Consider the following 72,089-nt stretch of genomic DNA (forward strand, 5'->3'; position numbering starts at 1 on the left):
GCAGATGATTATCCTCGTGTGGCAGATATACACACCAAATGGTGTATGTCTTTGCCTAAGGGTGATGAAAGAGTGCTAGTATTCCAGCAGTGTCAGAATGAGCAAATTTTGCTTGCGAAAACGCAGGTCCCGTAACACCGAAGCAGTTGTGCTGTTCCGTCCAAACTGATGTTTCGCAAATCATGCGTTAGCCGGCAAACTAGTAGAAGCGGGCGCCGCTCCGGTTGTGTGCGCTGGCGAGGCCGATATAAGTGGACCGGTCGCAGAAGACGCACGGCTTGTCGGCGACCGTGACGCCGCGCGTGTTGAGCCCCAGGCCGCGCTCGTTGACGATCCAGGTCAGCGGCACCTGAGCTCCGGTCACGGTAGTGTAGTGAAGGTGCAGGGCTTCGAGGCAAGGCATGTTCGACGTGAGCTCCTCGAGGAGCTCCCCGATCACGGGAGCACCGGTGCGCTGCTCGGAGTACAGCGACAAGATGCGAAGGTGCTTGGCGAGCACAATTTCGCGACGGAATTCATCGCACTGAAAGTCCAATCTGTTATACTCGTAGGCGAAGGAGTGAAGGTTGGGACTGGCGCACAGCAGGGCTCCGATGCCTCGGTAGCTCTTCTCGTCGCTCCAGGAGAGGGTGGAAATGCGAAGTTCGATGAGCCGGCACGCTCTGAGGAAGTCCAGCGAGGACATATGCTGGATGTCGCAGAGGCTGAGGCGCTTCAACTGGCTGCGCTGTTGAAGCGCGGCCATGCTGCGTTCACTTATGTGCAGAGGCAGCCCGCACGCTCTGCAGAAACCGCTGGCGCCATCTCGGGACACGCGCACGTCAAGCTCTTCGAGGCGGGCACAACCGGCGGCGAGCTGGTCCACGGAACCCTCGTAGTTGATGCCGCACGGTGCGATAGCCAGGGCCTGGAGCATGGGCAGGAACGTCGCCAAGATTTCGCAGCACTTGAAGTCGGTCGAAAAATGGAAGGTGGTCAGGTTAAGTTCGGTGACAGCACGACAGGAAAGGAGCAGGCTACACAGTGGGTTGACGAAATTGGCGCCCAGGACGGGCAGCCGGCAATGGCGGCCCCGCGGCACCAGGGTCAATGTCAGCGAGCGCAGCACCGACCAACAAGGCTGTCGCGACGCGATGACGAGCTGCTCTGCGCTGCTGTCGTTTGGGTCTTTGATGGCGAGAACAAGCTGTCTGAAACCCCAGATGGCTGCCGGCTCCTGCACAACGTCAGACAAGAACTTGCAGTTTATCACTTGGTTGGGCTGTGTGTAAAATGCCGTGTTGCCGAGAAGAGACACCGCGATCTTCAAGTCAACGTAAGGTTCGTTCCTGCCGAAGTATCGCATGTACGGACAACCGATCTGGCGGCTCATGGTTTCCTCTTGCGAGTAGGTGAACGTGCGAAAGTATTCGGCAAGGTCTAGAACTAAGAAAGCACATAGGTCAATGGCCCCGTATTGGTCACAGCTTGTGATGTGAATATGCACGTCTTGCAGTGCTGAGCTGCAGCGGTGCAGTATATGATAGAGAATCTCTCCATCCATGTCCACGTTCGAGACTTCCACGTACATGTAGCGCACGCTCTGGGCAAATGCCTCGCTCGCGTGCACGATGGTATCTCCAATGTTCTTAAGTACGTCAGAGTACACGTTCGGTCCGCACAGCGACCATCTGATCCGCCGCAGTGAGCTCTCCGGTGTGATAAGCAGCCTCAGTATGTCTGCAGGGTTCACTCGGCAGCCGACGCAGGACAGGTACGTCAAGTTGGTGCACATGAAGGCGTAGTCCATTAGGCAGTGAGGGGGAATCATGAAGCAGTTGTCGAGTAGCAGCTGTTTGACGAATGGCACTCGCGTGCGAGTGAAGAAGGCACGCATTGTTTCGATTCCCACGTTTGGGCTACAGCGCACTTTGTGGGAAACAACGCTGTCGTGCACGATGTGTTTGAACCGCCGGCTACTCACTGCCATCGCCAAGAGGGACCGGGCATCGAGGTGGACGAGTATCTGGAGCCAGACTTCGTCTGGAAGTCTTGAGTAGTCATGCTTCACGGGATCCCACGCCATGGCGGCTACGAAAGCGAAGAAGACCCAGCACCGCCTGACAGCTCGAGTGGAATGATGCCACGCCGTTGGACGACGATTAAAAGTACGGACACACTGGCGGCAAGACACTCGCGGCACGCCGCCGGTGGCAAGATCGCCGCGCGGCAGAGTGGCCACATCGGTTGTGCGCGTGGCGGCCGCCGCGGAGTCGCGTCACAGCGCTGATCTCGCCTTGTCTCGAACTGCTCGAGCATAGGCGCGATATCGCGGTTGTCGCGCGCTTTTTCCTTGCTCGGTTAGCAGATACGGCGCTGATCTCGTTGATTCCTGCAATGGCAGATGCAGACGACGATGTTCTGACGACGATGAGCGTTTTGGTCATTGTGTGTTCTCTGCTGTTGCGACGGCGGCGCGCGCAAAAGGCGCGCAGACGAAGCACTAGCGCTGCTTGTCGCGGCTGGCTCGGAGCGCTCGGTCGTCGATCGTGGTTCCGCCGCCGCCGCTGGAAGTTAACTTCGGCAGTAGCCAAGAGGTGGCGCTTAGGAGAAAGCCCGGACGTCTCTCATTGGTTCGCGGCACGCGGCAAGCCGCCGAAAATGGCTCCTCGACCCATCCTCAGCGCGGCAGACCAAACCGCTTCCGCGGCAGGTTTCGCGGCACGCGGCGCGCCGCCGGCGGCGTGCCGCACGCGTTTTGACGCCAGTGTGTCCGTACCTTAAGGGGGCGATGCAATCACGCAGGCGGTAGGGGGCGTGCGAACGTCCGCGATAAATGCATGCAAATTAGGCGGGAGTGAAAGTTCCTGTTCTTCTTGCCCAGAAACTGGAAATAGATACCGTCTTCAAAAACAGGGCATCATTAGATGATGCCTTTGTGGCATACTTGCGCACTATCCAGCGCGCAGCGCACCCATGAAACCGCACCCTCCCGAAGCACGAGGGCCCATTCGCATGCTGCCTAAGGTCGATCCAAATAGGTCGCATAGGTTCATGCGAAAAGCGGTTCAGAACAAATTGTCACCGACATCATGAAGGGTGGTTATGGCACATGGAGGAAGGAAAAATATAGGAGGGAGCATTAAGTCACGCAACCAGCCATGGCAAACGAACGCTCCGTGAAGCTACAGTGGTGGCCCAAAACGTGACCTCTCGAGTGAATATCACCGAGCAAATCGAGATTTTCTGAGTGTTTGGTACCCAGTAGCTATGCCTGTAGTTTTTATTCGGCGGACCATTGTTCACCTGCCCTGCCGTGGCTCTGCCTGCAGAGCAGGGACACTAAAACCAACCAGTCACTTTGACATGCGATCACATGTTGAGCCACAAGGTCGGCTTCAATCACGTTGCGGTATGCTCCCTCTTATCATTTTTCTTCCTCCATGTTATGGGAGCAGCGACGGAAGCGCGACCATGCGAGAAGGGTACAGACATTGGGAAAGAAAAATAGCGTTTTTTATTCAAAACGAGACACAGTTTGGTTCATTAAATAAAAATTAAATGCCTAATCAATTTTATATGGGCGCCGCAACGAATTACAATACAACTCCATTGTCCTCTATCATTAACAATAAATACCTCTTTTTCAGCGTTCACTATAAAAAATTTGGATGACACTTAAGCTTCGGCTTTAAGAGTGGAACGGGAGAGCATTCAAAGGCCCCGGACTGCTTTTCATGCTTCCCGGCAATTGCAGCTTACGTTACCGTAACTTTTACCGGGAAACGCTGGCGGGGATCCTATGCACGTAGGCAAGCTTTCTGGTAGAAACGCTGCTTCTTGCGTGGGTTGATCTCCTGTTATTGTTTCGCACTTTTAACATTTCAGTCTGAGAGGAGCTAACATAAAAGATATGCGCTGTTAGTGTTTTTTTCATTACGTTAGTTTGTGAGCTACTGTACTCAAAATTCCGAGGAATAACTTTGTAAAGAATGAAAGACAACGTATGAGCAACTTTGGTAGTAGAAGAGCGGCTGGGTATGCGTGGTTCGGAATTTGGTTCAGAATTCCTTTTGCTGTAGCGACGTCCAACACTGGACACCGACGACGTCGGGGGACACCGACGCAGGATTTTCTGCGACATGGAGCCCTCAACGCTATCGCGTTAAAGGGGCCTTGACTACGCTATTGCAATGCAGTGCGGCGCTTGAAGCATGCAGAAAGGCGCGCTAGTAAAGTTTACCTGTTATTAGACAGTTTTAGTACTACGTACGTTGCGTACGCAACGGCGCTGCGTACGTGAGATTGCTACGTTCTGCAAAGTGCGCATGTGCCGAACGCAACACGAACGGTACATGATGCGTACGCAGGCGCGGCTTACGCACGCATCCGTATCTTGCGTGTGTACGTGGGGAGCCTTGCGTGCTGCTCTTGTGGTTCTCGCTTCTTCGGGAGAGCGCGAGACAAGAGTTTCGCAAAATGGCTGCGTCAAACGCTACGATCTGCCTTTGCTGCGTGAAGTGAACGCGAAGAAGCCATCCCCGGATCCTGCACGGCAGAAATGCGTAGCAAAAATGTTAACTCTGTTTTTGAGAAAGTGTTCAGTTTGCACAAAAATCTCGACCTCCTGTTGGCGCAGTTCGTCGCAAATGACCCTGCCAGTCTCAGAAAGTGAGTACTCGGTTTTATTTTTCTCGATACGATTCGTGCATTGCATCCGTATTAAATGTAGAGACTTTTACAAACCTAAATAATAGTTCGACGTAGCCTGAACGCGCACGTTGGCGAGATATAGTTCGACCGGTGGTTCGACGCACTGGCGGACACGGCCAACGCTCTCCGACGCACCCGCAGTCTAAAAACGCTCGCCCGCTTACGTACATACGTAGGCATTTCCCAGTACTAAATGCCGTGACGTGACACGCGCTCTGACGTTCCGCAAGGACTTACTTGCTGCCTACGTATCGTCATGACGCAGTACTAAAACTGTCTATTAAAGGCCAATTCATAGACCTCCGCGTGCGTCGCGCGTCGCTGCCTAGACGCATGCGCATTTTATACAAATCTAGGAATTTCATGATTTTTTAAATAAACGGCGAGCTCGTTGCAACGTGCAGGGGAAAGCGCCGCCACCAGCGGTGACACGCGGACTCGGTGCACTCTGGTTGAGGAGGCCGGCGCGGAATGCATGTCGTATCTCGCGCTGGCTGTAGCGAGGGAACGCCGACGGACGCCAGCTACGTCGGCTGCGGCTCGCGTCAGACATAGCCCCGAGAACGAAATATACAGGGGCGCTGCGAGCGCCGCTCGCGTGACGCTAGGGCAAGGACTCGCGCCTGTCGTCTGCTGCAGTTCGGCAGGTGTCTGGGCCCCTTCTGCAGTGTTTTCGTTTGTTGGCCCTCGTTTTCTCGGCTTGTATACTTATGGCGGTTGTCTAGAATATCTTTTCAAGATGTCTCCGTTCGCGAAAATTTATTTAAAAAGCTTATTAGATGACAATACAGTTCTCAAAGGCAACGCTACAGTGCCAGCCCAAGGAGCGAGACCAGCCCATTGCGGGTTTTTCATGCGCGGATCGACAACCGCAAAAACGTAGCATATAAGAATCCAGTTAGGGTACCATACCTCCAGCGGTGCAACAAGTATGTTACAAACGCTGGCTATATACGACTTATGCAACAGTTACCTTGATTTTAATCCGCTGTAACAGGTTTGCGCACGACCGAGTATACGTTGATGGTATAATATCGAATTTTCGCATTTCTTCACAGAAACGCTCGGCGGTAAAACAAAGCGTTAACTGAAGCAGCAGTTTAGATTCTACCAGCAGCACTTGCTTCTTTAACTGCTTCTCAAAATTAGGCGCTTCTTCACGTGTTTAAGTAGAGATGATTTGAAGTAAAGCTAACTGAGGCTTTCAGCCCTTTGTAGAATACGAAAAGAAATGTACCAGTATATATTTCCTTTTCCGTGCTGCACGTTCAACTGACTTGAGCAATTTGCTGGTGCTTGTCGCTTGATGAATATGCATGACGAATCCGTTTGGCGCGCTGACATAGGCTGCTCAGCCCAAATGTTTTAGTGAAATATGCCTTTTGTAACGTATGGCGGCGGCCAGGAAGAAGCCGAAGCGTCAAGCATTAGTAGTATGGCACACATTGAAGATATCGTAATTATTCAGTGGAGAGTATACAATCGAGTGAAATATGTAATGCTTGGGGCGTCTTCCTTATGAAGGTTTGCGAGGTTCTCTTTCATGTACGGACGAAGTGAATAGTTCTCCGTTTGTATAATTAGACAGTGCTGGATCGAGACATGTTGAGGCAGAAGGTGCTTGAATTTTCATTTTCTAGGCACTCTAAGCTGCGCTGTAGTACCTCGAGTATACATTAGGCATTGCAATTGGCGCTGTAAAAAACTGCTTCATGTTTTCAATCCGAAGTCGTAGTGAACTGATGGGCTTCGCAAACAATGCGTGCCTCGCCATAAAGACAGTCGGTTGCTACCGTTGCGTGAGTGGTGTGCCATACTGCCGATAAAGGCTACTGAAGGCCCCATAAAAGATTTAATCGCTTGCAATTAATTGGTTCTCGATCTTAACCACGAAACCTTTCTTTCAGGTGATTACTATTATGGCAATTGTGAATTAACTATGCAGGCACTCTACATGAGGCACCGTCGCGTTAGCAGCCATGAGCAATTCGTTTTATGGAGGCCTATTTCAGAAAGCGCTGAAAGTGACAGCAAAGCATTTTCGTACGAAATTCGCGCCTAAGTCTTCTTTTACGCACTATAAAGTGGCCATATTTGACTAGGACAACTTACCAGAGTAAGAAGAATCAGGATGACAGTTTTGCTGGGTAGTGTCTTTCTAAGATGGATAACATGTTAACACTAAATACCATAATTTTTTTCCACGTAAAATGCAATGTCTCTCATAGCTAAGCACTAAAGGAACACAGGTTCGCGTGTTGGATTTGCAGTCATTTTTTTCACACAAAATTTATGCACAGACACGGCGCACATATGCATTGCAAAACCAGTAGACCCCTTCAACAGCACATAGCTTGCGATATCCAAGCCGCAAATTTTCTCGACTCACGCGCTTTTGAAGAAGGAACTGTGGTTCAGGCGTGGCCACAGAAAGAAGCCGACATATGCTTCAATAAGTACCGCTCGAGTCACTCATACCAGACCCCGCACACTCTCAAGTTCCAGCGATCGCCACAGAGGGCGAACTCAGCGCGGCGCGTTCCAGCATAAGCGCGCAAGTGGAGCTATACTGTGATTTGGTCGCATAGTTTAATCTGTATTTTTTCTGCTAGGGGTGCTCAACGCGGCTAAATATTTGATGTATAAATATACATATAATAACCGTCAAACACACTTAACGCGTAACTTTCTGCAATATAAAAAGTCAATTGTTTTTATTAAACTTACGTTATTAAAGCCTGTGCTTTATTACTTGAATAAATGTATTGATACCTCATTGACGTGTGATAAGCAGCAGCCCACTAGAATCGATTGCAGTCCGTGCCGTTTATCGATTCAAATTGTACGGCGTTATGTTTGCGAACGGGGTGGTCGTTTCTTTTGTGCAGCATCACGCAGGTTCGTTCTAATTAGATGACCATAATATCTCAGCCAGTTTATGCGTCTGACATTCGACAGCCGCTACTAGGTGAACGTGTTTAAAGACGGTAAATTTTATCAGCTGCGGCGTTTCACTGGCGTAATGGTCAGTGATCGTCAGTGATCTCAGTTATCTGCCGCGTCTGGCATGACGGGTTGGTTGAAAAAAAATGTGCTAGCTAGCGTGAAAACTAGCCGCAGGAACCGAGCACAGTCTGTCTGGAAACAACCCAAGAAAGTGGATTAACATTGCAGCCCCTGAATGCGTGCACCGGTGAGTAAAAAAACACCGCTTCGCATTTTCAACTTTCAATTTGTTCCCGTGCGAGGCGGATAAAACTGATTCCTATAGTCATTTTTTTTTCAAAGTGCGAAATCATAATAAAGTTATTGCTGTGTAAAGGCAATTCAGCAAGGCTCTTGCTATGCTGCCTGGTATCTAAAATTACTAACACGAAGTACAGTATAAAAAATAGGTAGTTTTGGCTGTGTCTGCATGATTGATACACTGCGATAAATTCACAGCAGATTAGTGCAAGTGTACTTCGGGTGACACAGTTTGATTAATATCATTTGATACATAATAAGATTACCCTGTTTATTACCTAGTAGCTCGCAAAAAATTTTATCAAGGCTTCACTAAGCACAGCCCACACAAGCCAACCATTGAAAGAAATGCACACTCAAAACAGTGTTGTGTGAGTGTTTTTTTTTTCTGCCATGGAGCGTTTTGTGCACTGTTCTTTGTCATAGATGAATCACAAACTCACCCACGCTTCCAGCATAGTGATTGCGGCTACTTCTTCTTGTGCCTACAGCCTCCAAGCTGCTGCTCATATTTGATCACCCCTTTGGACTCGTTTGTCTTTGGACGTATAGGTCAAAAGTGAATGCGTCACTACAGAGCCAGAATCCTCACAAGGTATGTTTCTGAACACTTCAACTAGAATTGTGATTTGTTCATTTGTTGGACAAACGTTTGTTTCATCATTCTTTGCCTACATGTTTGTCAGAAATTCATGATTTATCTTTTCAGGAAGAAGGACAACAGAGAGATTATTGCTTTGCAAGCTGCCCACGCCAAGCCATAAGAAGCTCAATGGTTACCATAATGACAACAGGTCCTCTTGAACTACGTGCCTCACCATGAAATGTTTGCAAGTGTACCAGATAGAGGGCGGTGAGCCCTATCAGGAAAGCAGAAGTCTACAGTTTTATATCGTGCCGAGCGGGAATGCTCAAATTTGACATACAAGCTTACTTGATTTTAAGGGCGTTTTATGACAATCGGAGAAGTAACAAGTTGAGTCCCAATCGTTTCTTTTCTCTTCATGTAGCAAACTCCTGCTTGGTAATGCACAAACTTTGCCGTCTGCTATTTGCAAATCAGATTAACGGGTATTACCACCAAGCGTCACATGCCCTCTTATAGCGTTAATTTGTTACATGAAACAGCAAAGAATTTTAAAGCCTTGAAAACCTCTCAGTGCAATTTTGAGGAAATGGTTCTTCATGTTCACTGAAACTCTGGCAGTCTCTCTTCACTTTATTATTCAATTTTTATTTAAAGTACGCTCAGGGCCATATGCCATTAAAGAGGAGAGTGGTTACAAAGCAGTAGAGTAAAGCAAACGAAGAAGAGTAGTGAGTTCATGTAATACAATGATTCTCCTGATTATACAATGTTAGCTAATATTTTCCAAAAATGTTTGTTATCGGTGATGGCTCCGATACTTGAGAGAATGTGGTTCCATTCCGACGATGTACGGGGGATGAAAGATTGAAAGGCTTCGTGTAGCAAGAATCAATCCCTGCGTTACTTCGACGATCGATGTAGTTTGAAATGTACTTGAAGTCGCGCTATGAAGTCGTCGTGAAGTGTGGTATGACGGAAAATTATATGAACTAGCGAAACATGGCGACTGCGGCGATTAGCTAGGGGAATAAGTGCTGGTTAGTTTCATTAAGGTTACACTCGCGGTACGGTTATAATTAGAAAGAACATAACGAGCAGAGTTATTTTGTACCAATTCAAGTGAAGTAATAAGACTAAAGTGAGTGGGATCCCATATGGCAGATGCATAGTCAAGGTTTGAGCCTATTACCGTCTTGTAAAGGTGTAGTTTTAAAGTAGTCAGTGCTTTGGAATAGTGGCACTGTAAGTAACCGAGCAGGTGAATAGCATTGATAATTACATATTCTGTATAGGTCCAATTTAAGTTATTTATAATGTGCACAGCAGTATATATATAGCACATGACGGAATCTAAGGGAACATTGTTAGCATGGTAAGTGATAGGATTAGAATGAAATCTGGATATTGTATTTTTCATTAGTTAACTACAAAAGGCTCACGTACAGTTTGCATGAAATCAGTAACTATGCTAGCCCCGCCCCGTAAGAGATGGCTAGCTAGCACAGGCAACTTCACACAATTGGCCTACTCCACACTTCTCAAACACGACAAACCAATAAAATCAATTTTTCTGTCCCTTCAAACAGCAGGCGCCATACCTGAGGACAGTGTGTTCACAAAAAGTTTTTGAAATATACTCGAAATTTGCCTTAACATTCAGCCAATCAACAGTGGACGAGCAAGGGAAGCCTCAGCGTTGGAACTCACTTTCGTCAAGGCCCTCACAAATATGTTTGATTGTTGAAACGTTGGCTACAGGCTGAGGCTTCCCTTGCTCCCCTCTGTTACTCAACTGAAGTGTTCATCTCCTTGTAACCTTTTTACATTGTTTGAACACGCAAACCGAGATGTTTTTTTCAACCTGAAACCGTCAATTGCGTCTTACAAGGATCAGTGAGCATTAATTGGGCATTCATGTGTGTTTATTTAGTGCCCTTGATTATACACAATATTTGCAGGGGTCTTTGTAAGCGCTGTCATCTCCATAACGTTCCTCGCCTTCCTACGAGTACTCCACTTGTGTCAACGCCTTTACTGCTGCACCTGTACGCTAAATGCGCTGTAGAAGTATCAATAACAAACAATATGTGATCTAAAATTTAGCATACCGTTTTTTCCCCTCTGCACTTCGTGCCTATCGCCAATGTGTTATGTAAACAATGCGACATTGTAGCTCGAGCTTATCTTACTGACAATACATCTTTGCCGAGCACTTCTCATGGTTCTTTTTTTAATCTAGCTGAAATCGACGAAGGCAGACACCATACGTATAGTATGAGACACGTCAAACAGCAGTGTATGTAACACAAGTATGAGTGTAGCCGAGTACAATATTTTTGTCCTTGCTTTAGCGGCACGCCAAACACGATGAGAAAACTTCGTTCGAATTTAGCTTTCAGTTCCGTTCAATAGATCACTATCTGTGTTTCTGTATGTTGTAAACTCAGTGTCTGACAGCAATAACTCCACCTGACCTGTACGAAAATTGTGGGCGTGTACTGCTTCATTCACGATTGACAATTCGCAACTTTCATGGCCTATAGGGGGCGACATCGCAAATCGAACATGGCTGTCCGAGAGATTGAGAACGCAGTCGGTGCAGTGCTGCGATCGTGGTGCTCAGTGACATGTTGTTTCGCGTCGTCATGCTAAAATGTCTCGTCAATTTACACGCCCGCTGTCGTTAGCCTGCGTAATCGCTCGCATTCGGCAGGCAGAACGCAGGATTCTATGCTTGCTTGAAGGCGAGGACGTCCTAAACGCTGGTCATCTTGTGTCCTCCGTCATAAAAGCGTGCACATCGACGTCCGTGACAGTTGAAGGCCTTTGCATACAAACTTCGCGGGTTCCAACCAAACTACACGAGCTGTGGTCTCAGTTTTACCGCGAAGGCGTTATAAAGGACCATGCTTTCTCTTTGCTATTCTATTAATTCGACCGCTTTGAACGGGCACCATGACCTTTTATACGGTGTGGTGCTTTCTGCGAGTTGTTACTTCGACCACTCGAATAAGCCGCCGTGTCGAGAAAAAAAAAATCTTCCTAGGGTTGCGCGACCCAAGTTCTTTGCATCGATGGCGTGACAAGCAGCCTGAAAGCAACGTATATTGAGCGAAAATTTCTTGTATTGTTATCCTTGCCTGTGTTTGCAAAGCTGGATGTTGAACACGAGTAGTAAACAAAAACTCATATCTGACCGCTTTTGCGAGCTAATGCGATAACCGTTCACCCTTGTAATTTAGTTATTGAGCTTTATCCATGCTGTGCAAGCTACAGTCTTGCAGTAGTTTTACAGCCTGCGTCAGTCCTACCGCGTCTTGCCTAGACAGATCAAGCGATACATAGCCGATATTTACCGGTCCGCGGCAGTGCTCGCTTCATTCTTCCAGTTATATTTATAAAATAAACTGTCAAATACACGTAAATCAGCTGAGGGTTCGCTACGCGAACACTGCACAGTAGTTTAACATTTGTTGGACTATGATTTGCTACCTTACGAGTGCAGTCATGCGGACCTGTGCACACGTTGCAGTCGCGCATCGAAGTGAACTGGCAGACGATGACCAGCACGAGCTCCAGGTCCCTTTAGGCCTGTGTCACTTTGCTTCTATGTACAAATGAGAAACTAATATCTCTGTTCGAAAATGGTGGTATGCTAAGCCGGCGTTGCAGAGCACGAACGCATGAGCGGTGCGTTCGAGAACAAGAAATTTTGAAGCAGGTACAAGGCTTTACGGAGAATGTCTGCACTCCAACGTAGCCGCGAAGGCACGAGTGACAAAAACGCAGTCATCGATCATCCTACAACACATTTGAGTTAAGATTGTGTATTATTTCTTTCCCTGTACATAATATAGTGCTATTCCGGCGTCTTTATTGAGGTTTCGCGATTTTCGCGAAATTCGCGATTGCAAATGCTCGGAATCGTCACTCACCTGTCGTATTCCAAAAAAGTAATCCGACATGAAGTGAACACTGCAAATCTTCATCGCTTCTGTGACAGCTTTGCGGATCCGCCGCTTAATAATCCATTTCTGTCACGCTGTCATGCACGTGGGCCTTTAGGCATTTTCAAGTGGTGTTATCACCGCTTTTCGCCTAAGGGTCCTCGAACTGTTATTGGAAATAAAGATTTGATTGATTGATTGATTGATTGATTGATTGATTGATTGATTGATTGATTGATTGATTGATTGATTGATTGATTGATTGATTGATTGATTGATTGATGGACACAGTCATTTGGAATGAGTGAAGGCTCACATCACCTACCGCATAATTTTTGCATTGTGGCTCACAGCAAATACGGTTACTTCAATGTTTGCTCATTCTGAGCACGTTAAGCGCCCATCAGGATCCCACGGGAACTTTGAACGTGTTTAAACATGAATCAAAAGTGAAGGAAAAGCGTAGATAACACCAATACGCTACAAGAACGGGCGGCAACCTGCGGCGAGTATAATATTTCGCTTGTTTCCGACCGCCACCGCACGACTGCGCCACCATCTGTGAAAGTTGCGAATAAACAATGTAAGCTTACTTGTCTGACGTGTTTTTTTTTTTGCCAATTGAGGACTCTCGGTCACCTGGCGATATAATAAAGCTATGGGTAGTCATCTTAGAGTACCGTACACACGAATACCCCTCCGAAAGCGGTAGCAAAACGCCCAAAACCAGCGATCAATTAGGGCAACAAACCCCACCAGCTGCTACTGTAGCGGCCATATTGCTCACTACGTAATAATGATGATGATGATTTTAGTTCCGATTTTGCCAGAGCCATCTCTCGGTCGCATACTTTCGTTCACAACGCCACCGCTACTTTTATTTCCGTTGCTCTGTGAAAGGTACAGTTTCTCTTCTCTAACTTTATACTGTACACCTATGCGCCCATACCACAAGAAGGGAAGGAGCGCGCGCGGCGACCGAGCGAGCCGAAGCGAGCGGGGTCCTGGCCGTGACGTCACTCACGAGAGCCCACCACTCGAAATTCTCGCCGGTAATATAGACGAGATAACCTTGGCCAGGCGGCGCTACTGCGCCTCCTGACAACAGCGCCCCAATGTGGAAACGCCAAGCAGCGCGGTCGCGTCGTGGCGCAGTCTCCGCATTGTTTACGTTGTGCCGTCCGCGCCTTTCTTCGCTGCTCGTTCTCACGGCGCTCCCTTTTCGACGGCGGCAGATCGCCTGCTGGCGCAACAGCGATGCAAAGATTGCCGTGCGGTTTCAAGAAGGTTGCCGACGCCGACAGCTTTTTTTCGTGGCGGCAACCTCACGATAGGGGAGCGTCTGCTTCCGAACGTGTACGGCGTTGAACAAATTGTGGACGGTGATGTGAGAGTGCAAGCCAAGTGCGTGTCACAGGTGTCCGACAAGATCGTAGACGACGTCGAGTTAGAGGTACGCACCATGTTCAGAAATTTAGCCACTTTTATTTCAATTACAACATAAGTCACACTGGCAGCAGGAACTTCTGTTGTCATACTACTCGATGACTGCAGATCCATTGGGCTGCTTCTTGACGGTTCCGTCACTTCACGAAGGCATGTTCTGGAGTCTGTTTCACACGTGTCTTGCTGCTGCTCAAGAGGTGTGTCACTGCAGTACGAAAGCATATGTCCCGGTGTTGCTGACTGCTGAGAAGACTGTTGTGATTGCCAATGGTCTGTTTGGCGCCGCTTCCATCTGCATCGCATATAGATGAAACAGTATGTGTGCCTATTTGTTGTGGGGATTAAATTACTCCCAATAATATTTTTGCAAAGGCAACGTTCCTGTGATAGTGTGCATATATTATTCTACAAGAGTGGTACCACTACAAGTTATGATACTTGCACACTTAGATACTTAGAAAGCATGGGCAAACAACAAACATAACGCGCACGTCTCGAGCGGCTGCTTTCCGATCTGCCGCTTCCCGACGCACGCGACGACCGTGGCTTGCATTAAATACGGTCTGCTACCACACAAAAGTAGCGCGTGGCCCCTTTCGTTACCTGCACAACTAGTAATTCAAGTTGCAGCGTTTGGAAAAGGGAAATAATTCTCTTGAGCTCGTCCATGCCGATCGCGAGGGAAGGCACAGGACAACCAAATAAATTCGGAGGTTCTAAGTGCCAAAACCATGCCAAAACCACGAAATCATTATGAGGCCCGCTGTAATGGGGAGTCTCAGGAATAATTTTAACCTCTGGGGGTTCTTTAACGTGCACAAAAATCAAAGCACACGGTAACACGGGTCTTCTTGCATTTTGCCCCTATCGAAATGCGGCCGCCGTGGCTGGGAATCGAGCACGCGTCGTAGAGCTTAGCGGCGCAACACGCATGCATTTACCGCTAACAAACGGCGGATGCCACCACTATTCAACAACGCGACACGACTAAACAAACGGCCGTGCACTAAAAACAGGCATATGACTATTCCGCTTTCAAGATATTACACGCGAATGCGAAAGTATGAGACTTACTTGACTCGGCGCATTGCAGCTATCCATGCTTGTCGTCTGTCCTTCTCGTACCACTTCCCAGGAAATATGTAGAACTTCACGGGCGGCGTAGGACCTTTCGTGTTTTCGAGGCTGCTGTGGCAATCAACAACACATCAGTATTGCGTGCCACCTTTCCTGGCTGATGAGGTCGCACTCGGCATCGCAAAAACCACGCGCACGAGCGCTCCCGCCGTACAGAACACGGGCGCGCGCTAGCGCAGCGGCGACTCCGAAACTTCCATCGGTCCGCTAGGGGAGCATTCGGCGCTGCTGCCGCGCGGGCAAACTTTAGGTTGCCTCGTCTATTAGCCCTGAGAACGAACACGAACGGCGCTGCGAGCGCCGCTCGCGTGACGTCAGGGCACGGACTCGCGCCTGTCGTCTGCTACAGTTCGTGCGTTGTACGGGCGCTTTCTGCGGTGTTTTCGTTTGTTCGCCCTCGTTCTCTCTGCTTGTATACTTATGGTGGTCGTCTCAAATATATTTTTATGACGTCTTCCTTTGCGAACAATTATTCAAAGAGCTAATTTCTTAGACAACAATGCAGCTCTCGAAGGCAACGCTACAGTGCCAGCCGAAGCGACGCAGACCAGCCCATTGCGGGTTTTTAACGCGATAGCGTTAAGGAGCTCGTGTCGCAGAAAAGCCGGTGTCGTCGGCGTCGGGTGTCGGCGTCGGCGGCGTTGACCGTGAGCGATAAATCACGGCAGGCGCTTCATAAATAAAAAGCAACTTCCAAGATTGGCCCGGTGGGAATCGAACCCGGGTCTCCGGAGTGTGAGACGGAGACGCTACCACTCAGCCACGAATTCGATGCTTTCAAGCGGTGCAAACGCGCCTCTAGTGAATGCGGTGTGGCCTTCGAAACGAGCCGTGGAAAGTTATACTGCGGTGTATATCGGTAATTATGAACATGTAACGTACAGAAGTCACAATTACACGAGTTGCGAAGTGCGTTTCCGCTGCATTTCTTCTGCGCTTTCCGCACACGCAGAGCCATCTTGCGGCAAACACAGAAGACCCCCTCCTCTCAATGTACGGCGCTGCCCCGACAGGAGGCGCGCCGCGCGCGCATTGGGACCGCTGCCAGGCGCGTCGCGGGACTCCCTCTCCCCTGACGACGCTTCGCCGTGCTCCCGGTTTAGATTACTATCTATCTCTCTGCCCGTGCCGATCACGACGTTTGGCTGGCGTAGATCGTTTCCCCTCCGAGACACCGAGTTCTTTGGTTCGTTTCGTTCGCTCAGGCGCACGTTTCGTTGACGCGCCGAACGCTGCGTTGCTCGACGCTCACCGCGTGATAGGTGGGCGCTAAGTCCGATGCGGGGCGCATCGTAAGTGATTGCTGTGCCGTAGCGCATTGTCTTATACCCCTTGGCGGGTCGACGGGAACGCTGTCGCGTCCCACTCTTGAAGGCGAAGCTTAAGCGTCCTCCAATTTTTCATACGCGGATAGACAATCGCAAAAGCATAGCCTATAGGAATCCAGTTATGATACCATACCTGCCGCGGTGCAACAAGTATGTCACAAAGCTGGCTATATATGACTTCTACAGCAGTTACGTTGATTTTATTCCGCTAAAACAGGTTTGCTCACGACGATTAGTTCATGGTATAATATCGAATTTTTGCATTTCCTCACAGAAACGCTCGGCAGTAGCACGGTGACTTAACAAATACTGGAGCTTAGATTCTACACGCCTCACTTGCTTCTTTAACTGCTTGTCAACATTAGGCGGTTCTTCACGTGTTTATTTTTTTTAAGCGGCGGAAATTTGAAGTAAAGTTAATGAAGGCTTACAGCTATTTACAGAGTACAAATAGGAATGTACCAATATATATTCCCTTTTCCGTGCTACACGTTCAACTCACCTCTTTAGAGCGCGTTTGTTAATGATTAATAATTCATGTTATGTTCCTCTTTTTTTTTGTCTATGTTACCAAGTGTATATCATTTATTTATTTCAATGCCGCAGTGTGTTTTGCATTGTTATCGTGGAAATATTTCACTGTGCTTTCATATATTGTATAACTGCAATGTTTTATGGCCACTATATAAATGTAATTTATATGGCGCTTGATGTGTTACCCCATGCAGCCATATTGTACCTAAGAGGGTGAGATTACCTCAAGCCGCGTCTGTGCGGCTTTTTTCCCTCATCCACCTCCATTTACCACTCCTCTGTACATGTGTGTGTGTAAATCGAAATTAATAAATCAAATCAAATCAAACTCACTTGAGAAATTTACTGGTGCTTGTTGCTTGAGGAATATACATGACGAATCTGTTTGGCAAACTGACACAGGCTGCTAGGCCCAATTTTTTTAGTGAAGTATGCCTGCTGGACCGCATAGCTGCAGCCAGAAAGCAGTCGAAGCGTCAATGACTAGTAGTATGGGACATATTGAAGATATCGAAATTCCCCCTGTGGAGGGTCAGAAATCAAGTGAAAGTATATGCAAGGCTTGTGGTGCTTTCTTTATGAATGTTTGCGATTGGATTGGAGCAAACTTAAATTAGCCTGCAAGGTTCTCTTTTAAGTACCGACGAAGCGAATAGTTATCCCTTTGTATAATTAAATAACGCTGGATCGAGACATGGTGAGACAAAAGGTGCTTGAATTTTCCTTTTGTAGGCAATCTAAGCTGCGTAGTAGTAGCTCGAGAATACTTTAGCCATTCCAGTTGGCGCTGTAAAAAAATGCTTTATGGTTTTAATTCGAAGTTGAAGTGAACTGATGGGTTTCGCGAACATAGCGTGCCTCGCCATACGGACAGTCGATTGCTACCATTATATTGTCGATAAAGGCTACTGAGGGCCACTATGATACATTTCATCACTTTCAATTGAGTGGCTGTTGATCTAAACAACGAAACTTTTCTCTCAGGTGATTGCTACTATGGTGTTTGTGAATTAACTATGTAAATACTCTACATGACACGCCGTCGTGTTAGCAGCCATGAGCAATTCGTTTTTTGGAGGCCTGCTTCAGAGGGGGATGAAAGTAGCAGCAAACATTTTCATAAGAAATGCGCGCCTAACTATTTTTTACGCATTAATGAATGGCCATATTTGAATAGAACAACACACCAGAGTAATAGGAATCATGATGACAGCTTCGCTGGGCAGTGTCTTTCTAACATCGGATAACATGTTGACGCCAAGTACCAAATTTTTCTTCCACGTAAAATGCAATACCTCTCATAGCTAAATACTAAAGGAATGTTAAGTGTTTAGCGAAGCATCATACACAAATTCGCGCGTTGAATTTGCAGATATTCTTTTTTTAGTCAAAATTTACCGATAGACACGGCGCATATATGCATTGGAAAAACTTGTAGACGCCTTTAACGCTACTTAGCTTGCGATATCCAAGCCGCAAAGTTTCTCGACTCACACGCTTTTGAAGAAGAAACTGTGGTTAAGGTATGGCAGCTGAAAGAAGCCGACGTATTCTTCAATACGTACGGCTCGAGCCACCCATGCCCCAAGCATACACGAAGGGAACGAGCGCGCGCGGCAGCCGAGCGAGCGGCGTCCTGGCCGTGACGTCACTCGCGAGAGGGCGCCACTCCTAATTCTCGGGGCTAATAGTGCTGCGGCTTTGCTGGCGTGGCGTCGCCATGCCAAGCGTGCACGAGCGTCAACGCTACGTCGGCCTTTACAATACGCCTCCCTCACACGTTATGGTGTTATGCTTGTCAACGAGTGCCTGAATTCTAGTGGCGTGAGTGGCTTCAACGTTTCTTAACGTGTTCAGTCAAAAGTAGTGAGTTACGACCATCAGATAATTCTTTTATCTAGCTTATCTAGCTATTTTCGTGCATCTGCGCTGGCCGACTTGCTGGGCGTCCAAGGATGAGACCAGAGCTCGCACCCAAAGGTTTCGTCTGCCTGCCAAGAAACGATGTCTGTGCATGTGTGCGATTTCTACACCCATCTTTCGACACTACCTTTCCACGCTGAAAGCTCGGAACGCCTATCGAGTCAAATTGCGTGGAATTTGAAAATAAAGCTCTAATTAATTACAGGCTCTAAGTTTGCGCCTTGAAAACAAAGATGACGTTACTTTTGTTTCTAACGGATATGGCGTCGCTATTTTTCCTACCGCCAGAAGTGTTCCCTGGTCACATAGATGTCGCTAAGCCCCATGAGAGAGCGACAGAGAGAAATAACTTTGTTTCGGATAAATAGGGTTATGGAGGCCGGAGTGTCGGTCCTCACTCCAGGTCTCCAGTGGCTACCACCACGAACCGGGTCTGGTCGAGGAGTCATAATTGAGTAGCAAGGTCAGTGCGGGCGAGGATCGCTCCTTAAATGAATGTTGTGCTAATTGTAGTGAATTCGAATTTTGGGTCCCTGCTTTGGACTTCCATGTCCCATGGGGCCCAGACGGCCTCCCCACACAACAGGGGCATTAATTGGCATATCCTGTTGGTCAGTTGGCATGCCATCACCCCAGACCTTGGTAGATGTTTGAATGTTTAAGGCAAAAGCATTAAATCTCTGTTTCAAGGTCGCGTTGTGAGGTACAGAATATATCACGTGACCCAAGAAAGGCCGGAAGTGAACCAAAGCAAGTCCAGCAGTGCATTAGAGATGATTAATGATTAGCAAAGTTAATTCATGATTGATCAGGGACTGGATTAAGGTGGACTAAAACAGATTATGGCAGATTAAGGAGGATTAAGGTGCCTTACAGAAGGTTTGATAAGGCTTTCGCATTCGCGTCTGTTAAGCGATTGTTAAGAACACCTGGGAATTTCAAGGCGAAGGCCTTATATCAATGTTTCAAGGCCGCGTTGTGAGGTACAGAAATATATCGTGCCTCAACGAAGGCCAGAAGCGAACCAAAGCATGTCCAGCCGTGTACAAGAGATGAATGATTAGCGAAGTTAATGATTGACTACTGATTCAATTAAGCTGGATTATGATGTGTTAGAATGATTGAGGTGAATTAGGGTGCAATAAGACGGAATAAGGTGAATTTAGTCGCATTAAGGTTTATTACAGTATAGTAAGGCGGACGAAGGAGGATTAGGGTGTATTAGGATGGATTAAGGTGATATACAATAGTCTTTACAAGGCGTTCACCTTCGTGTCTCTTACGCGATAGCTAAGGTCACCTGGAAATTTCACTGTATAGCTGAACCTTCTTCAATGTTAATTGCGTGATTGGCGTGACGACTTCTTGGCATGAACAACGTTGATGTTCTAAGACGTCGTACGCTAGTAGAGCCGACTCCCTTTAAGACGAACTTGAAGGGACCATGAAACTTTGTTCGTCTTATCAGGATAATTTGAAACAAAACCAGGTGCATGCAAATATTATATATCCAAATTATAAATGAAGTAGGCTTAAAACGCGGGGGTAAATGACATAAAAAGCATTATTAGCTGAACTTATTAGAAAACGGTTTTCAAGTGCTACTCTTGCTTGGTTTTATCCAGTCCGTGATATATGTTTGGCGCTTCTGTTCAAATCGGTGAGCAGCCACAAATGGTATCATCTCACTTAATGAGCTTAAAGATATTTCTGTGTCTTCGTGCTGCTGGAAAAAGTTCACTATCAAGTTAAAGCAGACATCTGCCGCCTCACAGGACATCGGTGGAGGCTCCGAGCTAGCGAAATTACTAAGGAGCGCGCTGAGCAGCGCGACCTGGAGGAAAGTCTAGGTGACGTTGAGCAAAGTGGGGAAGGAGAAACGAGGCGATGCGTCGCGGAGGAAGGAAGGTAGGCGGAGGAGCGCTGGTTCGACCTCCTCCAGCTGTTGCTACAGGTTTCCTTTGCCATACGGACGTACGGGGTTCGTCTCGTGATAACATCGTCCTCGCGCGCCGTACGCTGTGTGTGCGAGTGAAAGCGTGCCATGCTGAGCCGACGATGACGGCTTAATTTCGCGCGTGCAAAGGAGCAACGGGGGGATGCTCGCCGTCTTCTGTCGTGCTTCCATCATGTTGTACTTCGGCCGCGTAAGGTCGCGCTGGTTTAGTGGCTCATGAGTGCCCGGGCGCAGTCCGTTATGGACGCAGGAAAGCGGTGATCACCGGCGAGGGAAGAAAGGAGAGGAGGCGCCATGCCAGCAGCGCTGTGCGAGTGGGCGCGTGGGAGAGCGTGGACATGCGCGTGGGAGTGCGCGAACGTCGGCGACAAACCTTGCAGCCATATGGCTGTGATTGCATGCCATGCTCGCGGCCATGGCCGCGTCCGTTCGCAGAACAGTTCAGACAACAGCAACAGAGGCAGTAATAGACAGGCTTTCGCCTATTGCAGTTTAGCTCAGCAAAGTATCCATTGATTTTTTTTTAACGCGATCTGCTTTGGGGGCTGTCTAGGGGAGCCGATGGCTCGTAGCGCTGCTTGCACTGAATTCTCGCCGCTCAGTTTGCGTTGAAGCGATAGACAGCGCGAAGGTAACTTCGCTCCCTGCTGCCGCCGCGATTCCTCCCGCCAGCGTTTTGATAGAGAGCTTCCGCAGTTATCGAGTGTGGTGTGTCCATGGTTGCCTTTGCGCTCTGACACCATGCTTGTTAATTTAGTTAGTAAGCGAATGTTTACAAGGAGGCGTTCTACTCCGGCGGCCGCTGCGTATGGCGCGACCGCGCGAGCCCTGTTTTGAATACGATCTGCGATGCGAACAGTCTAGGTGCACCGATGGCCGATAGCTGTGTATGCTCTATAGCACTCACACGCTTGCGCATCACCCGCTTTCACGAAGTGAAACGCCACTGTCTATTTTTGTTTCCTCCTCTGGTTTCCGCTTCTGTCCACGGGCGATGTGTGCCACAGGCCTATAGTAGGGTGCCTTGATACGCGCGCCCCCAGGCGTGGCTTATCCAGGCACCCTAGCCTCCAGGATCGGTAGGGGTGGCGGTCACTCCAAATTTCGTCTTATCCGAAGAGCACATCTGATGCGGTTCGTCTTAAGCGGATTATTGCATTGAACCTATGGAAAACCAGACAAACATTTCCATGTTGTTCGTTATATGCGAGAATTCGTCTTAACCGGGTTTGTCTTAACAAGAGTTCACTGTATTTGTTTGTTGTTTTCGACTGGGGTGTCCTTCCTTGCTCTGACTTAATTCTCGAGAACAAGAGCATCTGCACCCAGCGTTGCCTGTGGCACCAACATGCCCTGGACGCTATACAATGTGATTTTTCTTTTTGTCTTAGTTTATCGCCCAAGATGTTAAGGGGGATTCTGGGGATTCTTCTGTGGAGGAAGAGTCGGCAGGCCGCCTGGGAGTCCGTGAGGACGTAGGCGGGCCTGTCTTCTCCCTTCCGTGTCTTTATCGCCAGGGCTACTGCAGCCACTTCCGCTGTTCTGGTGCAGGCTGTGCTGACCGAAGCTGTTGTCACGCTTCTTGGGCTTCCGTCTCTGTATATAGTGTCGGGGTTATTGTCGAATCGCTTTTGTAATTGTTGGGTTAGGGATTTACGCCTGCTTTCATGAAATTTTGGGTTCACTTTTTGGGAGATTGTCGAGATTTTGTCTTACTCGCATCTAACTCGGTAAGTCCACCAGTTCGCTGCTTCAGTATTGTGGGTGGATTGTGTATACCAACTCCTCTAGCTGCCTCCTGCCCGCCTGTAACATATTTAGGCATTCTTTTTATGAGAGCATTATCATTACCTTGTATTCTTCAAAGGTGTTGTACACCCCGATAGGATCGAGTCTCTCCGTGGATGTCCCCACTGCGGTCGTATATGCCATGCGTATTAGGGTGTCTGCCTGCTCTGTCTCTTTACGGTTAAATTATTGATACTGGAGGCTGTAGGTAATACTGCTTATTGTAAAATCTTGAAGTAGTCTTATTGCGTGTGATTCGCTTAATCCTCTTCCGCCCTGCAAAACATTTCCTCTCATTCTTGTGATTTGTTTGGCCGAAGTATTTAGAGTTTTTAGAGTCTGGTTTGTTCTTGTATGGTGTTCTATCCACAGCTCTAAAAGCATCACTTCTTTGGATTCTTTAGGGACCGAATCTCCAAGCTGCAGTCCCTCGTTTTGAGAGATATATTATTATTATCTGTGCACCGTAATCGATCCTCATTTTTCAGGCGCACATTTCATTCCGTTCTCAGTTGCGAAATCATACATTAGGTTTATTCCTTTTTGAAGTACTCGTTCGTTTTCTCCTATTGAGCCTTTTGTAGCCCAAAGAACAATGTTATCGCCGAAATGGGCAAAATGCAGATTTGGACATTTATCCAGCCTATGGGCTGGATTATTCATCCCAAAGTAGGGGTGAGAGGATGGTACCCTGCGGTGTGTCCCTCTTTGGCATACTGAAAGAGTCGGATTGGGGTTCGTCTATGCCGATAGTAGCAGTTCTATGCCCCCAAGAAGGATTTCATATAATTATAGGTCTTTTCACCGCATCTGCTTTTCTCAAGTTCATGCAATATCAGTTTGTGCGCGACGGTGTCGGATGCACTTTTGAGGTACAGGGCCGCTAATAGATGTTCACTTTCCATTGGAATGTGGCTCAGTGCTTCTTCCTTCAGTCTTGGGAAGACATCTTGTGTCGACAAGTGTGGCCTGAAGCCACATATATAGCTTGAAAGCAGATTTTTGTCTTCTCTATAGTTCGTAAGTCGTGGGTAGAGGACTCGTTCAAAACGTTTTCTCAGCCAAGGTGTGAGTGAGATCGGTCTGAGGTTTTGTATGTTACAAGCTTGCGGAGTTTTCGTATTAAAATGATTTTGCCCCTTTCCATTATGCAGGAATGTTCCCGGTTGGTCATGCATCTCTGTTGAAGTATTAAGGTAGTTTCTTAATTTGTTCATAATTTAAATTCCATAGCATTTCATTCGTTGAGCGATATCTCCCAGACACTGTCTTTAGCTACCTGGGTTGCTGCGAAAAACTATGCTTCTGTTATATGGGCGTCCATAATTACGTTCGAAGGCCCATCGTATGCTTTCGAGCATGACTGATTAATTGCTCCCCCTATTTATCTTTCTTTGAGTTTTGCGATAAGATCAACGTCTATGCCCTTGAATTCGCCAGCTATGGTATCAAGGGGACGTGACGATTCCGATATTGTTGCTCCTGGGTCTAACATACTTCTAAGCATGTTCCAAGCTTTCTTTGTGACGAAGGTTTCCCTTAAGAAATCACTGAGCTGCATCCTCTTTTCTCTTTCTAGTTTCTGCGCATAATCATTTACTTGTGCAATTACCTCTATTCTTGCTTCAAATTTTTGTTGAGTCTTTGACGCTCCCAGCATTTTGTGAGGCTTCTGCGGCAGTCCCTTAAGTGTTATAAATGTGGGTCTACCGGGGAGTGTTCCACGGTCAGAGTGACGGTCTTGGAGTTGGCCGAGTCTGCTGTTCACATGTCCTTCCGACCACTGGTTGATATCTTCTATCTGTCCATCTGCAAAGAGGTGCTTTCTACAATTTTCCTAATCTGTTTTGTGGGTTGACCCAAGCTGTCTGCAGATTTTGAGTGAGGCGGTCGATAGACTGGCAGTATAATGGTCATTGCAAGGTGTTTAGTCTAGGTTCTTTCGGACACTGCCTATGCGCATTTGGTAAACGTCAAATCAGGTACCTGTCTATACTCACGCTGTTACCCAGTAGGGTAGGCGCTAGTGGTAGCGTTTATGCGTCACTTATATTTGTACTTCGAATTCGTCTGCGACCTGCACCAGCCTGGTGCCTTTTGCAGTGCCCCTTACGTATCCCCAGAGTAAGTGGGGTGCGTTAATTTCACCGGCAATGATTACACATTGAGATCCATATTGGGAATTGTTAATTCCATGATGCTTTCAAAATCAGTGCCCTTACTTTTCTTTCTTTTTTTTTGGGGGGGGGGGGTGGTACGGGGCTGTATATATTAACAATGAACAATTTCGGCTTCTTTCTCATTTTTGTGTGAACTTGGATTCGGTGATGAGCCTTCAAAGGCTCAACTTTCAATTTAGTAATGAGTTGAGCCTTCAACCAGTTGAGATGCCCTTTCGCACCAACGTCGCTACATTTGAATTGTTGGGGCCCTGATATGTATAGTAACCCCGTAGTTTTACCGCCTTATTTCCTACCTCTTAGAGGCAGACTGCATCTGGCCGGGTTAATCATGTGCTAATGAATTGTTGTAGGGCTGCTGCCCTTTTTTTGGAAAGTGTTACAGTTCCAGTGCCAAATTTCGACATTTTAATCCTATGCCCGTGATATATTGTCCATGTGGGGTCGACTGTTCACTATTGGTGCAGTCGGAGACTACTATGTTTTTCGCTTTGCATGGTTGTGGAGTCCTTAGGGTATCGCCGACTCTTTTCCTATTCGCATGCCATAGATTGTTGATGGATTCGTCTACGTAAGTTTTCAGCTTTAGAATTCATCAAACATCTGTTGTTGGAAGCTTTGGACTCCGTGCAGCTATTGCACTAGTGGTTGCAACATTTGCTCTGTTGAGTTTGTTTTAGGCTCTGCCGCCTTACTATTTGCGCCACCCACAGTGTAAGAGTTCGGGATTGCTGTTTTGCCCAATAGTTGTTTAAGAGATGCCACCTACTTTTTGAGCTCAGTTAAGCTCTGTTTGAGTGCGCGGTTTTCCGCGATCACTCTTTGGTGTACTATGTTGGATGTTATGGGAACCTTCCACACCGACATTGTCACTCCCGCCCAACTTACTCTGGTTCCCTTGTCCTCCTCTCCCTTCCTCCCTGGCGAACTGCCCTTCTGGATCCTGACAATGTAGTTTGGGTAAAAGAAAATAGTTTATGGGGATGCACTGATGCTTGGTCTTAATTTCGAGTTGGATCTTTATCTTCATTGATTCTTGTAGCCCGTGTCAGATATTTGTTTTGATCTCTATCTGGAAATCGATCTGGCTTGGTGTCCCTCCGGTGATGGGTATCTTGTTCTTGATATTTTCGTTGGCAGCACTGGCCACATTTCGTCCTCCGACTCAGAGTCATCTGTTGCGAACCACTTGAGTCTCGGCACCGTCATGGACAACCAGATTTTTGGCTGCCCTTGTTTTTGTTTGTTTGGACTTGTTTCGTTGGCTTTAGCCGTTTAGCACATTCTTTTGTTTCTATTAGATGTTCTCTTCCGCATGATGCGTATGTTGGGGTGCATTCATGGTTGGGGTTGGGCTCTTGTAACCCGCACGTCTGGCATATGGGAAGGCTGGGGTTCGGGCAGACATCAGTCCTATGCCCTATTTGACAACAAATTTTAAATGTTCAGATTGTATTTTTAAAAGGGAAGCAGATCATACCCCCCCCCCCCCTCTTATTGCACACTTGCCTGGGAAGGATTCTCCCGTGAAAGGTTGTACCGGCTTCCTTCTTCGATTCCCCCAGCATTCTTGCGTCGATGATTTCTACTCCTTCAGTTCTTATTCTTAAGTTTTCCAGCTCCACGGGACCGTCTTCGGTTCCAGTCCGTGCATAATTCCTTTAAGCATCCATTTCCGGGTTGCTACGTAAGAGTTTATATCGTGCACGTGGCACGGAAACCAGCTAAGCCAAGCTCGCTGACGCATACAATATAAGCACGAGTGCTTGTACGTGCATTAATGTGTGGTTTAGCAGATAAAGACAGAATTTTTTTTGCTCGAACGTGACATGTCCTGCCCGTTGAATTGTGTGCACGGCTGTCGTGCACGCTCGTTCGGTGTTATGCAATATTTGTACTCTTCGTGTAGTGTGTGGTATGTTCTTTGCCTTCCTAATAAATTTCATTGTGAGTTTGCCCCTTCTTCATCCCCCTTCTGTACCAGTCGTTTAGTGGTGCGCTGGGTTTTCTTTCTCTGCACAATTTATTTGCTCGTTGACACTACCTATATCCGCCGTAGTGGCTGACTGACTATGTCATTCGGGTGCTTTCCAAGCAATCGTGGGCTAGTGCCCAACCTCGGTAGTCGCATTCTCCTGAAGGAGGAGTGCAAAAGCCTTCTCGTAGTAAGATATCGGTACCCGTTGCAGAAAACCACGTGGCCAAAGTTAACCCAGAGCCCTCCACTTATGGATCAGGAGCTGCTTCAGTCAAAGTCACGTTTTTCTTCTTTCTTTAAAGGCCGTATAGAAGGGCTCAAGGGTCATCGTGTGTACCTCGGTGTTCTTGTATGTACGCGCACGCGCGCACGTTTAAAAATATTACATTTACGTAGCTTTTGCAGCTTAGATTTGTTGCAAATACAGAATTGAGAGCAGCATGTGAGCTACTCCAATGCTTACTATATATTTATTTAAAGCATGTCTTCCAAGGTGCAGTGCCCCCTTCGAAGACAGACCATTTATTCTTCAAAGCAGAACTGTGTATGCACAGATCTGTGTGAAATAAACCACGTAAAGCTCGCTAACGCAGGCTAATAATTCTCGTTCGTTTACTCTCTGCATGCATGCGTACGATGAACGTATCTTGTAAAAATTGTACATTCCGTGATTGTAGCGTACTCATGATAGCTTTGTCTTCTTATTCGACGACAAAAAACAATGAACTGGACCTTGCACTGTGGCCTTCGCACACTAATGAAGTTAGCAATCGACCTTGTCAAGCGCGACTTGCGATAACATCACACTTTCCTTTGGTCACAGTCATTTCAATTTTATGTCTGCTCTTATCGGTTGAAGTCCATAACGCAAGCCGTTTGATGGCGTTCTTTACCAATGAAGTAATGGCTGCAGGTTGTGAGTGAAGCGCTCAAGTAATTTCTTGTTGGCATCAGTTCAAAGTTGCAGCTATAAATTGCGAAATATTTGTGATACCATACAAATTGAATTAGGCAGCATCATTGTTGTAAACCACTGAAAAAAAAAGAAGAAACTAAGTGTTCCATACTTCTAAGGTAAGCTAACCATTGAGCATTCACTTGACCTTAACCGTGTAATTACATTAGAGCGCTGCATGGGTCGTTTTTCGAGTCCGTGTTCGAAAGTGCCATGGGTCGGGCAGCCGGAGTCCGGCCTTGTGGTTTGATACTTGGCCCGTACTCGGCCAGGCTCGGTTCACTCCGTTATCCTTTTGAGCCTAAGCGAAGCATGATGCAGCTTTCGGTTATTGCGGCTATTGTGCGGCTATTTCAGCCCAGACAGCCTTTGTCAGAGACAGATTTTACTGTAATATTTTCCCCCTTCACCGTCATCATCATAATTTATTATACACATAAAAGGCCCCCTGTGGGGTACTACATAAAACGGAAGGGGAGGGCAGCGCTCGAAAATGTTGACATTCATCAGTCAAGTCAGTCATCACATAAAAATGATACGTTCCGTAAACAAGCACTGGCAGAGCAAATCAACAAAAAAGGAAGTAAAAACAGCACGTAAAAAATACAAACAAGCTTATCGACACAACATAATGAATGGAAGGAAAGACACCATGCATTAGCAAATAACGCGTTCGATTAAGACGACTCAACTTTTCAGGATCCCGTTAACTGACAACGATTCAGGCAAAGAATCTCATGGCTCAATCACAGAAGGTACGAACGATTCATTAAAAGCCTTTGTGGATCCGTGCAGGCGTTGCATACTGAGATAGCTGAATAAGCAGCCTGTTTTGTGTCCAGTGCAGGACGAAGGCCTCACCCTGCGATCTCCAGTCACCCCTGTCCTGCGCCAACCGATTCCAGCTAGCGTCTGCGAATTTCTTAATTTCATCACCCCACCTAGTCTTTTGCGCTCTTCGACTGCGCTTCCCTTCTCTTGGCACCCATTCTGTAACCCTGGTGATTCACCGGTTATCTAACCTACACATTACATTACCTACTAAGCTCCATTTCTTTCACTTCATGTCAATTAGGATATTGGCTATCCTTGTTTGCTCTCTGATCAACACCGCTCTCTTCCTGTCTCTTAACGTTACGCCTAACATTCTTCGTTCCATCGCTCTTTGCGTGGTCCTTAACTTGTTCTCGAGTTTCTTTGTCAACCTCCAAGTTTCTGTCCCATATGTTAGCACCGCTAGAATGCATTGATTGTACAGCTTTGTTTTTAATGATAATGGCAAGTTTCCGGTCAGGATCTGACAATGTCTGCCGTATGCACTTCCAACCCATTTTTATTCTTCTGTAAGTTTCCTTCCCATGATCAGGGTCACGTGTGAGTAATTGACCTAAGTAAACGCACTCCTTCACAGACTCTAGAGGCTGACTGGCGATCCTGAATTCTTGTTTCCTTGCCCAGCTATTGATCATTATCTTTGTCTTCTGCGCGTTAATCTTCAATTCCACTCTTATATTCTCCGTGTTAGGGTCCTGAATCATTTGTCGTAACTCGTCCCCAGTGTTGCTGAACAGGACAATGTCATCTGCAAACCTAAGGTTGCTGAGATATTCGCCGTGGATCTTTACTCCTAAGCCTTCCCAGTTTAATAGCTTGAATACTTCTTCCAAGCATGCAGTGAATAGCATTAGAGAGATTGTGTCTCCTTGTCTGATCCCTTTCTTTATAGTTATCTTCCTGCTTTTACTGTAGAATCTCATAGATACTTTCCAAGATATCTACGTAAGCTTCCTGTACTCCTTGGTTACGTAATTCCTCTATGACTGCTGGTATCTCTACTGAATCAAATGCCTTTCGCAGTCTACGAAAGCCATATAGAGAGGCTCATTGTACTCTGCGGATTTCTTGAATACGTGATTGATGACATGGATGTGATCCATTGTTCATTATCCCTTCCTGAAGCCAGCCTGTCACCCTGGTTGACTGAAGTGCAGTGTTGCCCTTATTCTATTGCAGATTATCTTGGTAAATATTTTATACAATACTAGAAGCAAGATAAGGGGCCTATAATTTTTCAATTTTTTAACGTCTTCCTTTTTGTGGATAACTATAATGTTGGTATTCTTCCAGTTCTGTGGGACCCTTGAAGTCGATAGACAGTTCGTATAAAGGGCTGCTAGTTTTTCAAGCATTATGTATCCTCCATCTTTGATTAAATCAACTGGTAGTCCATCTCCTCCTGCCGCTTTTCACCGTTTCATGTCTAGCAAGGCCCTTCTAACTTCATCGCTATTTGTAGAAGGAGACTTTGTAACCCGTTCGTTGCTACTTTCAATGGAGGTATCGTGGCTGCTTTGGGTACTGTACAGGTCAGTGTACAATTCTTCTTCTGCTTTTACTATATCTTCAAGATTGCTGATCATATTACCCTGCTTATCTTTCAACACATACATCTTGGTTAGTCCGATGCCAAGTTTCCTTCTCACTGATTTGAGGCTGCGTCCATTTTTTACTGCTTCCGTGGTCTTTTTCCCGCTATAATTTCGAATATCTCTTACTTTCTCCTAGTTGATTAGTTTTGACGGTTCCGCGAATCTATCTGATCTCTCGAGTTTGACACTGTGATTCTTTGTCGTTTCTTTATTAGCTTCTTTGTTACTTGGGAGAGCTTGTCTACTGGTTGCCTCGGTGCCTTACCTCCTATTTCAATTGGTGCTTCTGAAGCCAGAATAGTTATGGTTTCAATCATTGTCTCTATGTCATCTTCATCTCTCTGTTCTTAGGCTGCATATTTGTTTACAAGTGCCAAGCTGAATTGGTCTGCTTTTACCCGTACTGCGTCTAGGTCGGCCTGTTTCTTCTTGACCAATTTTACTCTTTCTCTCTTCAAATTGAGGTGAATCCTAGCCCTCACTAACCTATGATCACTGAATTTTGCCCTACCTAACACTTCTACATCCTGCACGATGCTGGGATTGGAACAAAGTATGAAATCAATTTCATTTCTTGTTTAACGATTAGGGTTTTTCCAGGTCCACTTTTTGTTCCAATGTTTCCTGAAGAAGGTGTTCATTATTCGCAGTTCATTCCTTTCCGCGAATTCTACCAACGTGTCCGCTCGAGTGTGTCTATAATCCACGCCGTAGTTCACCACCCTGATTTTTCCACACTTTTGCATTGAAGTCGCCCATGACTACAGTACACTGAGTTTGCACTTTTCGCATCGCTAATCTTCATAAAACAGTTCTATTTCTTCATCATCGTGACTGGAGATGGAGCGTTGGTTTATACTACCTTTAGTATATGTATACCTCCTAATCAGCTTTATTACGACTACTGCTACCCTCTCATTAAATGTGTAGAATTCGTCCATATTGCCCCATATGTTCTTATGGATTAGGAATCCTACTCCGAACTGCTTCTTATCTGGTAGTACTCTATAGCAGACCATGTGGCCATTTCTTAGCACTGTATAAGCTTCACCAGTTCTTCTAAGCTCACTAAGGCCAATGATATCCAAAACAATGCCTGATAGTTCCTCAAAGAGTCCTGCTAGGCTAGCTTAACTCGAGAGGGTTTGGGTATTGAACGTTGCATGGGTCAATTTCAATTGGCGGCCTGTCTGGGTCCAGATATTTTTAGCACCCTCTGCTGCGTTACAGGACTGTCAGCCGCCTTCGTCAGGTGCTCCGCAGCTGCTGGGGACTGAGGGCCATTGGTTAATTGAATGAGTCATTTGGGAGGGAGTGGCCGAATACTGCAATAGGGAACGAATTCCTGTTATGGCAAGGGAATGTCTTGTTGAAGCTTAGTGGGTCTTCCTAATTTTTTTGGACATGGATTAGTATAGCCCCACTTGCTCTTGGCGCTATTGCCGGTGTCAGGCGCCTCTGCAAGCCTGGATATGTAGTGTACTGGGGAAGTGAATTGCAGTTTCCCACCTCCAGGAAAAAAAATGCAGGCATACGAACTTCTGACTGTGGCACCTGAGCATCCAAGTCAGCTCAGTCAGATAACCATGCGGGCTGCCAGGCCACCTTATGTCGGAGAATTCCAGCCCAGAGGACCCTACGTGCCTGAAAACACGCTTGAATTATCCGCGATTACAGGTTTGCACAACAAAGAGGTGGCACAATTTGGCATTTCTCAGGGGTTCTAACATCGTTGTTTCCGAGTCTACCGTGCACATGCGGCCATAAACGCGGCTAGATACACAATATATTTTCGGCGAATTCGAACAGCACTTAAGAGGAAGCTTTAGCTCGGGTGCTCCTACCTAAATACATGTAAAAGGAGAACTCCTTTTCTCGGCAACCACTGCATCAAACTTGACTATGTTTGTTGCATTTAAAAGAAAAACTTCAAATATAGTGAGTGTTGGTTAAAATATTTTATTTACATCGTAAATTTTTTACTAAAAATTGGTAAAAAACGCAAATCTTCGGAAACGGTACTATTAGGTTTACAACTCCGTAACTGAGAAATGAAAAATGACACCCCAATTCTGTGAATTGCATCTCATAGTACATTTAAAGCGGACAAAATTGGCATGCCACACATGATGGACGAAAAATTTGGTAATGTGTAAATGCAGCTCTTGCAAAACCCTTCTATCCAATGTAACAAATTTACGTAATACATAAATTGACATATCGAATTTGTCCGCTTTGAATGGTCTAATGGATGCCGTTGACAGAACCGCGATATCTGTTATTGATAGAGAGCTATTAATTTGTAAACTTCGTGCTTCCATATTTTTCGAACTTTCAAAGCTTTGAAAATTCGTTGAATAAAATTGACGTCATAAATCGAAATTCTACTTACAACAGTCACTAGAATTTAAGTTTCTCGCTCAAATACGGCAAATTTCATTAAAATTGGTCCAGCGGTTCTCTGAGAAAAGCGTTCTTGCGTTTTACATGTGTTTGAATAGGCCGCGCCGGAGTTGGGCCCGAGCTAAAGCTTCCTCTTAAAAGTTGCCTGCAAAAAAAAATAATAAAGGAATTGAGGAAAAGAAAAACTTTCAGCGCTTACCGGGAATTCACGAGTCGCGTATGGATAGAGGTACACCAAACAGCTTACGGTCATTTTTGCCTGCCTCAGGCATCGGAGAAGTCTTTCCGAACGAGGCGGAACTGATCCTGATGCGCCGCCCAAGGCTGAGACGTCGGGTGTTCAAGATTTAAAGATATGAGCCGGTAATCTGAACCATCAGACCGACATTCTGATTTAAAATAATAATAATAATAATAATAATAAATACTGGGGTTTTACGTGCCAGAACCACAATGCCAATATTTGGCATGCCGTAGACATAGAAACAATAGAAACATAGGACAATAGAAAAATCTTGACCCTCTTCGGTTCTTTAACGTGCAGGTAAGTCTAAGTGCACGGACGTTTTTGCATTGTCACCCCAGCCAAATCCAGCCATCGCGGCTGGAATCACATCGGCGACCCAGAGCTGAGCGATGCGTTGCCATAGCCATTGGACGGCCGCGGCGGGTTTAAAAACCGCCACAGCTTTGCTTAGACTCCTTTCGTTTGGAACGACGTTGTTGGCGAGGGACTTGGCAGGGGTCATTTTGACATTTCGCTTGAAGTTTCTTTGGTAGCTTAGATAACTTTAGCCGATATATATTACCCGGTCTCTGGGCACCCGACATGTTAAAGGGGTCAATTAACTTTGAAATCCCTTCGGTTGAAATAACGAGGGGCATTTGGGAGAAATTAGAGTTCGACAGAACAGGAATATCACAAGCGCGCTTGGGCATGGAAATGGAAGAAGTGTATTGATTGCCTCAGGGCACTAATCTTTAGGAACTTCTGAGTCGTCTCCTTTAAGCAAGCATACGTTGTGAGACACGTGGGACTTTGGAGAGAGGAAATAAAAGAAAATGTTTCGTTTGCATCGCAGACTGCCTTGCATTTCAAGCGGGTCTAAGGTCTTCTTTTTCGAACTTCTTAACGCGCTGCAATATTTGCTTAGGCCTGAGAAGTACTTTTTCCACTTAGGAATGTAAGTGTGTTTGGTTAGGTTCATAAAACAATCGGCTTTTCCCCTTAATAACTTTTTGGAGAACTGGAGAACCAAGACTTGTTGGAATCGCTGCGAATGCCAATAAGCGGGATATAAGATCCAACTAAAGCGGAAAAGGTGTGTTTGCACAGAATCCAGTTTTAGTGAGCTGCTCTCGAGGACAGACGCTCGCCTAAAAATACGGCGGTGTTCCAGTAGTTTCGAAGTGCTACTGCATTAATTTTCATGAAATCATCCTTTCTTTAATCCAGAATGTACTTTGTGGATGGTTGACTTACATGGACTAGTAGAGACAGAAGAAATAATAACATCTTATGTTCACTTGGGCCATCAATACGTTTCAGTCACCGTCCATTGGGGATTAGGAACAAGCACACGATCAAGAGTAATATCGCTGTGAGTTGCTATTTTTACTGACTGGACAAATTTTATCATCAGACTCACATCAAGGATGTCCCTCTAAAGACTAGAGTGCGCGGTTGGATTGTTCCAGTCGACGTCAGGAAAATTAATATCTCCCCACAGCACACACCTGTCTCAAGGAAAACGAGAATTTAGGTCAAGTAGAACTGAGTACACGGCAACAAGCAATAAATACGTTATTGCGTGAAGGAAGCGGCAAATTAATGCCCATAATTTCGTTATTGCATTTTATACTGAGAAGCACAAGAGACCAACAAAACTAAACAAACGCTTTAAAGCCCCTCCTCCTGGACCTTGCTGGGCAGTATTGAAGATGCATGCATCTTAGATACTATCTCAAATAATGTTTGGGTATCTTGTATCTGTATCATAACACGTCTGGCAAGACTTGCATCAGTATCTGTATTTCCGATGCATGCAAGAATGTATTGTGTATCATAAGATACAAGATACTGGCCGTCGCAGCATCACCTGCGAAGCTATAAACGTTGGCTGAACTCCGCTTCTCAAGCTGATACTGCTGCTGCTCAGCCTCCTGAATAAAACTAAAGGGAGCGAAATTCTTCTATCTTTCCGCCAGAGCCCCTCCAGCAAAGGCAGGCGATGAGGTCTGCGCGTCCCTATTGGTCGAGAAGAGTCACGTGATGGCGCTCTCGCCATCTCGGCAACAACAAGCGCGAACGCCTGCGCATAGCTATTCCTTTTTTGTTTTAGTTGCGTTGGTGCCATGACACTTGCTCGCAGCCGCCGTACTGTGCTGCTTACGCCAATGCGTGCGGTGTCTTTTGCGCAAATTCGGATGCTTCTATAGTGTCGTTATCGAAGTTTCTCTTGCGTGGCGCTTTGTTACGAAGTCTGAAGAATGCTAGATGCTAGGAAGGAGATTCGAGAAACGTTATTACACCGAATACTCAGTTTCTCGCATGAGCATCCACAGGAGTTGTTTTAAGCTATTTTACACAGGCACCGAGTTTTCTACTGTTTGACCTTAACAGGTAAGTTGACAGTACTTCATGCTGAAGTGTCAGCTATTAGTCGTGCCGGCTGTATCGTTTTTATACGTATTGAATGTGACTGTGTGATACGGGACCGCTTTTCTATGTTACTTACATAGATATTTCGTTTTTTCTAGCTCACCCTTCAATTTCTTGCTCTTACAAATCACCAGGTAATAGGAGTTATGAGTGGCAGTAGTCTCAATAGCAGCGGTATCCTGCGAGGCTTCGTGCCACTACAGTACGCATGAAACGCGTTTGGGCTGCACCAGCTTTCCCGTAGAAGAAAAATCGTAAAATGATGGCCTGTTAATGAATATGTCGCTAACGAACGCTTTACGCCAGCAGAAGAATAGAATATGAAAGCTCATTGCAGCTTTATGTGCCCTCTGTATACACGACACTGTCACAAAACAGTCGCTACAAGCGTTCTTGCTGCTGTACGCTTGCCCGATGCTCCGGTATTCCGTAAATGGTAATATGCTTGCGGACAAGGTAAACTCAGCAGCGGTATTTGTGCCATCGTGCAGAGGTTTCTTGTTTACGTTCTTATAATTAGATGGCGGCCTGCTAGCTGGGCGTCAAGCAGAGCAGCTACTCCTATCAGGTACGAAAGTGTCAGGGAAAAATCGCTTACAGCGCAGCGTATAAGGAGTTGTCATATTAAGGAGCTAAAGCAACCCCAATAAGTTGTTTCGGAATTAAAATATACTTTGAGCAAGGAAGACACATTTTTTTAAATACTAACAGACATTTCGTTCAATGAAACTAGCTTGGTAGGAGTCAAGCAATTTCTGAGTAAACATTTTTGTCCGTACGCGTTTTCTGCTACATTATAAACATCTATAATAAGAAATTTGCGAATATATTGAAGTAACTTAAGATACAAATGGAAAGTATCGCATCGGATACAATAATTGCGGTTGTATCCTGTATATGTATCTCAAATACTTGTTGCCCAATGATTGTTTCTCAAATGTTTGTATCATACCTTTTCCATCTCTAGCATATCTTATCCATCTTTTTTGATGTGAAATAACATTATTATTATTATTATTATTATTATTATTATTATTATTATTATTATTATTATTTCACGATACAATACCAAAGTATCTTTCACCAGCCCGGCTTCTCGACGCCCAGCCCTTCAAGTTGACGAATTCAATTACTTGTGCAATGTAGAAAGCGTACAGCTTACAGACATTAACCATGCATAGATCACAATGAACTGGTTGCCTTTAGCCATTCAGCTGGAGTTGACGGCCGTGATACGTAAACCGGCGCAAGCAATTCCCAAATGGCCTGGCACACTTCGGGGGACAATCATGCAAGCTGTAGAGCGACCAGAAAGAAAACTGAAAGATGAGGAGCGGAGTGTTTCCCCCGAAGCCAAGAACCTGCGCCAAAAGACACGTCGAAAAAAGAAAATATGAAATAGTGGTCGCATGGTGCCATTCAGACCGTATAATGAGACATTTGCTAAGAAAACAGAAGTAACAAAAAGCCCCAAATTATTACCGCTGAAGCCCTACCTCACAGCCAGCGCTAGCCGATGCTCTGGCGGAATCGCCTTTCGGTAGTTCGTGTCACTTTTCTGAATCCTTGGCTTGAGGAGTTCTAATAAAGTGTCGAAACACCGTGGAGGCATCCTCAAATAGCTTCAGAAGAAAGAACATGTGTTGCATAACGTATATTTCATTCCCAAAGCCCGTGCCAGAAACATAACGGATACTCGCTCTCTGTAGTACTCCAAGTCGCGCGAACAAGGTGGGGCAGCAACACATTGGCATGGCCCATTCTGTCTCGCTCTTGCAAGGCTGGCCGAACCCACCAGCGACGTTGGCGGGCTTTCTTTCTCTGAGCTTTTCGCTTCTGTTCTTGAAAAGCGACTAGACAAATGGCGAGTAAAATGCCAGCGATCTCTTCTTCTTCGTCTGAGCTCATCATTTTGCAGAAGTAGATAGGGGACGGGAGCGCGCCAACCCACGACGAAAAAAATATCGAAAGCGCGCGTACACACCCAAACTGCTGCGAGATGGCGGCACGTCCGTGAAATTGCTAAAGAAATTTCGAGATGCCCCGCCTTCCCGGCTGCGCGGCCAGCCAGGCAACGCAGCCGGTCTGAACAGGCGCAGGCACTCGCCGCCTTGCCGCTTTGAAAATCCGCTTGTCCGCTTAGACGCTCCGCTTTCGGTGTGAATGTGCCTTTAGTCAACAAGAAGCGTGGAGCCGCCGTGGCGTAAGGGAAGCGTGCTCGTCTCTCACCCCGGAGGCCTAGGCTCCTTTCCCACCCTAGCCGAAATTTACCAAATTTTCTATTCAAGGGCTTTAATTTACCTTGTTTACAGGAAGCTCTTTGAGAAATGTGACGTCAATCAGAGCATTTTTTTAGCTTTTTACTCTTTCCGCTTTCGGCCATATTTTCCCAAACCGTTGCTTGATCACTGCGGATTTTCTACCTCACTGGACATATGCTTTAGCATTACTAATGGTTTTCGGCTCAGATTCGGCGCTCTTTCTGGACCTTGTCAATGATGCATATCTTGCACTTGTAGCTGAATTATGCTACCTCCTTTGTATATACACATCGTCTTTCTGTGATTTCGGAAGGGGGCTTAGACATTTTAGTAATACACTCGTAAGCGTTTAAAATTTCTGAACGTGAAATAGCTCTCCGTATGGTTGTTGAGGTAAAAATTTGGAGGACGCTTAAGGTTCGCCTTTAATAGTGGAACGCGATAGCATAGAAAGGTCCCTGACTTCTCACGCTTCCCCGGTGGATATAGCCTTTATGGCGTCCGATAGCTGCTAGTCTACATTGTGGCTATATAATAGAGGCGGAACGGTAACATGGTAGAGAATGTGGATAACATAAAAATCCCGCATATATTACTGCACAATAATTTTAAATAGCGTTCTTGCTTCACGCACGTGCTTCGCACTCGTGGACTACTTTGGAAACTAACTGCAAGTAATGCATATGTCGTACCCAAGGGTGTACCTGGCCTGGTGGCCAGTAAATGGTTACGTAATATTGCGAGCAGCTGCGGCTGTAGCATGCTAACGGACGACGACACAAACTGAAGTGAATAGCGCAAGAGTGGACAGGGAACACGAAAGGTGCTACAAGGACAAGCGCCCAGTTGGAAGTTTGCGCTTATCCTTGTCGCCTCTTTATTGTCCCGTGTCCGCTCTTGCGCTAGTCAATTTAGCATGGAATATTAACTAGCCCGGTCTCACACCCTGCGACGACACAGGGGCAGTTTGCTCAACTGTTGTGTCATGACTTTTGTGTCAGGGTGAAAAACCAACAAATCCATGTATATGTCTTAATACTTAAGCACATATAAATGTGCAGCTGTGGCGGTAGCCCATGAGTGCGCATTGCAGAGTCGCTAGCAAAATAATTGGGGCTGCCTTAATGAAAGAAATACGTCAAAATCAATATCCGTCCACGACGGCGTCTCTAGTAGACGCTGTGCGATGTTCGGACGTTAACAATGTGTGCCGACTGAAGAAAGACTGCCCCGAAGTGCTTCTGACGGTTAGGCTAGATTCTTTAGTCCGTAGAATGAAAGAAAAAGAAAAGAAAAGAAGCAAAAAAACGAGAACCGCATCAAAAGCCCAGAATCAACCATTGCTCGTCGCGACTAAACGCTCTTAGGATGACGAGTAATTTCGAGGTGACGAGCGAATACGCTTTATCAAGAACACTGATAACGCCGGCGGGACATGCATTGTGGCGTAGTTCATTGCGCAGGGATAGCTTTTATTTTTTTATTTTTGTTTGGTTCACGTCATCACGCGTCATCGCGGAAAGATTGAAAAGTTTAGGGCCAGTACGCCACGTGGTGGCACTCACGCGAACTAAACCCTTTGTGTCCAGAAAAGTTGGATACGGTGGTTGCTAATAGTACCTCGCATTCGGCGTTGCGAAATATGCGCAGCTTTCCACACCGATACACATTGTGCAACCTCGGGAGTTCTCAAAACGTACCAGTGCTTTTGACAGGGGTAGTGCTGGCGAGGGATGTGCAGCTACGTTGAGAGGTTAGTTCACTCTTGCCACGATTGTAGCGCCGGAAATCACCCAGCCTCTCGCCAGCCATTCTGCAACCTTTACCTTGTCCTACCCGGCCGTCTGGGTGTGTCGGCATTAATTCGTATGGGACCTTTCCCGTGACATCCGCTCGAAACCACTGGGCCATTGTGGCAGTCTACCACCTCACGTGATACGCCGGAACTGCGACCCTCCCGGCAGCTAGAACGCGCGATGTTGCCTTCCGGTTTCGTCGATTCATCCTGCTTCATGGGCCACATCAGGAGCTGTTCAGTGATCTCGTAGATGTCTCCCTGTCCGAAGTAGTTGACGCAATCCTTAAAGAGTGCTACGTTGTTTAAGGTACAACTACGCCGTACTATCCTCAAACCAATGGCCGTACAGAACGCTTCAGCCGTACGCTCGGCAACATGCTTGCCATGTACGTCCCATCCGACCACACAAATTGGGACGTCACTCAGCTGTTCGTAACCTACGGGCACAACACCGCTACTCGGAGCACCACCGGCTTTTCGTCCTTTTTCTTACTGTACAGTAGGCACCTGTCGCACACCATAGACACAATTCTACCATACCGGCCAGTGCATCTGAATGTGCGCCCGTTTCTGCCACGCCAAGACATGCTGAAGAGTGCTGCGACCCCGCGCGGGTGTTCACCTCCAAAACCAAAAGCGCCGGAAGAGCACTCGCGGTGACACCACTTCTGCGCCCGCCTTCCTTCCTGGAGCGCTTTTGTCACTCTCGGTTCCTTCCGCTGCACCTTTTCTCTCTTCAAAACTACTAAGTATGAAGGGCCATACCACATCGTCGAACGCGCGGGCCCTGCCAACTACATGATCGAATCCATTGAACTGTGTTCGAACATGCACCGTCGTGGACGACACATTCTCAACGTCGAACGCCTGAAGCTGTACTATGACCCACTCATAGTGAGCAGCTCTTAGGTCGTCGGGCGGCTATCTTTTCGTTCCCGGAGTTAATTGTAGAGAAGAATTGGAATGGCATATAGTGAGCCATCTTCCCCAGCGCTTCCTAGTCGATCAATCTCTCCAGAGCTTTTGCTCGGGGGACGCCACTTGTGCTGAGAGTCCGTGCCCTGCTCTGACGGTGGGCCAAAACGCTGGTCACTAAAAACAGCTTTAGAATATATATGAACGAGAAGAAAGGAAACCGAGGAGCCCGATTTTTATCAATAATAAGAAGCCATATCTGAGCAGCGCAAGAACAATTGGATTGCCTTCTTGATAGACTTGCTCCTATATACAGGGTGTTTAGCGAACACTTTCAAAAATTTTTCAAGGTTGGCCACGCGACAGGCCCGTCGATGCACTTTGAGTGTATTCGCGGGCTTGTTTCCCGCTCGGAAAAACACTTTTATATAGCACGTATTCAGGAACAGAAAGCTGTGTCGAGAATTTTTCATGTCGCTCAACAATTTTCTCATTGACACTTTTCATCTAAATATAACATTTGAGAAGCTGAATAAATAATTAGGACAAATTAACTAATTAGGAGGAATGAAAGAAGTTAGGTTGAGTATCTCTAAACGGCGGCAAACAACATTACCTTTGTTCTGTCTAGCTACGTGGCCTTTACCCATTTTTAAACTCTGTCTAATGTTAGCTGGGCCACCCTGTACACATTTTCTAGGCATATGCTAACGCTGCCATTAGAAATACTCGTTAGTTGGCTACCTCGTTCTCTTTAAAAAAAATATTATAAGCTTTGTCATCTGTATATCTTTAAATATACTGTGTTCGTGCATTGTGTTCTAAGTGAAAGTTTAAAAAAATGTAAAACCAGTTCCATGTAGTGAAAGCTGTCAAAACAGCGAAGCTGGTGGTCGTTTTCTCAAGTTTGAAGTCGTGTTTAAAAGTCCTTTGTCTCGTTGTCGTTGTTTTGCTAGATTCGAGTGCCGGTTCCGGATCGCGCACACTCTTCACTTGCTTGAAGTTGTGATCAAACCACAGTCCATCACACACCTTGCAGCTGTGGCCGCACTCACGGTCGAGGAATTCTTTCTTGAACCATCTATCGGCACCTTCAGTGGGAGGAATCTTTCTGCGTTGACGTCGGTGCGCGGCCTCCTACTCTCGAAGTTGGGGGTTAGCTTGCCTCTGCAATCCCTCGGCTTGTGCTGCCTTCTCTTGAAAGTCGGGGTTGGCTTTCCTCCACCGGCGCTTGTCTTGCGCTTCTCGCTCTCGAAGGTCGGGATTCGCACGACGTCGGCACTGCCGCTCTTGTGCGAGCTCCCGCTGCCGCTCGCGCCGAGCGGTACCCATGGGGCGAAAGTGCGCGCGCCGGCGGAATACCTGCTCGTATACCCCTCTCCTCCCCCTCCCCCGGTGCTCGCTCTGATTGGTCCACTCCCGTCCCGGCGGGGCCCCGGATGGATCGATGGATCGATGTTATGAGCGTCCCCTTTGGAAAGGGGCGGTGGTTTGCGCCACCAAGCTCTTGTTATTATTTTGCCAAATGTTTTACCCATGTTAAAGAAAACAAGAAGAGGAAAGGAATGAATTGTCATAACCATAATTGTGAGCTTTGTTTCTGTACGCCTCTTAATAATATCTATTGCAGATATGTTTACTTTCCCCCTGATCCCTGTGAACCCAAAGGCTTCAAGGATGCCAGTGGTTCCTAAATCAACCACTAGGCAGGTATCTTCACATTGTAATTAAACATGCTCCATCGTTTCCCTAGCATTACCGCTGCAAGCACAGGCTTATTCTTCTTTCTTGTATCACGCACTTTATAAGTGCATGTTTTAAGGCATCCTGATCTGGCTTCGAAAAGTAATGAGCTTCCCTTTCTGTTATCATAAATTGTTGCTTTCCTGATTTCGTTTTTTCCCTCTTAAGCAGTTATTCATGGCAGGTTTGTTTTCAGCTGCCGCCAGTCATGATGTTATTTCATCCTGTCTCACTTTCCGCTTGACGTTCTTTGTTGCTGTGTTGCTCACCATACAGGCCGCATACATTCTGGTAAGCTTCCTAGTTATTTTCCTCCACTGTGAATTAATGTATTTCCCGTACAAATACCTGAACACATTTCCGGCCCATTTACTTTCTTCCATATTCCTCAGTCGTTCTTCATTATTGATTTTACTGTGAGCTTCCTTCACTTCAAAATTTGTCCAGCCCATATCACCCTGCACAGCTTCATTGTAGTCTTCCCGTGAGCGCCCAGGGCCAGGCGTCCCACTGACCTTTCGTTCCCATAGAGTCCTGATTGTACCCCTGATTTAAAGCAAACAACCGCATTTTCAAAAGTAAGTCCTGGAACCATTACACCTTTCCACATACACATGAAGAACCTCGTACCTATTGTATCCCCATAGCGCACTGTGCTTTATTATGGCTGCTTTTCTCTTCCACTTCACTGTTATCCTTTTACATGTGTTTCCATATATCTATTGCCTTCGTTTATCCATATACCAAGGTATCTTTATACTGTTACCTGAGGTATTTCCAAGGCCTCTATTGCCACTGTCTCCTCACTGTTTTCATTGAATACCAGAACATCAGATTCTCTAACACTAAATTCCAAACCTAAATTCTTGCCTTCTTGTCCACGGATATTAGCCAAACTTTGGAAATCACTTTGCTTGTTAGCTAGCAACACAATGTCGTCCTCATAAAATAAGCCTGGAAGCTGCTGCTCTACTACTGTACCCGCCTGTTTAGATGAGAGATTAAACCCGATATTACTTGATTGTAACCCCTCTGCGAGCCTCTCAATCAGGGAGCTCCGGAAACTGCAACCCTGCGTGACACCGGATGGTGCAGGTTCGACTTCGAACAGCTCCGCTGTTAAAATGTTGAAATGAGAAAATACGAATGAGGTAGCCACCGCTGGGGCTATTAATGCGCTTGTCCTCCTGTTGTCAGCATTTGCAGAAATAAAACGAAAAGATGAGTTATGCGCATCGCACCCACAATGATGCAGTAAGCTTTTAGCCGCAATAAAATTTTAAGTGGGTAGGTAGACCCAAATAAAAGGAAGCCTCAAATGAAGTGCGTCACAGAACTCTGGTAATCACACTTTAGGAGGGACAGGGTAACTTCGACATATCGGCGGGGGGAGGGGGGCTCTGCCCTCCTCCCCGGAAAACTTCGCATGAGGCTCGGGCCCCGCAGACCCCCCGTTGTCGGCGCCTATGCTGCCAACGATCTCCAATTGCCCTTTTCTTTGGCTTGCACATTCCAAGGTTTGACTGCAAGTTTCCTTATTTCACCGCACCACCACCCAATTCTCTGCCGTCATCAACTACGCTTCCCTTCCATTGGTGCCCATTCTGTATCTTTAACTGTCCACTGGTCATCTGCCCTGCGCATCACACGGCCTGCCTACCCCCATATTTACCGCTTAATGTCAACTGGAACATCGGCTATACATACGGTTGCTCCCTAATCGACGCCATTGTCTTCCAGTCTCATAGAGTGAGGCCTAACATGTTTCGTTCCATCGCTCGTAGCGTGGCCCTTAGTTTCTCCTCAGGCTACCTTGCTAACCTCCAAGTCTATTTCTCGTATGTTAGTACCTGTAGAAGGCAATCATTGTACACTTTTCAAGGAATGCGCAAGCAGCCGGGCATGATTTGGCAATGCCTGCCGTGTGCGCTCCAACCCATTTTTATTTTTTCTGGGAATTGTATTCTCACGTTGATGGTCCGCTGTGTGTGATTCCCCTAGATAAACTTACTCCTGCGCAGACTCTAGAGGCTGACTGGCGATCACGAATTCTTGTTCTCCTGCAAGCTATTGAACGTTGCCTTTGTCTACTGCATAATAATCTTCAGCCCTACTCTTGCATGTTCTCGGCTAGGGTCCTGAATAATTTGTTGCAATTTCCTTTATTTCCCAACAAATTTATGGGCACCTTACAGGAGAGAAATACTGTCATATACAGCTTCAAGAATTGCCGGAGACTCGTACGCATAACAGCATTTTTAACAGCTTTATAATACTGCACTGGGTTTTGTTGTGAACATGTGCACAAAATATTTTAACATTATTATGAAAGTACCTTGTATACCATGTGAAACAACAGTCGATCTTAGAAAGAGGTAGTACAACTGAAATAAGAAAAAAAGCATGTCATAATATAGGGCAATTATAGTATTGATGAATCAGAGCGCTTGAAACTGACACGTTCACGCACACATGAAAAACAACATGCACGACATTGTGTACGTCCTTTTCCATGTGTGTTTGAGCATGTCAGTTTTAAGTGCGTTGCTTCATCAATATCATGGGTCACTCATCATACTCAGTAATTAGAATATTATTTCACGTGACACTCGGCATATTATTATGACATCGTGTTAGAACATATGGCACTCACGGCGCACATAAAAAAATTCGGAAGTTGTTTATGCACTTCCCACAGATTGGCACAGCAGAATATATATCAAAGAAGGCAAACACAGTATCCCCGGCATGAAACGAATAATGTTGCGTGGTAGTTCTGCAATGTCACGAACATTTTCTGAGCACGAGAGAACCATTTTATAAATGAAATAAGAATACATTGATGCACTGTAAATAATTTTGTCCCAGTTTTGTTTTTGTATTTTATTCACATACACGCACTATTCTTTGCCTCACCGATGTAACATTTACCCCATGTAATACCCTCCCTAAAGGGCCATTAGAGTTATTGGGAAATAAATAAAAAAAATTACGGGTTCAATACATCAGAAAGAACATCTGAGAGAGAGAGAGGGAGAGAAATTTATTTGTAATTAGATAGGGTGACTTCCTCGTAGCACCTGAGAAACATAATAGAAACGGCATCTTGCATTTGAGAATGCGCAGTCGTCGAAGAGTGTACCAGGGCAGCCTTAAAATTCGCTCTCTCTCTCTACGTCACGGCGGTTCGTTGTTAGGGTATTGAGTTATGAATACGTCTCTATGACTCCATTCGCATAAATCAAAATTCAGCTAGTAAACATATTTTTTTTTTGCAGATGAAGTTTGCCATCATTATCGAAGTGTACCCTAAACATCTGGCAAACGGAAACACATATTTTTAGAATAAAGACATTGTGCCATAGTTATTACTATAAATTTTTCGAATGTTCAGAGTTTATTTCTTAAATGAAGCTAACGCCACGTGACGCACGCCTCTATCTTCACTTACAGGCTATGGAAGGAAGAAAGCACCCACAACTTCTCATCTCATAGAAACGAACCTCAACTCCCTCTTGCACAAAAGGATGCACTCTGACATCGCTGTCCAATGATACAGTTCAAAACACTTCACCCACAGAAGAAGAAAAGTTCGTTTCTAGCAGTGCTGCATTTTAAAATCCTACTTTTACAATTCTTTCATTTCATTTCAATTATTCCACCTTAAAGACCCGAAGGCATTAAATAAGGATATTACAAGGCACAATATACCCTTCAAGAAAAAACTCAAGGACAAGAAAAAATTAGTGATATTTGTGAGTTAAATCTTAGAGTAACTATTAAAAATGTTACTTTTTCTATCTGTTAATCTCTCTGTTTCAATTACTAAATTGCACATTGGTAGTAGTTTCCTCAAATATTATGTAAAAGGTCAGGCGCCATATTCTTGGCCAATCCCCCAGGGTGGACACGATGCATTATTTAGGGACATCATCTTGATCATCACCAGTGCATCATTACTTCCCGCTCTTTTTTCGTCGTTCTTCTCTTCGTCTTTCCCATTTTCTTCTGTCTGTGAACATAGCTTCGACCAGCATACAAACGGATCTTTTTGGTCACTTCCACAGCCGAGATGTCATATGAAATGCAAATTCTCCGTACGTTTTCTACTCCGCTTTCTTACACTGCAGAAAAGAGAGAAATCAACGTCAGCAGGTGTACGTGACACTCGGCGCAAGGAGAGACGATAACGTTTCCTCCGCGTGCCTCGTGTTCCGACATGCATGTTACATTCGTATCAACGCAAGGCTTACTATAGTATTGATCAATGCTTCATCTCCTGTATTCATAGTTTATTTTACATCTTGGATTATTTGTTTTCCTTTCTTTTGTCGTGGTATTTATTTATTAACCAATTTATTTTATTTTATTTATTGAGTAATATTACCACCCGATTCGTGGCCTATCCCCCTCAGTGGGTTTGTGCCATTACCTGAAGCTTCATCATCATCATCACCATCATCATCATCATCGTCACCGATAAGCCAGCCAACAACCATTTGTCACGTCAGCAGTCGTGCCTGAGGGAAGCTCCCACGAGTCTTTCCTCAAGAGCGCGTCGTTCTCGAACGAGAGCCCACGCAGAGAAACCATCAGACTCGGCCTGCTCTACGCCTTGCTGCTGTTCCCGAGGACAACGTCCGACAATCCTGCCCACTTCTACCTGACTCTTCATCGCCTCGCAACGCATCCAGAGCGCCAACCAATGCCACGTCAACGGACATGCGAGCTTCGGCGGCGACGTGTCCCACTACCGAGGCAAGCAATTCCGCTGACATGTGCCGGCCGCGCAAGCGCCTACCAAGTTCACTGCAGGCGACGGAGCAACCTCACTCCCACCGACCTCCGCCACTGCGACATTGCCCTGAGCCGTCCGCAACATAGCGCGTTTGCCGAGAGCCGGACTTCTGACAACCACGGCGCAGTGGGACATCGGTCGTACCGGCTTCGCTGGGAGCAACGAAGACGCGACACTGCGGCTCGAGAACTTGTAGGCAGCCCTTTGTCAAAGCCGAGGTGCAGCTGGACCTGCGACTCCGCTGGCGCTGAAACAGCCAAGTTCGTGCCTCCGCAATCGGCCGGGGCCATGACAAGAAGGCGCCTTCTGCGAGGGGTGATGCTGGGCACAGTAAAACAAAGCTGGCAGATTGCCACCGGAAACAGCTGGCAGCCGCCTCAGGACCACAAAGAATGTTTCCTTCACCGGAGCACGCCCAACGCCTTTTCGAGTTGCCCAGGCGGGGACATCGAACAAGACACACAGATGCCCTCACGACGCTTTCCAACGGCCGTGGCCCATCGCGCAGCCACGCAGGCGGCTTCAAGGCAAGGAAGGCGTTGCGGATTCCGGCTGAAGCTTCGCCCTGTTGGCAACAGTCGCGCTGGCCATCGCGTCCTCTTCGTCCAGTCAGGTGCTCGATGTTGCCCTTCGGGACAATCAGCGAGATTGGCGATGTCTCTGCTTTCTGGCAAGCCACCTGGTACTGGAAGAAAGGCGCCCGCTGGAGCGCTATCCATCGCGACGTCAACATCCAGCGCGAGAACGCGGCTGGCCAATCCAGCCTGCAGGACTCGTCTTCCAGCGCCATCCGCGGAGTAGCAGACGCCGGTGGTCCTCGGCCACCTGGTACCCGTGACGCAATGGCCACATTGTTGTCTTTCGTCAAGAAGAAGCAGGCCCGGTGGGCCGTCGCGAGGGCTGCTACTCGCGCGCAACACCATGCGGAAAAGCAAGAACAGCACGACCACAAAACCTAGGTCGAAAGTGTCGCCGGAATGTAAGCTCGAAGGAATACATAGCAACGACATACTTATTCTGGCTTCTGCCTGGCTCACTGCTACTGCACTGTTCTGTGATATTTTCAAGGCTGCCTCCTCCCGGGCGCGCCATGGCACTCGGTGTTTGTTTCGTGGTCGCCGAGCCAACAGCGACGCCCAGCGGACCTACTGCCCCGGCGGATTGCGGATGCCCTCCAGAAGAATCCGATTAGACGCCGCTGTCAGATGTGCCAGGTGCTCCCGTGTAAGCCTTTGGCAAGTCTATTCATAGCACCCGAGAATTGCTCGTTCGAGCCCTAGAAGGAACGCATCCTCGCCAACAGCAAAAGCGGCCGCTAAGAAGAACAGACGCCGGCATCGCACGACGCCGCACTAGGCTACGCAGTGAAGATGCAGCCAAAGAACACTCCTGTCGGTGTTCACACTAGCGCTGCCATCGCTCGTCGTGTGCCTGAGTTGCATAGCCATGCGTGGGAACACCACCTTTTTTTTTCACTGCCATATAGAGTTGTCTTAAAATGGAAGTTGAGATTGGACAAAAAGTATTTTAATGTATTGTGCCAATCAACAAATTTAAGAAAGTATAATTATCATTAATTCTTTGAATGTAATCGATCTTTTAGGACATTAAACGAATCGTGCTTATAGCTACGCTGAAACTGGTAGTTTTATGCTTTGCCAGAGCAAGGCGCTTCGGTAAACAGGATTTTCCGTTTGGAGGCAAAATTAACATCGCTGTACACAGTTTGTATTTATTAAAAGCACCTGCGCGGTGCATGTGCACAGGATGTTGCAAGCTAATCTATGGACTTGTCGATGGGCATGCGTACATGCCGCTCTGGTTTCGTAAACATAATGTCGAAGAAATTTTGGTGCGGGCCAGGCTGAATAATCGGCGCTAATGCTTATGGTCGTAGTGCTATCGGTGCCGGAGGTTACGATGACGACGACGATCACATATTAAAGTGACACATGCCGAATCTAGCAGCACGGGCAAAAAGAAGTCGAGGAGGGTGGGTGATAGTTATAATGAAAGTGGCATAAAGGAAAGCAAAAAGATTCAGTTGCTCATTACTATTCCAATCATTATTCCATACAAAGCTCCCTGACTTTACTGAATTTCGAGTTCGTGTTTAGAGCAGTCGAACTCTACATTGCCTGCAGAGTTCGAAATGATTTTCGGTGTTGCTCAAGCGACATGGCGATGAACTGATTTCCCGGAATAGGCCAAAAATTAGAAGGCAGAATTCACAACAAAACAAAAAGTTATTTCGCATTTGATGATAAATAAAAAGTCGCAGTTTCGCCCGACAGGCGTAGTAATTCTTACGATAGCGAATTCTTACACAGATATTCGAAGTCGTTTTATCGGCGGCATAAGCTGCTTTAAACATTCGCATACTAACCAAATTCACAAGCACGTTGTCACGCGCGCCAAGGCTAACACTAGTATTTCTCACTCGATGACCGCACACAATCGGAGTGAGATCCCTATAGCGTGACGAAGGGCGGAAGCAGTGGCGAGCGAATACACCTTCGTATGTATCTCACTTCAGCGCGAAGTAGGCGCGCCAAAACACAGCGCACACGAATCCATCAGCTATCTTAGAAAGGCTAGCCTACGAACCCAGCGCAGATTGCCTCTAATGTAGGACGCCCGCGGCCACGCTCAGCCGCCGAGGCTGTAGTAAAATAGCACACTGTAAACGAAAATAAACCCACCTGGGAGTTTTTAAGAGGTGATGTGCCCTAAAACCTCCCCTCCTAAAATATTTACTCCGATGTATGGGAGCAAAACAGCGCCATCCCCTCGTTTCACTCCGCTGGCTAGCTGCGGGAGTATTAAGGCGACATGACGCGATTTTACTCCGCTTAAAAATCTTGTTCTCCCGTGAAACTCCGACAGGGAGTTTTAAAAAACTCCCCTCCGCCGATACAGATTGGTCACGTGGCGCTTCCCATGAGGCTGTGCGCCTCGCCAGCGACCGGGCGCGTTCGGCGGAGCGGGCAGTGCTCATGGCTGACGGTTTGTTTACGTCTGTGAAGTGTCGTTCCGGGACAGCGTTTCGTCAATTTGTTTCCCGTATTTCCTTCCAGAAAGTGTTATAGGCATGCCTGAAGCTCACTGTATCTCAGCATCAAGTACATTAGCTGTGATCGCTTTGCTGACAACGACGATTGCAAGAACCACGTTTTCAAGTGCGGAAAAAGGCTTAGGTATACCTCGAAGGTGCTCACTGGCTCGTGATGTCGGCTCACGTTCTGGCTGTGTTTTCGTGCTGCGTCACCCTGTCTTGTGTTCTTCAGTACGTGAAATGCGACTTCTATGTCCTTTTGAGTACATGCTGACAACGTCCAGTGTAGTGTTTGAAAGGACCGCGTAGCAATGGCAACAGTAGCCACTGTTCGAGCGACGACATCCGTGCTAGTCGCGCATGAATGGCGTAACCCAAGTTCGTTGCGGTGCTGTGTTGCCAGTGAGAAAGACCGGAGTGCAAGCAACTGTTTTTATGTATCTGTGAATGCATATCCTCGCCCGAAGAAAAACGGTAGGGCATAAGTATGCGTACTGAAAATAAAGCTTCTTATTGAGCGATGTGAATCGAATTGTTGTCGCGCATATATGTTTTGGTCACGTCGTTGCTTCCGATATTGCATTAACATTACGCTCTATCCGAGACACTGATTTAGACGCATGCCTGCTGGCTCCGAGTTTAGGGATTCACTCGACAGATCAGCGATGTAGCTCCTTTTCGCAACCGAGACAGATTGCTCGGACGCAGAGCAAGTAGTGCGGTGTATAAAATGTATGACTGCGCATTTATCGGTGTTATGTCGGCTGCTGCGGGTCATGCTCAAACGTAATAATTTCTTGCTACGCTACCACTATATCGCAAAAATTTAATTTTGCTATGCAACACATGCACTTACAATTTTCTTGCTTACTGTAACTAACGCACTACTTTTTGGCCGCGAACGCCGGCAGTGTGCGAAGTCGCTTCAGCACTCACAGAATGGCATGATAATTTTGAAAAATTACGCCATTAACTTTTTTCTCTCACTATATTGAATTAACAGTTTTGTGTTGCTTAAGGTATTCTGTTCATTTCAGAGAGACAGATCTCGTATGAACGAGCATGTGAGTCGTAATTCTGAAAACAGCACAGCTGCTCCCTAGGCGGTTTCGAGGCACACAATATCGTGGCTATATATACTGGCACCGTTGCTTCTTGAGTATCGCGTGTACGTGTGATGACTTTCAAATTTCTGCATTGGGCGTTTCTGAAATGTTTATGTATGTCATGATATATGTGCTTTCATTGACTTGTTCCGTCGAATTCGACGCGGTGTCGTGTGCATATTTCGAAATTTGACCAGCAGCCTCTGCATGTAAACATGTTCGCGCAAACTCACGCGATGGCTCTTTTTATACTCCCGTTGCACCTCGAAAAAACTCCGTCAATAGCAAAGCAAAAAATAAAGAAAAGACAGAAAAAAACTCCCATAATTCCACGCAAAAATTCCGCTCGTACGGAGTAAAAATTCTACTCCGATCATACGGAGCAAAAAAAACTCCGAACCGGGGGGTCGCTAGAGGACAAGCAGTATACTCCCACCTCGGAGTTATTTCCGTTTACAGTGCAAACGCGCACAAAAGCCCCAACCAAATGTACGCGCGCCTAGTTCGCGCTGAAGTGAGACATACGAAGGGGCATTCGCTCGCCACTGCTTCCGCTCTTCATCACGCAAGCGATCTGACTCCAATAGTTAGCGGTCATCGAGTGAGAAACGGTCGTGTTTGCCTTGGCGCGTGTGACAACGTGTTCGTTAATTTCGTTGGTAAGCCAGTGTTTAAAGCAGATTACGCAGCTGTTAATACGACTTCGCATAGCTGTGTAAAAATCCGCTATCGTAATAATTTCTATGACTGTAGGGCGTAACTGCGGCTTTCCATTTATTATTCACTCTGAAATCAGTTATTCTTTTGTTTTGAATTGTGCCTTCCAATTCTTCGCATATTCCGGGTAATCACTTTACTGCCATCTCGCTTGAGCTACACCGGAAGTCATTGCGAATTCTACAGGCAATGTAAAGTTCGACTGCACTAAACGTAAACTCGAAATTCAGTAATGTCAGGGAACTTTGTAAGGAATAATGATTGGAATAATAATCAGCAGCTGAATCTTTTTCCTTTCCTTTATGCTACCTTAATTAAATCTATCACCCCTCCCTCAATTTATTTTTTCCCATGCTGCTAGATTCGGCATGTGTCACTTTAAGATGTCATCATCGTCGTCGTCGTGACCTCTGCCACCAATACCACTACGATAATCAGCATTAGCGCCGATTATTCCGCCTGGCCCGCGCCAAAATTTCTGCGACCTTATATTTGCACAAATAATGGCGTCTGTCTATTTCGTAGACTTTAAATATGTAGCCCATTGGTTGTCCTAACCAGGGTGCCAGCAATGGGTCAGATTGCTGCGCACCGTTCCAAATGTACTCAAACACCTGGGAGGCAGTGCTGCATCATAGGGGTATTGTAAGAGCTGCCCTTACATTTATGTCTGTAAGTGGTGTGCTAATGCAGCATATACCATTTCATTTAGCGTGGGCATGTGAAAGCACCTGCAACCTACTACTATTGCTACTCCATCACGATGCAGAAGCGGAATAAACAGCTGGAAAATCCTTTCCGCTGAATCGTAGGTTTCTAACGCGAAACTGCAGCGTCCGGCTGCTTCGCGGAACGGCACGAACTTCTCAACAACCATCATATCACCGCGGCTTCTATAGAAGCTCGCCGTCGCACCACGCCTGACGAATTGAGTGGGTCCCCAGAGGAAGACTTTAGGGTGATACGCCCTATGGCAGGCGCGAATTGCGGGAAAGCTTACCGTCCTTTTTTTTCTCTCGAGCGTTGTTTCGCGCATCGGGTATTGGTGAGTCGCTCAACGACGTAATCCCCATAGCCGTACGCAGGCGTTATGGTGGCAGCCGTTGGTATCAACCCAAGCGGCCCGTACACATGCCCATCGACAAGTCCATACATCAGCTTGCACCTTCCTGTGCACATGTACGGCGCAAATGCTTTTATGAAATACAAACTGTGTACAGCGATGTTAATTTTGCCTCCAAACGAAAAATCCTCTTTACCGAAGCGCCTTGCTCTGGCAAAGCATAATACTACCAGTTTCAGCGTAACCATAAGCTCGATTCATTTAATGTCTTAAAGGATTGATTACATTGAAAGAATTGATGATAAGTATACTTTCTTAAGTTTGTTGATTGGCACAATAGATTAAAATACTTTTTGTCCAATCTCAACTTCCATTTTAAGACAACTATAGACGGCAGTGAAAAAAGAAAGGCGCTGTTCCGACGCCTGGCTATGCAACTCAGGCACACGACGAGCGATGGCAGCGCTAGTGTGAACACCGACAGGAGTGTTCTTTGGCTGCATCTTCACTGCGTAGCCTAGTGCGGCGTCGTGCGATGCCGGCGTCTGTTCTTCTTAGCGGCCGCTTTTGCTGTTGGCGAGGATGCGTTTCTTCTAGGGCTCGAACGAGCAATTCTCGGGTGCTATGAATAGACTTGCCAAAGGCTTACACGGGAGCACCTGGCACATCTGACAGCGGCGTCTAATCGGATTCGTCTGGAGGGCACCCGCAATCCGCCGGGGCAGTAGGTCCGCTGGGCGTCGCTGTTGGCTCGGCGACCACGAAACAAACACCGAGTGCCATGGCGCGCCCGGGAGGAGGCAGCCTTGAAAATATCACAGAACAGTGCAGTAGCAGTGAGCCAGGCAGAAGCCAGAAGAAATATGTCGTTGCTATGTATTCCTTCGAGCTTACATTCCGGCGACACTTTCGACCTAGGTTTTGTGGTCGTGCTGTTCTTGCTTTTCCGCATGGTGTTGCGCGCGAGTAGCAGCCCTCGCGACGGCCCACCGGGCCTGCTTCTTCTTGACGAAAGACACGAAGGTGGCCATTGCGTCACGGGTAGGTGGCCGAGGACCACCGGCGTCTGCTGCTCCGCGGATGGCGCTGGAAGACGAGTCCTGCAGGCTGGATTGGCGAGCCGCGTTGTCGCTCTGGATGTTGACGTCGCGATGGATAGCGCTCCAGTGGGCGCCTTTCTTTCAGTACCAGGTGGCTTGCCAGAAAGCAGAGACATCGCCAATCTCGCTGATTGTCCCGAAGGGCAACATCGAGCACCTGACTGGACGAAGAGGACGCGATGGCCAGCGCGACTGTTGCCAACAGGGCGAAGCTTCAGCCGGAATCCGCAACGCCTTCCTTGCCTTGAAGCCGCCTGCGTGGCTGCGCGATGGGCGACGGCCGTTGGAAAACGTCGTGACGGCATCTGTGCGTCTTGTTCGATGTCCCCACCTGGACAACTCGTACAGGCGCTGGGCGTGCTCCGGTGACGGAAACATTCTTTGTGGTCCTGAGGCGGCTGCCAGGCGTTTCCGGTGGCAATCTGCCAGCTTTGTCGAACTGAGCCCGGCATCACCATCCGCAGAAGGCGCCTTCTTGTCGTTGCCCAGGCCTTTGACCTCGCCTTTGACAAGGGGTTGCCTACAAGCTCTCGAGCCGCAGCGTCGTGTCTTCGTTGCTCCCAGCGAACCCGGTACGAATGATGTCCCACTGCGCCATGGTTGTCAGAAGTCCGGCTCTCGGCAAACGCGCTGTGTTGCGGACGGCTCAGGGCGATGTCGCAGTGTCGGAGGTCGGTGGGAGTGAGGTTGCTCCGTCGCCTGCAGTGAACTTGGTAGGCGCTTGCGCGGCCGGCACATGTCAGCGGAATTGCTTGCCTCGGTAGTGGGACACGTCGCCGCCGAAGCTCGCGTGTCCGTTGACGTGGCATTGGTTGGTGCTCTGGATGCGTTGCGAGGCGATGAAGAATCAGGTAGAAGTGGGCAGAATCATCGGACGTTGTCCTCGAGAACAGCAGCAAGGCGTAGAGCACGCCGAGTCTGATGGCTTTTTTGCGTGGGCTCTCGTTCGAGAACGACGCGCTTTGGAGGAAAGACTCCTGGGAGCTTCCCGCAGGCACGACTGCTGACGTGACAAATGGTTGTTGGCTGGCTTCTCGATCCTTAACATGCACATCGGAACACGAGACACGCGGAGGAAACGTCATCGTCTCTCCTCGCGCCGAGTGCCACGTACACCTGCTGACGTTGATTTCTCTCTTTTAGACAGTGGAAGAAAGCGGAATAGAAAACGTACGGAGAATTTGCATTTCATATCACATCTAGGCTGTGGAAGTCACCAAAAATATCCATTTGTATGCTGGGCGAAGCTCTGTTCACAGACAGAAGAAAATCAGAAAGACGAAGAGAAGAACGACGAAAAAAGAGCGCGAACTAATGCTGCACTGGTGATGATGATGATGATGTCCCTAAGTTATGGCTCGTGCCCACCCTGGGGGATTGGCCAAGAATATGGCACCTGAACTATTACATAACATTTGGGGAAACTACAACCAAAGTACACTTTAATAAATGAAACAGACAGATTAACAGATAAAAAAAGTAAACTGTTTAATTGTAATCCTAGGATTTAACTCCCAAATATCACTAAGTCTAAAAACATACATATTTGTATATATATATATATGGAGAGCGAGAGAGAGACGGGGACGAGAAACATTATTTGACAGGAAGAGATTTTGAGGGGTGATCGGAGCCCCCCAGTCCAGGGCCCCACTGACCTCTGCCGCCTGCCTGACCTGGCTGATTAAGGACTTTTGTGCTGCCAAGTCGGAACGGGAGAGCTGTGCGACCCACTGCTGTATTGTGTCATTGTTATTTAGCCTATGAGGGTGCTTAGCTTACTCTCAGGTTACATGTATTACGGTGGGTATGCCACCGCACCAAGGGCTGTAGCGAGTGGGATAGATGGAAGGAAGGAAGGAAAACTTTATTTAGTCCTGCAAGTAGTGATAATTCATCACTAAGCGGGCCGCTCCCACGTCGGGACCGGAAGGCCAAGCCTCACGGCCACATCGTGAGCCTGCTGGACAGCCCAGAATTGTTGATCCAGGTCCGGGCTGCGAAGTGCAGCCTCCCACCTGGTCGCATTCTTGATCGCCGAGTCTTCAATTATTTCGCAAGACCAGAGCATGTGTTCGAGCGTGGCTAAAGCACCACAATCTTGGCAATAAGGCTCTGTATACGTCTCTGGATAAAACATGTTCAGTCTCCGTGGGCAAGGATAAGTACCGGTCTGTAGTAAGCGTAATGTGAGTGCCTGAGCCCTGTTTAGTTTAGGATGCGGCAAACTGTAAACCCTGCGATTAAGAAGGAAGTACTTCGTGATTTCATTGTATGTGGAAGGGGAGTCTCTATTCTCGGGGAGTACCGCCACGCCGTTGCGCGGAGCAGAGCGGAGGGTAAGATCTCGCGCTGCCTCATGAGCGGACTCATTGAGATTCGGAGGGGCTCCCTCGATCATCCCAAGGTGAGCAGGGAACCAACATAAGTAGTGTTGAGAGATCTTACATGTCTGCATAATTTTAAAAGCAACCTTAGCCACCGTGCCCTTCTCAAAGGCCCTAACGGCCGACTTTGAATCGCTATATACAAAAGGCCTGCGCCTGTCAACCAAGGCGAGCGCAATAGGCGCTGGCTCCGCGACCTCTGGCCTATCAGTCAGAACGGTAGCAGCGTTAACGAGACTGCCCTCATTGTCCACGACAACTATGGTAAACACCTTTCTCTCCTCGTTGAAAGAAGCATCGACGAAGCCAACCTTCTGATTCTCATCACGAATGAGTCTCAGCAGGCATGCTCCCCTTGCCTTTCTTCTACCAACATTTCGCTGTTTAGCAATATTAGTTGTGGGAATACCTCAGTCTGTATTTTTCGTCAATCAGCGACCTCTTCCTCGCTTAGTTGCAGGTTAGGCGGCAGGTATTTTCTGCGGACTCCGCGCTGATGAGCAAGGATAGGATGTCTTTGGCATTTAAATTGATGGGATGTCGGGACTGATAGTGCGAGTGGTTGGGGTTAGAAGAGGCCGTCGGCTTTTTTGGTACACCCTCCAGCTAACGCGTTAGCCTGTTCGTTCCCTTGTACCCCCGCCTGTCGTGGGCACCCGAGTAGGCGATGACGGGGCTTGAAAGATATGGGAATGATTGCGAAGCTAGCCGCAGTCATGTGCCCTTCGAGAAACATGCGACATGTCTCCCGGGAGTCCGTGACCACAATTGAGACCCTTTACGAACACTCTGCGTGAGCGAGGGTGGTCGCCCCTGTTAACATTTTGGCCGAGGTGGTTGATCCTGCCTTGGCCGACGAGGTTATTTGCTGCTGGCAGTTCGCGTTCGCGCCTGACAGGGCGTATCTCTTTTGGTTGCGCTGCCCGGTCGCCTTTGCATACGCAGCTGCGCCCGTGTAGTACGTATAGTACCCAGGGTTATTAGAGTACATCGATTGAATACGTTGTGCGCGTGTTTTGCGCCTTTCCTTGTTGTACTCGGGGTGCATGTTCTTGGAATTGGAGCTACTGTAATTTTGCATCTCACCCAAGGAGGAAGGCGTATGGCCAGTTCAGTGAGATAAATGGGGTATGCTGGGATATTTAGTCGAGCCAACATTGCCCTACCAGTTTTTGTGAAGCTGAGCCGTTCCCTGTGCCGCATGAGAGTGGCCTGTCTGAGTGCATCGAAAGTATTATGTACTCCCAAAGCTAGCATGCGCTCCATGGAGGTACATTTAGGCAGGTCCAACTTGAAAACGGTTGGAATTATCGTGTTGGTATGCCTTTCCACTTCCCTGTTCAGGATTTGGTAAGATTAGCCATACGTGATTCGATTCATTACTAAGGCCTTTACGAGCCTCGAGTTATCGTCTTCTCGCATGCCCACCTTTCCATACGTCACTCGACGTATTATTTGGGCTATGTTGTGGTTCGTGGATTTAAGAGTTTTCAGCGTCTGTGCTGCTCTCCCGTCGCTCTGAAGCCTTAAACCCAGGACTCTCATCGTGGGTACCTCTCGGACCGTGGGGCCTTCAACCACAATGTTAATCGACCTTATGGATTTGTAGCCTTTCGCGTGTAACCGGATAAGCTCGGATTTTTACGCCGCACATTTCAGCCCGCTTCCTCGGGAAAATTTCTCCACCACTAATACTGCGCTTTGGAGCGTATATTCTTTATCCCCTAGTGAACCTCTGCTCGCCCACAACGTGATGTCGTCCGCGTAGAGCGTGTCACCTAGGTCGGGTGTCCGATCCAGATCACGTGCGAGGCAGCACATCGTCATGTTCAAAAGCAGAGGCGATATTCTCGCTCCTAGAGGTGTTCCTTTGCTACGCATTTTAAATGTATCCTTTGTGATTTCGCTAATACTGATGCGTGCCTCGCGGTTGGAAAGAAACGCCCTTATGGAATTCTAGGTAGGCTCGCCACAACCCACGAGCTAGACTAGTTTCTCCGCGCCGTACGGTGTATTACATAGAATTTCGTGTCTAAGTATAGGAGGAACGCGCCTTGACATAATAAACCCATGCGAAATCCTATCATGGAGTCCAGGAACCAGTTCCGCTCTTCCAGGTATCGCTGCAGTCTGCTATGGATCACCCTCTCATAGAGCTTTCCCAGGTAGGACGTGAGCGATACTGGCCGGAGAGCATCGATCGAGGGATTCTTTTTTGGTTTGGGGATTATGATTATTTTAGTCAATTTCCCTACCTGGTACAAGTCACCCTTGAGGTCGTACTCGCTGTTGAAAATCTTTGTTTTTTTTAACTTTCACTAGGGCCGCCGAAGCCATGTTTCAAATAATTGAAATTGCGATCGAGTCTGGGCCCGGTGCCGAGTGTTAACTGCAGCTTGTGCCGCCTAGCTCGTAAACTTCCGGTTGCATTATTTCTTGGCCTAATTTAGGGTTGGCTTCTTCCGCGTATAGTCTCGTCGTGTAGGGCGATCCCGTCGCGGGTGAGGGTCCTGCGTATTTGTTCTGAAGGGCGTCGAGTAGTTCTCGCTCTGTACCCTCGAAGTTGTCTGCTATAGTTTGGAGCTTCTTGTTACTATCAGTACGTGTGCTCATCGGGTCTAGCATGCTTCGTAGTATTCGCAACGTACTGGTCGTTCCCAGAGTTCCTGATAAGGTTCCACAGAACATCGTCCACTCGTTTTAACGCGATAGCGTTAAGGAGCTCGTGTCGCAGAAAAGCCGGTGTCGTCGGCGTCGGGTGTCGGCGTCGGTGTCGGCGTTTGCGGCGTTGACCGTGAGCGATAAATCACGGCAGGCGCTTCATAAATAAAAAGCAACTTCCAAGATTGGCCCGGTGGGAATCGAACCAGGGTCTCCGGAGTGTGAGACGGAGACGCTACCACTCAGCCACGAGTTCGATGCTTCCAAGCGGTGCAACCACGCCTCTAGTGAATGCGGTGTTGCCTTCGAAACGAGCCGTGGAAAGTTATACTGCGGTGTATATCGGTAATTATGAACATGTAACGTACAGAAGTCACAATTACACGAGTTGCGAAGTGCGTTTCCGCTGCATTTCTTCTGCGCTTTCCGCACACGCAGAGCCATCTTGCGGCAAACACAGAAGACCCCCTCCTCTCAATGTACGGCGCTGCCCCGACAGGAGGCGCGCCGCGCGCGCATTGGGACCGCTGCCAGGCGCGTCGCGGGACTCCCTCTCCCCTGACGACGGTTTGCCGTGCTCCCGGTTTAGATCACTATCTATCTCTCTGCCCGTGCCGATCACGACGTTTGGCTGGCGTAGATCGTTTCCCCTCCGAGACACCGAGTTCTTTGGTTCGTTCCGTTCGCTCAGGCGCACGTTTCGTTGCCGCGCCGAACGCTGCGTTGCTCGACGCTCACCGCGTGATAGGTGGGCGCTAAGTCCGATGCGGGGCGCATCGTAAGTGATCGCTGTGCCGTAGCGCATTGTCGACCCCTTGGCGGGTCGACGGGAACGCTGTCGCGTCCCACTCTTGAAGGCGAAGCTTAAGCGTCCTCCAATTTTTTCAGCTAGCTCGTTGGCGTGGCCTTGGGCTTGCTTTGCCAAGAGAGCGATGCGTCGCCTCAGGTGTTTGTTTAGACGCTGTCTTTTCCTCCTCTTGGCCAATTTCCGCCGCTTTTCCCATAGGCTAACCAGGTGAGAGTCTATCACCGGTGCCTCCGCTGTGCACTCAATGGCGTTGGTGACGTCCGCGTGCACTTGTTGAAGGAATTGAGTCCATTGCCGCATGTTGGTCGGGGTGGTATCCGGCTGTATGTATGTATGTATGTATGTATGTATGTATGTATGTATGTATGTATGTATGTATGTATAATAATAATAATATTTGGGGTTTTACGTGCCAAAACCACTTTCTGATTATGAGGCACGCCGTAGTGGAGGACTCCGGAAATTTTGACCACCTGGGGTTCTTTAACGTGCACCTAAATCTAAGCACACGGGTGTTTTCGCATTTCGCCCCCATCGAAATGCGGCCGCCATGGCCGGGATTCGATCCCGCGACCTCGTGCTCAGCAGCCCAACACCATAGCCACTGAGCAACCACGGCGGGTAGTGTATGTATGTATGTATGTATGTATGTATGTATGTATGTATGTATGTATGTATGTATGTATGTATGTATGTATGTATGTATGTATGTATGTATGTATGTATGTATGTATGTATGTATGTATGTATGTATGTATGTATGTATGTATGTTATGAGCATCCTCGTTGGAGCGGGGTGGTTGTTTGCACCACCAACATCGTGCTATTATACTGCCTAATGTTCTACCTAGGTTAAAAAAAAATATAAAAAACGCACGATGAGTTCCCCTAACTAAACTTTCTGACCGCCTATTGCGAACTTTGCTTTTGTACGTTTCCGTTTTTTGTCGTTTCCCTACTTTTCTTCCACCAATCTTCCAATCGCATCTTACTAATCTCTATTGCGGACATGTTTAGTTTCCTCCAGCTCTCGCGGAACGAAGGGCTTCGAGGAGTCCTGTGGTGCCTAAATCGACCGCTGGGTAGACGTCTTCACATTCTAATAAAACATGCTCCATCGTTTCCCTAGCTCTACCGCAACCAGCACATGCTTCTTCTTCATTCTTATACCTCGCTTTATAGGTGCATGTTCTGAGACAGCATGATCTCGCTTTGAAGAGTAATGAGCTTCTCTTTGAGTTATCATAAATTGCTTTTTTCCTGATTTCGTCTTTTCCTCTTAGCTAGTTAGTCATGGCAGGTTTCTTTTCCATTGCCGCCAGCCATGAGATTATTTCAGCCTCTCTTGCTTCCGCTTGACGTTCTATGTTGCTGTGTTGCTCATCTTACACGCCGTATACTTGCTGATAAGCTTCCTAGTTCTTTTCCTCCACTGTGAATCAATGTTTTTCTGTACAAATACCTCAACACTCCCCAGCCCATTTAATTTCTTCCATATTCCTCAGCCGTTCTTCATACTCAATTTTTCTGCGAGCTTCCCTCACTTCAAAACTAGTCCTGCCCATATGATCCAGCACAGCTTCATTTGTAGTCTTCCCGTGGGCGCCCAATGCGAGGCATCCCACTTCGCGATTGGCTTCGAAGCTCGGAAAGCACGACGCGTTGCGTAATGCAGGACTCCAAAAGTTCGCTTCGTCTCGATAGAGTTATGTTACACGGTGAAGCATAAGCAAAGTGCTGCGGTGAAGCATAACACGCGTGGAAGGAGCAATTGTCACGGGTCACATCATGTATCACTTAATTCCACACGCGTGCACCCGCCGTCTCCTGTCACAGTACGAGCACCGGTATGCCTAATAAGTGTACTGGCAGGTCTTCAGAGCTTTTTCTGACGTGTCTTTGGCGATTTGAGCTCTTAAGGGGTAGTATAAAACATGGATTCATTTTTTTCGGACTGCCTGATTTTCCGGATGTTTTCGGGGCCCCTAGGGAGTCCAAAACATGGATGTTGGCTGTACAACTGACCAAGAGGATGCTTCGAATTTTCCGTGCGGCGAACGCATGGCGGAAGGAGTATGAGAACAGAAAGGACCGACGTGTTGAGGAATGAACGGGGAAGGAAGTAGGCCGCCGATTTTTTGAAGGATCTTGAGCTCAAAAAACGAAGTGTTGGCTGAAGCCGAGATGCAGATGTCCCTCATCCAAAGCAAAATAAACTTTTTAAAGCAGTGAAACACAACACTGAGGCGTTGTGCGCTGGCTGAGATTATGTAAAGACAGTTGAGCTTGACTTTCAGGCTGCTGGGAGAGAGTCTCACTTGTGACAAAGTTCGGGCCTCATACCAATGTTCGCTATCAGTTGATAGAAATAGCTCACATTCGAAAATATTTGCTTTTGACGCATCCATTTTTTATATTTATTTGAGAATGTTCGACCCGATTTGCAATGGGTTTTACCATTTTTTCGAATATATTTTATTCGCTGTGCATTTTACTAACTCCCCTCTTCTGCTTTCTTTTTGAATAAACTAAAGACTACTCCTTACTATTCAAACTTGGTTAAGCCGTTTTCTTCGAGCAAGTCTCGCTATTTGTTCTGACTCTTATAACTGTTTCTCCGCGCGAGCGGGAAGAAATGCTGCGCAATAAACGAGGCACGTGTGTAGTTGGTGTCCTGCAGTATTGGTAACGGCATAACGCCTTGTGCTGAAATACTCCAATTTGTCGGCTGGAAGCAGCAGAAAGTAGGATTGCATTCAGCACTTTGTTATTTGCAACTATAGGCACGCGTATTTCTTTAGGGAAAGTGAGTTTGTGGAAGCGACGTCATCGGGAAAGTGCATGTGGTAAAAACTTATACATACAATATTTTGTAACCCTGAGGACAATTTTAGCAAAACGTTAAGTGGCAAGTACCGCTGTACGGAATTTCCTGTACGAAGGAGTCACCCATGCACGCTCCTTTGCTCTTTGTGGCACGCCATTCTAGATTGCAGTAGAATATATTTCAATTATTGCTAACACCACAAGAATGAATGAATAAAACGTTTATTGATTGAAAAAGCAGGCCAGGCTCTTATTGTCCTTGCCCGTCCGAGGGGGGTGGTCTCTCTAGTGCTTACTGCCAGCTTCGCCTGGTTGACCAATGTTCTCTGATCCTCCGGGCTCCCGCCAATGAGCAGCTCTTCCCACTTTTCAGGGAGGTTGCCTTCGGTTCTTGTTGCTGGCCCCGTTGGTTCTTCGCTTGCTCGGGTGCTGTCTACTTCTCAAGTTTCAGGCGGGGGCTGTTCTGCTGAACCCTTTTCTTTGTCCTTTTCATTCGCGGTGCGAGTCTTGGCATTCAATGATGAGGTGCGCAAGAGTGTCGGGTGCGTTTCAGTGAGGGCAGAGGTAGTGAAATGACGTCGGGTAGATGCGATACGTTAGGACGTGCTTAGGTGTTGGTTTCAGTCGGCGGAGCATGAGGAGTATGACGATGTATTTGCTGAGCTGTGGGTGGCGTGGGGGATATACTCGTCGCTTCAGCTTTTAGTGTTGTAATATGGCCTAGTATACGGTGGGTGTATCTTATGTACTTGTCGTGGCCGGGATGTTGAGAGGCAGGAAGGCCTGCCTGTTACGTTAGCCATCGGTGCATGAGCCGCTTTATTCCCTGTCGCTGCCTCGTACCTCGGGATCCATGTGACGTGAGTGTCGGAAATTAAGAGGGCCAAGGATTTTGAGAAATTTGAATGCCATCGTGGACACCCGACCTTTCAGGAAATTTCTGCAGGCTGTCTGTTAGTCAGAGAAGATGAGGGTGGTTTCTGTACAGGTAGTGGTGACCCGGGTGGTTGCTCCTTTCTTCACTGTTTCCGGGTTCCTTGCAGTAGGTCGCTTAGGTGAATTTCGTGCCTTGAAATTCCTGGATCTTATTGCGTATGCGTCGTGGTTAGGGTATCGGGCCGCAGAATTGAAGCATGTGTTGGAGTCATGTGCAAATTTCTGTTGGAAGGCTTCGGTTCTTGCTCAGCGTCATCCTTTGGGGTAGGTGGAATGCATGTTATGTGGGATGGGTGCGACGGTGATACTTCCTCGGAAGTCGGGTGGTAGTCTTGTTTTGTGGACAGTGTCCACGATCTAGGCTTCGCTGTAGTGTAAGTAGCGAAGAACTGCTCTCCCGGTAGGGGTATAAGCTTAAGGCGCTCCAGCTGGATGGCTTTGTGGGCTTCGCCTCTCTTCGCAGGTGTTATGGGCGCCTAATTTGTGGAGGCTTGTATTCCATGCCATTGGGGTATGCCCAGGGCGACATTGGTGGCGGCTTTCCTGAATAAAATGTTTAGCTTTTATAGCGAAGCTTTCACTTACGATGCCATGGTTTCACCTGGGTCGGTCTGTCACTGGTCGGGTTCTCGTTCAGTAGATTTAACCTCACTCTAAAAAAAATTGTGGCAGAACTCATTTCATGGTGACTGCCGACGGTAATGCGTTAGCAGTGAACCACTATAGCGACACAACGTATTGCCGCTGTCAAAACGAGCTATGTATGAGGCGTGTACTGCAGCAAGACTCCTTTTTCGTAGTTCTCTAAGAACACTTAGGGCCATCTAACGCCGCCGCTGCGAAGCCTGAGCGTGACCTTCGGAATGGATGGCGCACCGGTGCATGCGGCGTGCGTGCGTGCGAACGCTGAGGAACGCGCCATACAGCTACCTGGCTCCTGTCTCGCGCTTCTTTCTGAAAACGCTGCAGGAGCTTGTGACACTGCCGAGAAGTCGCGTGTTGCCTCCGAAACAAAAAGCGTGACGTGGCAGTGCCTGCGAACGCCGAGAATTGTTTCCTCTCTTGCCGCGCACTCAGTAGCACATTCAGTGATCAAGTTGGCGAGAAGTTCACTGAAGAGCGGCGCGTATACCCAGTGCATTCATTGTGCAACTCTCTAAAGCGTTGGCATGAAAGACGTTATTGAAAAAGGGGCACACACCCAGTGTATTGGCGGCGCAGTCGGCTAATGTGCCGAGTTGCCGTCTTTGAGGAACACTTGTGACGGGAGTTCAATTCCGCTCAGCATCGGATAAGTTTAAAGGATCTTTCCCGTCATTGTAGAGTGGCACATTCCCAGTAGCACATACCTAGTTACCCAAGTTATCGCCAAAGACCTTCATTGAATAGTGGCACGCACCCCCTGGCACGTACTCAGTGACCCAAGTTGGCATCAAAAAGGCCCATTTTAGGACACTATAGTGGCCGAGAGGCACATGCCCAATACTCTAAGTCGGCGTCAAAGATTTTCTTCGAATAGCGGTACCACTCATTGATCCAAGTTGGTTCGATAGTTCCTTTCGAATCCTGTTAACTCAGCACAGCAGCCCGACGCGCTAGCCGTTCGGCCACTGACTACCCGCTGATTCAGGTAGGCGGGAAAGCGTTTACATATAAACGTAGATACAAAGAAGCATAGATAGATAGATAGATAGATAGATAGATAGATAGATAGATAGATAGATAGATAGATAGATAGATAGATAGATAGATAGATAGATAGATAGATAGATAGATAGATAGATAGATAGATAGATAGATAGATAGATAGATAGATAGATAGATAGATAGATAGATAGATAGATAGATAGATAGATAGATAGATAGATAGATAGATAGATAGATAGATAGATAGATAGATAGATAGATAGATAGATAGATAGATAGACAGACAGACAGACAGACAGACAGACAGACAGACAGACAGACAGACAGACAGACAGACAGACAGACAGACAGACAGACAGATAGATAGATAGATAGATAGATAGATAGATAGATAGATAGATAGATAGATAGATAGATAGATAGATAGATAGATAGATAGATAGATAGATAGATAGATAGATAGATAGAAACTAAGAATCTAACGCATTAAAACAACGAAGAGAAGCGTGTGCGGTAGCGGAATTCTAACCGCGGCTGTCAGCACAGCAACCTAAAGGTCAAACCATTAGGCCACAAACGCACGTGTACTTCTCGCATACCGCCACCAACTAGCTATTTCGAATGGTCGCTACTACTATGGCGCGTACCTACAACGTGGCCAAGATTTCTGTCCGCGTCCTAATAATGATTGATTTACATAAAATGGCACATAACCAAGAAGCGGGCGATGCAGTGGCACATGCTCGCAACAGTGGATTGGCCAAGAAGTGGCTGGCACATATCGTGCCAACACCAGCTATATGTTTGAGATGATCACCGCGTGTTGATTGTGGTGGTGGTTTCCATACTAAGGTACATACCGTTGCGGCTTAGGGTGGCGTTAGGTCAAGGAATCCACCAAGCCCGTCGATGGCTACGTCAGGTTGTAAGAGTGAAGGAAAAAGAGTTTACTGGCTTAGTTACCCGGCCCCAGTTACGGAAGTCCACTCCATGCAGGAGCAACATAAACGTCCGAGTTCACATCAGTGCCCTCTGTCCCACTGCTCGAAAAGTCTCCGCTTTTAATACCGTCGTCTTCCCTAAGCGAGTCGACTAGGGAATCTCAAGACTGTCGAGTAGTAAATGACAATCGTCGCATCCGCTGCGCTACCGTGTCCATGCTCCCAACACTCCGCAGTAACTCCGCCTCGGAAGCCTTATGGTATGGAATATGCGGTAGGAAAGCAACTTGTGAAGCCAAGGTCACCGTCATTGTTTGGTAGCATTGGATGGGGTTGCCCCTTTCATCCTTAGTTCAGGCTATCAGGTAGCGGCGGGGTTGGTGGCGTTTCGTGGACCTCTCTAGAGTCGGCGTCCACGCTGCATTTACCTCTGGATAGGCGCTGATGGATAGGTGGTGGTTTGCCTCGTGGCTAACATCTAATTGTCTGTGAATCCCAGGTCGCCTTCGATGTTTGGTAGCATTGGCTGGGGCCCCCCCTTTCATCCTTAGCTCAGGCTGCCAGATAATGCTGGGGTTGTGGGCTTTTTTTAGGACCCGTCAAGAGTCGGTGCCACGCTGCGTTGACGTCGTCATATGCGCCTCGATAGACGTCTGGATAGGATGGGTGGGTGTCTGCCTTGTGGCAAACGTCCAATTAACGCCTTTGTGGTGTTGAGACGTAACAATACCCACAAAAGCAGGTCGGCAAGAAGCGTGTCCGCGCGCGTCCGCGCGTTTATTATGAAGTTCATTTCCATGCTATAATATATGTCGCATATCTAAAACATAGGATCGGCGAAGAAGCGTGTCAGCATGTTATGATGATTATTTCGATACTATGGCGCATTCCCGGGCGATTGGTCAAGAAACGGGCGGTACATATTGTCCCAACAACTAGCTTTTTGATATGATCACCGCGTGTTTATTATAATTTCGCATTGAAATCCACCTTAATCTATTTAAATCACACTTAATCCATTTTAATTTACCTTCATTGCCCTTTACTACGCCTTAATTCAGTTAACTTCACCTTAAGTCACCTTACTCGAACTTCACCACTCTACTTTATTCCACCTTGCCTTAATTTGTACCACCTTCACTCACTTCACCTTTCTAGAATGTGTTCTTACTTTTATTCAGTTTACTTCACTGTTATTCACAGTAATCGACTATTACCACTATTTAACGTTGTTAAGCATTTACTATCTTTTGAATTACTACTGAGGTCATACAAGCCCTTGGTGATGTCACCTCCTCCCCATTGGCTGCGCTGTCACGTGGCCAACGACGCACGCACTATAGGCCACACGTTTACTCAGTCAGGTAGCTGCGACGGGACTTGTGCATTGACGCACGCACTAGGCACAACTTTAGTCAACAAGAAGCGTGGAGCCGCCGTGGCGTAAGGGAAGCGTGCACGTCTCGCACCCCAGTAGCCTAGGCTCCATTCCCACCCTAGCCGAAATTTACCAAATTTTCTTTTCAAGGGCTTTAATTTACCTTGTTTACAGGAAGCTCTGAGAAATGTGACGTCAATCAGAGCATTTCTCTTTACCTTTTTACTCTTTCCGCCTTGGGCCATATTTACCAAACCGTTGCTTGATCACTCCGAATTTTCTACCTCATGGGACATATGCTTTAGCATTACTAATGGTTTTCGCCTCAGATTCGGCACTCTTTCTGGACCTTGTCAATGATGCATATCTAGCACTTGCGGCTGAATTATGCTACCTCATTTGCATATACACATCGTCTTTCTGTGATTTTGGAAGTGGGCTCAGACATTTTAGTAATGCACTCGTAAGCGTTTAAAATTCGTGAACGTGAAATAGCTCTCCGTATGGTTGTTGAGGTAACAATTTGGAGGACGCTTAAGGTTCGCCTTTAATAGTGGAACGCAATAGCATACAAAGGTCCCTGACTTCTCACGCTTCCCCTGTGGATATAGCCTTTATGGCGTTCGATAGCTGCTAGTCTACATTGTGGCTATATAATAAACGTGGAACGGTAACATGGTAGAGAATGTGGAGAACATAAAAATCCCGCATATATTACTGCACAATAATTTTAAATAGAGCTCTTGCTTCACGCACGTGCTTCGCACTCGTGGACTACTTTGGAAACTAACTGCAAGTACTGCATATGTCGTACCCAAGGGTGTACCTGGCCTGGTGGCCAGTAAATGGTGACGTAATATTGCGAGCAGCTTCGGCTGTAGCATGCTAACGGACGACGACACAAACTGAAGTAACTAGTGCAAGAGTGGACAGGGGACACTAAAGACGCTACAAGGAGAAGCACCCAGTTGGAAGTTTGCGCTTATCCTTGTCGCCTCTTTATTGTCCCGTGTCCGCTCTTGCGCTAGTCACTTTAGCATGGAATACCAACTAGCCCGGTCTCACACCCTGCGACGACACAGGGGCAGTTTGCTCAACTCTTGTGTCGTGACTTTTGTGTCAGGGTGAAAAACCAACATATCCATGTATATGTCTTAATACTTAAGCACATCTAGATGTGCAGCTGCGGCGGTAGCCCATGAGTGCGCATTGCAGAGTCGCTAGCGAAATAATTGGGGGCACCTTAATGAAAGCGATAGGTCAAAATCAAAATCCGTCCATGATGGCGTCTCTATAGAAGCTGTGCGATGTTCGGACGTTAACAATGTTTGCCGAGGGAAGAAAGGCTGCCCCGAAGTACTTCTGACGGTTAGGCTAGCTTCTTTACTCCGTAGAATGAAAAGAAAGAAAAAAAAGAAAAGAAGCAAAAAAATAAAGAACCGCATCAAAAGCCCAGAATCAACCATTGCTCGTCGCGACTAAACGCTCTTAGGATGACGAGTAATTTCCAGGGGACGAGCGAATACGCTTTATCAAGAACACTGATAACGCCGGCGGGACAAGCATTGTGGCGAAGTTCAATGTGCAAAGATAGCTTCTACTTTTTTTTTTGGTCACGTCATCACGCGTCATCGCGGGAAGTTTGAAAAGTTTAAGGCTAGTACTCCACGTGGTGGCACTTACGCGAACTAAACCCCTTGTGTCCAGAAAAGTTGGATACGTTATATTCTACGGTGATTAATCGCAGCTTTTAGTCTGCACGCCCTGCGTCAGCTGTCCATTTGGCAAATTTTTATGGTGTTGTTTTTTTAGAAATAGGAGAATCGTACCGTATTGTGCCTTCAGTTCACCCGCAACCACTGTCGTGTCTATATTAATAGCGTTTCGTTATCCTCTCACGTCATCTTCTCTCTGCCCTGTCCTTCCCGCCTGTACGGGAATGGTGAGCGAAGAATGGCCAGGCTGTTATTCGCTCGTTTTGCGAAAACCGCGGTTCTACCCATTCTCTGCCTCCTTCTCCCTGCCTCCTCTCTACCATTCTATCTACCTCTTTTCAGGACTTGCATGTTTGCATAAGGGCAAGCGCTGCAGTTTTCCCAATGCATTCTGAGTGTCGCCGTCACCAGAGAGCACAGAAAGCGGGTCTTAACAAACAAGCCAACGGGATTCTAGCCCATTTGTTTGCAGCATTCTGCGTTTGAGAGCTGGGCACGCTAACTACCACCTCCCCCCCACCCCACTTTCGGTGCCTCTGCCTTCCCACTTCTCGTTTTCGTCGCCGACACAGGCAAAATGGGCGCAGAACTGAAGAAAAAAGTATAGATTGCTTGAGCCGCTAGCGCATGTGAACTTGCGGCTGCGTGCAGATCGTCGCCTTAGCTTTATTGTAAATTTGCTTTCACTGGCACTTTTCGGTTAAAACTGAAACGCTGGACAAAAATGAAACCTCCCCCAACGTAGCTTTCGCACCGATCCTGCCATTTTGTGCGTCAACTTAATCGCCTTCTCAACTTGCCAGTCACGAGCGGCGCCAGTCCTGTCGCTTGTGTCCTTCTTCTATCCTGGTCTATTGCACCTTGCTCTTTACACATTCGAGACCTACCGTTGTAGTTTTTTGTTGTTTTCTAGGTTTGACCCAAAAACGCTCATTCCTAACTTTATAGCAGCAACAGCTTCATCATCAACGGCTTGAACGCTCATTTACACAAATAGTGATTTTTAAGAAATAGCATAAGCATAATATAATTCGAGGTCATGTCGCTGCCAATACGGGCCCGCACCACGTATCGCCGAAAGGGCATCACACTGCCGATGCACGTAGCAGGTTACTGAATGATGAAAACAGAAAATACGACTGTTTTTCAGTTCTCGCAACTTATTATGCACACAACACAAGGCACCCACCACCATGGCAAATTTTTTTTCGGCAACAGTGAAACACAACGGTGGACTGATATACTTCTTAAAGGGATTTAATTTTATTTTTTATTGCAGAACCGCAAGCGCAGGGAACGCGGCGCGTATACCACGGCCACGTGCTGTGGCCTGCTGTAGCCGCGCTGTTTTTCCTCTTGCAATATGGACACCGGCCGCTTCGCGCACTCCCGTGGGCAGCCGCTGGGACTCGCACTCCAGAAATTTAACTATATAACCCCCTTGCATAGAAACGACAGCATGATTGCTAATAGATTGTTGGCTTGGGTATGTGCGGCACGAGGCCTAACACGACATCCTGTCTTTTAACGCGCTCTTATGTGTGCGTTCGCTGTCTTGAAGCGACTTTCACCGTAACATGATGCAAAGGTGCTTGCGTTGAGAGTATGTAAGGCGAGATACGTTGTTCTAAACTGCCTGTTCTCTAATTTGTGCAGTAAAGCCATGTTTATAATATTCCCGCTATCGTAGGAGTCACGAGTATGGCAACCGTAACCGCAAGCGTCACGGTATGGCCGTAACTTGTTGCGACAGGGCAGTTGTAATCCACAGAGCCTGCCACTAAGGAATACGCGGCGAGTTATTTCCGATGAATAAGTAATTGCCAAGTTTGGTATTCAGTAAACGTTTATTACCAAGAACAGCGGGTGCTTATACTACCGCAAAGGGCGGATGCTGGGCGGTGACTCCCAATCATTTACTCGCCACATCACACATGTACACTGGAATTCAACCAGTTTCAACAACTCTCGATTATAGTCTCTAGACCCTAAACTGCGACTTCGCCTGCCACCCAGACTCCAGCTTTACCTCTTTTTGTCCGCCGCCCCTTTCCCAATGTGCTGAGGCATGCTTCCACCGATCCTTGCTCCTCCTTTTCCTCATTAAACGAAGGCATTCTTGCAATAATTCCTAAATTGCTGCAGAAAAAAGCGTGTCTTCATCTCCATAGCCACCATGTCTCTCACCTGGACTCTCCCATCGCAAAACAATGTGGCTGTGTTGCAAACGGCTAGGCGTCGCATATACAATTTTCTAAGAATGGCCAGCAGCTCGGCATGCAATTTTCTGTGATCGCTCCATTTTTGCGAGAGCTAAGGCATGCAATATATTTCTCGCTTCTAAGCTCCTTTATGTTCTGAAGGTCTAGCACTGCTCACGTATCTATGTTCAGGCATTTCATACAATATTTGCATGTCTTATATAGCGTTTATCGTGGGAAGCCATGAGAAGGGACAACATTTTTCTTCCGCTTTAGAAGGGCTCGAGGCCTGAGCTTTGTGCATTTGTTGGTGCAACAATTGGTCATTGCGATTATTTTACTTTAAAGACCTACGTCATCCATTCCTTCTCGCAGTTAATCGAACATGGCTTGCTTCACACTTCCCTTTTCTTTTTGTCACGACAAACTGCTCAAAAACTGCCGTAATGGGGCTTTCTAAAGGAAGTTGTCAGGACTATTCCATTTTTAAAAGCCAGATTCACTCTAGAATATTTGTTTACCATTGAGCGAACGCCGCTATATGTAGCACTTATAGATAACCTTTTCCCTGAACCAATGTACCGAAAGCCGTATCTTCCTCTATTTGGTCAAGATGTTCTTTGCCCTGTCCGTAGAATGTGCATTAGGCCAGCAGAACAAAACATTTTTCTTTAAGATACACAACTCCACCCTGCCAGTTAAAACGTGGCTTCAGGAAAAAGGACTATAATACCCTGCAATACAAATTGTAGACTTTGCAATCAACCTGAGACCAGAACGCTGCTTTGCTTTGTCATAACGCATTACATTTTTGGGACATTTTATAAAGAACTTTCAAA

The 72,089-nt window shown here is 47.1% G+C and overlaps 1 protein-coding gene across 1 annotated transcript; it reads left to right on the top strand.

The window, feature by feature from the left end:
• Positions 1–4,535: 4,535 nt before the first annotated feature.
• LOC139052480 (uncharacterized) lies at positions 4,536–48,183 on the top strand. The gene is made up of 2 exons (XM_070529596.1): positions 4,536–4,650; positions 46,426–48,183. Exons 1-2 carry the CDS (start codon positions 4,554–4,556, stop codon positions 47,508–47,510), a joined length of 1,182 nt encoding a protein of 393 aa, XP_070385697.1. The 5' UTR covers positions 4,536–4,553; the 3' UTR covers positions 47,511–48,183.
• Positions 48,184–72,089: the final 23,906 nt, after the last annotated feature.

This window comes from Dermacentor albipictus, unplaced genomic scaffold (assembly GCF_038994185.2).
Source record: "Dermacentor albipictus isolate Rhodes 1998 colony unplaced genomic scaffold, USDA_Dalb.pri_finalv2 scaffold_24, whole genome shotgun sequence".
Classification (NCBI taxonomy): Eukaryota; Metazoa; Arthropoda; class Arachnida; order Ixodida; family Ixodidae; genus Dermacentor; species Dermacentor albipictus.

Excerpts from the sequence above, each read along its gene's own strand:
- LOC139052480 (XM_070529596.1), top strand. The coding sequence starts at position 4,554 with ATGTTAACTCTGTTTTTGAGAAAGTGTTCAGTTTGCACAAAAATCTCG. Across the intron at positions 4,651-46,425 it reads GACCCTGCCAGTCTCAGAAA|TCGTGCCTGAGGGAAGCTCC; the intron begins GTGAGTACTCGG and ends TCACGTCAGCAG.